This window comes from Miscanthus floridulus, chromosome 3 (genome assembly GCF_019320115.1).
Source record: "Miscanthus floridulus cultivar M001 chromosome 3, ASM1932011v1, whole genome shotgun sequence".
In the NCBI taxonomy this organism is placed as follows: domain Eukaryota; kingdom Viridiplantae; phylum Streptophyta; class Magnoliopsida; order Poales; family Poaceae; genus Miscanthus; species Miscanthus floridulus.
Genome location: NC_089582.1, coordinates 149,965,354 through 150,035,063, shown reverse-complemented (window position 1 = coordinate 150,035,063; position 69,710 = coordinate 149,965,354). Strand labels below are relative to the sequence as shown.

Here is a 69,710-nt window from a genome sequence, read left to right as displayed (position 1 = left end):
ATTCACAAAGCATCAGATATAAACTCTTACCCTAGAACTTTCATGAAAACACATTCCCAAGCACATGTAACTATCCAAAAACATACTTCTAGAGAATCTTTACTGTGAACATTTTTTTAACTGGACAACCACATGGCAAAGTAAACTTCAAATGACAGAGGTTGTTTTGTACCAGAAGTAACTCACCATTTCATCTTTGGAAGGACTACCTTCAGCTGCAATTTCACCAGAATTTTCTTTAGCATTTTGCTTTTCACTTAGTATAGAATTGATTGCCTTCAAACTTCGCTTCAGACCTTCGATTCCTCCTTTGATGCTCTGGTACTCAAAAGTGTAATCACTGAATGTTAATGCATCATTGCCAATCAAATATTCATTTTCATGTCTCTTGTGTTTCATCAGATCCAGCAATTTAGCACAAAGTTGGCTAATCTTATCAAGCAGTGACAAGCCTTGCATTTGCAGGTTATCCACTCTAGCCTGAAGCTCCTGGTCAAGGCGAATCGAGGAGAAGCTTGCTCCATTTCCAGCACCTTGTAAACGATTTAAGAGTGCAATATTCTCTTGTCTGAGGGATTCTACTTCAAGATCACAAGATCGAATTTCACCTCTCAACTTTTGCTCCACCCCTGTCAGTCTAATAAGTTCCATTTGTAGTTTCCTTGTTTTATCACTGGTGGTGCACTCAACAAATTTCCTATCTAATTCATCTATGCATCCTTGTCTCAGGCCTGTAATTGTCCTTTCCTGCTCATTACATGCTGTTTGTAGTCTTGCAATCACTTTGTGCAATGCTTTAGTCTCTACCTCCTTGGCCTTCAAATATTCCCGGATGTGGTCCCTTTCCTCTACAACCTCAGCAAAACGAGCCTGCAAATCTACCGAGGAACTATGGAGTTTCTCATGCTCATTTCTGAGTTTCTCTAGATCGTCATTTAATTTGCTGTTTTGCGTTTCCAAACTTGCAACTTTCATTGAAGCTTCAGCCTTATTTGCTTCAAGAAAAGTAACTTCTCTCTGAAATAACACATTCTGCTCTGCAAGTTCTCTCACCCGTTCATGTAGTCTCTCTTCTTCAGATTGAAATCTTGATAGCCTGATAGACCAATCGTCTGACCTTCTGTCCATCTCTCTCTCCAGTGTAGTTTGTACTTCACTCTTCTCCTTCTCCAGCCTCCTAGTTCTGGTTTCCAATTCTTTATTTGTTTGTTTGTATTGCTCTTTGGCAGCAAACCTTTCTGTAACACGTGCCTTGATCTCTGAAGACAATTCATGTGCTAATTGTTTCCTATCTTCAGTCAGTTGCTGGATTAACTCAAACATGTCATTTGAGGTCAATGGTTTATCCCTAAGCATGCTGAATTCATATTCATCTCCACAAGGAATAATAAACCTTGACTCAACTTCTTTAGCTCTTTGAAGCAGCATGTCATCGGTTTCGTCTTCCGCTGATGCCAAAAAAAAAAAATCATCATAAAAATATTGAGAAGCATCACAAAAGCATGACCCTACAATGATAGGAGCAACGTGAAGTCATACCTAAAGTAGGACAAGTGGAGGGGCAGACAACATTTGGAAGTCTCACATCTTGCAAATCTTCATAAATATCTTCAACAGATGTTGAACTTTCTCTTTCAGAAGCTTCTGACATGCTTATGTGGTGTCTAAATGCACTGCACATAGTTGCCATCTTGTGGGTATATCCTGTGCCCTCTTGAGCAAGTCGCCAAAGGAAGCCGTCTTTTAAATCCACATCTGGGTAGCTCTCTGTTGTCTCTTTCATTGATTTTGGAATGGATGGTACTGTAGACTGGGGTCGAGGTGGCCTTCCCAAATTAGAAACCATAGATGTGACAGGGGCGCCTTGCTTCTGTTTCTCATTTACCATTGCATCTTCATGCCCTCTATCAATGTACCGATCTAGTACTTCATTCTTGTTTAATAAATTGCTAAGTCTTGTTGACCTGCATTGTATAGCAATAGGAGAGCTAACAGGAGAGTGCCCTGCTGAGCATGAACAGCATTTTGAACGAGGAGAATCATTTTCCATGGCAGAATGAGGTTTTGGGGTCTTTATTGCATATTCTCTCAAGAACGGATTCCCTTCTGGCGACCACATATCGGGACTGCAAGTTAAGATATACTGTTAAAATCATTTTTCAGATGACATGCTGAAAAAATTAGCTACTATACATATGGACTTAAAACAAAAAAAAAAAGAGAGTCTGGCCACAGAAACACTAGTAGTAAAGAGGAACTAAACAAGGGTGGATCCAAACTGAAGAACTACTTGTGTAATCTCCATTGCATCATGGTGTCATCTATCTAACGAAAAATATAAAGCATCTATTTTCTATAAACATTGGTGTCACAGGACACCATGGAACCTACTTGAACCACCTTTGAACTCAATCACAAGAATATATATTTGAGTGAAAAATGGAAGAACATAACTTGTATGCAATCAAACCCAGTATAGATCATTCGTAGATGCCAGAGAAAGTCTGCATGTGCACTGAAACTGAACAATCATAAAGACGGCCTCCTTTGCAGAAAAAGATAAATAAGCATTCAGAATAATAGCTAAAACGAGTAGAGTTTGCAGATTCACATATCACGGTGTATTTGCTGAGAGCTGTCTCACTGAGTCACCAGGTCGCGGGTTCGTAGATTTTGCGGGGGGAAGGCTTGCCTCGGTTTTTCCCTTCCCCAGACCCCACTCATGTGGGAGCCTCCGGCACTCATGTCTTTTCTCTAGATTTTTTTTTAACATGAATCAAATGGCAAATAGGCAACAGGGGCTAATAACCAATACTCTACTATCATTTCAATCAAAGGTAAACATCTTGTATTGTAAGTAGTACGGACAGTAATTATCAGGTAGGATGACCACTTACACGACATCTTTGGCATGGTGGGGTGCATCAGATTCATCATACAAAGAGCATGGAACATCACCCGAGAAGCTAAAGCATCGTTCATCCACACAACTGTTTCTGGCCGGGGATGAGAACGACATGGACCTCCTGAGTTGCTTGGGATTGGCTGGTTCCTCCTTGCTCCGCTTCTGACGACGGCTTCTGGATCTCGAGAATCTTGTGCTGCAGGAACCGGAACTGTCCTTTCCCTCATCTGTATTTTTATGTCTACTAGTCCTATTATCACTGATCGGTTGCTCATTTCCCTCACCAGGGTTTGCAGCAGGGGACCCAAAGAAAAAGAATCTTCTCATGTTTCAGAAGTGTCGAGGATTCACAGGTTCCTGGATTCGGGATTCCCCCACAAACTAGTCCCTGCATGGGTTGCATATTGTAGTCAGCAAAGAGAACTAACCATGAGACACATTAGATCGTAATTTGCATAGCTGAATAACAAGGCAAGACAACAAATCCTTTGTTCCGAAAAGTAAACAAAAATATTAACAGGGGCATAGTTCCCCGTATCCTTGGCAAGGAATTGAACTCCCAACCGAAGCGCGTATGTCTACTTCTCAGTAGGTCTATCTAATAGGAAATAAGTCAAACAGGCTACACGCAAGGCCACATGACACCAGAAAAGGCAACGATACTTGGATCCTCGATCCCAGGGGCACCGAACCGCCCAAAGACCCAACCCCTCTCAATCTATAACCAGGAGCCCCAACGAAAATTCGCTTCGCAAAACCACTCCCCGTCGATCCTCGATCCCGGAGCCACCGCCGACCCACGGACGCCCTTCCGATCCTGCACGCCCCAGCGCATCGATCGCCCCAAACCCGACGGGGGATTTCGAACCACTCCGCAGCAACTCGTACCGAAACTAAACCCCAGCGATAATTGGATTGCTGGATCGAGTAGAGGAGGAGGAGGGGGGGGGGGGTGCAAACCTGCGAGAATCTCAGGCGAGGCGAATCGAGTGGAGTGGAGCCGGCGGGCAGGGCGAAGGCGAGTGGAGTCGGCGGCCGCGGCAGGGCGGCGGTGTGGAATATGGCTGTGGGGCTAGCAACGGTCGGGAGGGCAGAGGAGCATTTGATTCGCGCGCACTAATTGCGATTAACAGCTGCCCCTCTGCTGGTTTGGTTTGTTAAGGAAAATGGTCACCACCAGCGGAGCGCATGCGCAACACGGGAAAGAGAACGAGAGGTCCATTTTGAAATGGGAGCGGCGAAAGCGGGGTTGGTGGGCCCGTGGGGAGCGGGTTCAGGCGGGCCCTCGGCCCTCGTCTTTTCCAATGGGCCGAGCCGTTTCCACTCGAATGGGCCTCTCAAATGCGATCTATGCCCATTTTCAATCGGACAGTTTGCTGTACTACAACTTAAATGTGGACAGCTAACTTTATGTATGATATTCTTTTATGGAAAGATGGCTTCCGGTTTTGTGCCTTTGCTGTAAAAATTATGAAAAGTAGTTACTGGATGCAACTATAGTAAAATGGAAAGGATTGGTTAAGGTGAAGTGATCGGCTTGGGGTGAATGCTTTTTTGTTTCTTCTTATCTTATTAAGAAGAAAACCAGATCGTTATAAATTTAGATACGGTCTAACTGGGAAGATTCCAAACTATTTCAGTCTTGCAGCATCAGAGACAGAAAGTCACATCACACAGACACTATCACTTGCAAATCGTTCGTTGATGGCCTCAAATTGGCATGTCCAAGTATTGTTCGTGAAGCTCTAAGTGCTGTTGCTCTTCAAAAATGGGGGTGGCACCTTCTAAGTTTGAAGATGACAAGGTCCTTGTGCTATGCCAGGAGAGGAAGCATTTTGTTAGAGAAGCGTTAGATGGAAGATGTGCACTTGCAGCTTCTCACCGCGCTTATATTCTGTCGCTGAGAGAAACCGCTTCTCTTCTGAGGAAATGTTTTGAACCTGAAGTGCTGAAAGAGTCAATCCCAAATGTTTCGCCACCTCTTTTGCCTGTCAATCATATGAGTGCTGGGAGGAACTCCATGACAGCACCTGCAAAAGTAACCGCTCAATCTTCATTCCCTGCTGCTAGAGAGGTCAGTCAGAATTTTGAAAATGCTGATGGTTTAAGGAGCCTCCGAGAGGAAGGGATCCCTGAGCACAGCGAGGGAGATGATGATTTTGCAGAGCTAGACGATAACTTTGACAATCCATCCACTGAAACTAGGGCGCCCATGTTCAAGAACTGGAATGATGTGCTTGTTGATAATACTCACTCACCTGCACAACACGCTTCAGAAAATATTGCTTCACAAAGTACTAATTCTTGTAGTGACAACTCCAAAAATAAGAGGACAGTGATTGGGATGTCAAAGAAACCTTCCACTGACTTAGGTAACGTGGTAAAAGATTTAAATACATGCATGAAAGAGATTGAGATATTATTCTTTTGGGCATGCAATTCTGGAAAAGAAGTCCCAAGAATTCTTGAGGAAGATAAAATCCAGTTCCGCCCTCTACTACCTGAAGAAATAGGTTAGCTATCAAGTGAATAGCTTTCTGGTTATACCGTTTTCCAAGTTTCTCTTACCCTCTGTGATAGAATTAATATTAAACTAAAAAGTAAATTTCTGCAGCACATGGATCAAAGCCAACAAGTTTTCTGGCAACACTGTTTGTTTGCTGCAGAGAGGATGTCACTGTTCCTGAATGTAAGCTAATTTTGGCTGAAACTATTAGTTTGACTCCCCCCCCCTTCAACGAAGGCTTTTGCTATTCCTGTGTTACAAATATAAATGCAAAAGGTTTCTTTTAGGGAGTAATTGTAATGTGATATTATTCGACATTTATTACAGCTATTAGCATTTTGGTTTCTACTATTGAATAGAATACTTGGCCTTCCAACTGTACAAATAATGTGATGCACCATGGTTTAATGCAGAGCCTTTTCAAGCCGAGATAAAGTACCTTACCTGGCATAGATCAGTGTCTTCACAATTGTCACCATCTAGAAATTCTCTTGGGATTAATGCTGGCAGCCATATCTCCACACTTGATAGGTTGTATGCATGGAGAGCAAACTTTATGAAGAAGTTAAGGTAGCAGCTCCTTTCTGGATGTTGTACAGTATTAATCAATTTTATATGTGTTCCAGAATCAGAGTTTGAGATTCCTAGAAGTAATCTGTCTTGTTCTGCTTTCAGGCTAGCAGCGCAGTCTGCAGTGTCGTGTTTCTGTGGATCGACTAGGGTAGATCTAGACGGATGAACACTTAGATCCGTGAAGCACATGCACATTTAGACCTAGAACACTACACCGAGAGGGAGATAGGGTAGAGAGGGGCTGGTGATGAACCTGAGCCTCCGGATGAAGTCGCGGTTGTGCTGGCCATCACTGGTTCGGTGATGGAGGCAGCACACGGGCAGCGACGGGTGGAGTAGAGGTTGCACGGACGTCGATGCAGTGCGGTCGGGCGTAGCAGTGACGACGACGAGGATCAGCGGAGCTTCCCGTCGCTGGCTGCGCGCCCTCTTAGATCGGAATTAGGGTTTGTCGGTGGGGTTTGCGGCTCACGGCGAACCTCGTGCTTTGAGCCGCCGGCCCCCACCTCTTTATATAGCGCAGTGCGACGGTGGCCCACCAACCATGTAGGGTTGGGCGCCCCCGATCAGGGCACGAGACCTAGGCCCAATAAGCCGTTGGGCTTATTGGTCAGGAGATCAATCTAACATTCTCCCCCTTGATCTCACTATTACTTTTATCTTTAAACTTTAAACTTCAATCCTTTTATTCTTACTCATTTCTTCACAGATGATGCATAGAGCATGTCTCATCGTCACGGTCAATCGCCGATAGATTTAACAGCTACAATGCACGTCTCTGATCTGAAATAGTTACTTTAACTTTTGGGCCCTTTATAGTCCAGGAATCATAGGCTTTCCCTTAAACCCATGCCGGCTACATGTTCCCTGAACACGTTGGGTGGTAAGCCTTTTGTAAGCGGATCCGCGAGCATCTTTTCGGTACTTATATGCTCAAGACTTATCATTTGATCCTGGACTTTATCCTTCACAACATAATACTTTATGTCAATGTGTTTGGCAGCACCACTTGACCTATTGTTGTGAGCATACTGTACTGCTGGATTATTATCGCAGTATAACTTCAGTGGTCTATTGATGTCGTCAACCACCTTCAAACCGGGTATGAACTTCTTTAGCCAGTTCACCTGCCCCGTTGCCTCATAACATGCTACAAACTCGGCATACATTGTGGACGATGTAGTGACGGTTTGCTTTGAGCTTTTCCATGAAATAGCTCCCCCTGCGAGAGTAAACACATATCCAGACGTGGATTTTCTATTATCTCCCGCATAATCAGAATCTGAATATCCCACTATATGGAGTGAATCAGATCTTCTATACGTCATCATGAGGCCTTTCGTTCCTTGCAAATAACGCAAGACTTTCTTTACCAATTTCCAGTGTTCTATTCCAGGATTGCTCTGGAATCTGCCAAGTAACCCGATAACAAATGCCAAGTCAGGACGCGTACACACTTGAGCATATTGCAAGCTTTCGACAGCTGAAGCATATGGAACCACTTTCATTTGATCGATCTCATATTGGTTCCTGGGGCATTGAAAATCCCCATATCTGTCGCCCTTGACTATAGGAGCAGGTGAGGGACTACATTTGTGCATACTGAATTTCTTTAAGACTTTTTCTATGTATGCCTTTTGTGACAGTCCTAATACCCCTTTACTTCTATCTCGGTGAATCTCGATCCCTAGAACGAACGAAGCTTCACCAAGATCTTTCATATCAAATTTTGAGGATAAAAACTTCTTTGTCTCCAGTAGTAGGCTGACATCACTACTAGCAAGTAAGATATCATCCACATACAGGACAAGGAAGATAAACTTCCCATTCTTAAACTTTGCGTAGACACAATTGTCCTCAACATTATCTTTAAACCTAAAATTCTTTATTGTCTGATCAAACTTCAAGTACCACTGTCTTGAAGCTTGTTTTAATCCATAAATAGATTTCTTTAGGCGGCATCCTAAACGTTCTTTTCCTTCCATGACAAAACCTTTCGGTTGTGCCATGTAAACATTTTCCTTTAAGTCTCCGTTGAGAAATGCCGTCTTTACATCCATCTGATGTAATTCCAAATCGTAATGTGCCACTAATGCCATTATGATTCTGAATGAATCCTTACATGAGACTGGAGAAAAGGTCTCATTGTAATCAATCCCTTCTCTTTGTGTAAAGCCTTTTGCCACAAGTCGGGCTTTATATCTCTCTATATTCCCTTAACAGTCAAGTTTTGTTTTGTAGATCCATTTACAGCCTACTGTTTTAGCTCCTTTAGGAATTATCTCTAAATCCCAAACTTTATTTGCATTCATTGATCTTATCTCATCTTCCATGGCCTCAAGCCACTTTGACGAATGATCACTTTTCATGGCTTCTTCAAATGAGGTGGGATCATCCTCCATTTGAAATTCTTCAGTGTTGTACACTTCATAATCAGCAGGAATAGCTGATTTTCTAACTCTTTGAGACCTTCTAGGGGCCTCCTCAATTGGCACATTTTCTGTCTGAGGCTGTTGTTGCTCCCCCTCATGTGTGGCAATAGGTTCTATAGGATCCTGAGGCACAGGTTCCTCATGATCATTCATTGTTGCCACAGGCGGGATAACAACAGGTGCTGGCACCACAGTGTCTTGTACTGTTGGTGCAGCAACAGCAGGTAGTGAGAAAAATGGCTCATAAATGATCGGGGTGGGTGCATACACCCGCTTCTCTTCAAGGTCAATTTCTCGAGCTACCATGCTCCCCCTAATCATTTCATCCTCTAGGAAGACAGCGTGTCTCGTTTCCACAAACTTTGTATGTCTGTTAGGACAGTAGAAACGAAAACCCTTTGACTTTTCTGGGTAGCCAATGAAATAACAACTCACTGTTTTGGGATCTAGCTTCCCAATGTTTGGGTTAAAAACTTTAGCCTCAGCAGGGCTCCCCCACACACGCAAGTGGTTAAGTGAGGGTACTCTTCCTGTCCACAACTCATACGATGTTTTGGGCACCGACTTACTTGGTACTCTATTGAGAATATGAATGGCGGTTTTTAACGCCTCCATCCACAGACTCGTGGATAAAGTGGAGTAACTTATCATACTACGCACCATATCCATCAGGGTACGGTTACGCCTTTCAGCTACTCCATTCTGCTGAGGTTCGCCCGGTGTTGAATATTGGGCGACTATACCATTCTCCTGTAAGAACCTTGCAAAAGGTCTAGGAACTTGTCCATATGGGGTATGCCGACCGTAGTACTCTCCTCCACGGTCAGACCTGACTATCTTAATCTTTAAATCATGCTGATTTTCAACTTCTGCTTTAAATATTTTAAATTTATCCAACGCTTCTGTTCTTTCTTTAATTGGATAAATGTAGCCAAACCGAGAGTAATCGTCTGTGAATGTTATGAATGAATCATAACCATCCACACTTTTCACAGGAAAAGGACCACATATGTCTGTGTGAATAATTTGTAGAATTCATGTGCTTCGTTTGGCATCTTTCTTAATTTTCTTTACATACTTTCCTTTTATGCAATCTCTACATTGTTTTAACTCTGAGAGCTCTAATGGAGGAAGAATATAATTCTTAACTAGTCTTTCTATTCTCCCCCTCGAAATATGGCCTAAACGACAGTGCCATAATTTCGACAACGCATCGTGAGCTCTCTTTTGTTTTCTGTTTCCATTGTTCGATGAGGATACATTTTCATTCACATCACATACGGAATTAACATTTTCACGAAGTGATAACAAATAAAGCTCGTCTTGTCAGAAGGCAAGACCAATACATTTATTATTAAACAATATCTGACATTTGCCATTTCCAAAATGGCAATCATAACCATCATGGTCCAACTTTGATACACTAATCAAATTTCTTTGCAAAGAAGGTACATAAAGAACATCTCTAAGAATAATTATGAAGCCATCAGCAAGCTCTAACGGAAGATCACCAACGGCCTCAACATCTGCTTTTCTCCATTTGCGACTTTAATGAAACTTTCGCTTCTTTGCAAAGTTCTCATCGAACGGAATTCCTGTAATGAATTAGCAACATGAATAGTTGCACCTGAATCAATCCACCAAGTAGATTTTGAAAACTTTACATACAAGGATTTATTTACGAACGTAATAATGTTCTCACCTTTATTCTTCATTATCATCTTTAAGAAATCAGGACAATTCTTTTTATAATGTCCCGTCTTCTTGCAGTGGAGACACTGGTCTTTAGCCACTGGGAATTGCTGGTTCTGAGACTGTTGCATGGGACCTTTTCCAGATGATTTGGAGGAAGAACTGTTATTATAGTTCTTTTTCTTATCTTTTAGGTAGTTGACAGAACCACCTTGTGAAACTTTTATTCTTTCCTCCTCCTGCACACACATGGCAATGAGCTTTTCTAAATCCCATTTTTCAGGCTGTATGTTGTAATTAACAACAAATGTGTCAAATTCTTTGGGCAAAGAAGCAAAAATCAAATGAATAAGGAACTCATCCTTGAGTGCCAAATCCATTGGTTTGAGCTTAGATGTCAGATTGCTCATTCTCAGTATGTGCTCTCTAATGCCACTGCCGCCACCAGAGTACCTTTCTATAACCAGCTGCTTGATCAGCTGGGTTGCATATGTCTTTGAAGAGCCAGTGAACTGACTCTTTATTCTATCTAGGTACTCTGTGACCGTGTCACAGTCTGGAATTGAGCCCACAATGGCAGGCTCAATCGTGTTCTTTATCACTGCCAAACACTTCTTGTTGGTAGTGACCCATTTCCTATGCTCAAGGTCATAGGACATCTTTACGGGAGCAAAATCCCGCTCTCTGTTCTGCCATGCAGTATCAGTCTCATCTGTCTCCCTCACCGGTGCCATAGGTTCTTTGGGGCATGGTGTGGTGACAACCCAGTCCACCTCAGCGAGGATAAAGGCCAGGTCTATCTTTTTCTTCCACTCAATATAGTTATCACCTTTTAGAGTGGGGATCTCTTTGATACAACTCATTAAGTTGTATCCTCCTGAAAACATAATTCAAATAGGGTGAGAACAGAAATAACAACAATAATTGCATGCCTTAATTTAACGTTGGTCAAAATTAAAACATACAATTATTTTCTACACTAATTCTACATCACCGTTGGGCAGAAATAGAATTAATGTATAACAAAAACATTATAATATTGCCATTAATCAACGTTGGTCAGAATAACGACAATATTATAATCAATTTAAAACATATCAATTTTCAAAAATTAAATTCTCCCGTTGGTTCGAATTTAATAATGAAAATTACATCTTTAAATACGCAGCGGAAACTTTAACATTTAATAATCTTTTTCCTATTTTCCAGAAGCAAATTTACTATTTACTGAACAAAAAATATCGTTGGATAAATTTTGTACAGAACATTATCATAAAAAATCAATTCAAATTGATCAAACTGTTTTCTGAAAAATAAGAAAAACAAAAACTGTGACTTTTCTATTCATTTGACCATTTCGGCCCAGCCAGCACACGCGCGGCCCACGGCCTGCTCACGCGCGCGCGCGCCAGCGCACTCGGCCCAGCTGCCGCGGCCCATCCGCGCGCTCCAGCGCACCCGGCGCCCAGCCGCGCGGCGCTCTCTCCCCCGCGCCCAGGCCGCAACCTGGGCCTGGGCCGGGATTTCGGCCTCGCGCCCTTTCCCGCCTGGGCTGCGGCGCTGGCCCAGTCGATCTCAGCCGCTCGCTCCGATCGGACGGTTGGCCTTCAATGTCGCTGGATCAAAACCAGCGAACGCCGTCGCTCCCTGAACCCTAGGTTCATTCTCTCCCTCTCCTTCTCTCTCACCCCGCAGCGTAGCTCGGAGAGACCCGCAGCAGCAGCCGTCCTCAGTGGCCGAGGGAGAAGAAGAGTGGCACCGTCCAGCGCCCTCTCGCCGGCGTGCGTGCTCGCCCGAGGCTGAGCACGCCACCGTCGAGGAGCCGCATGGTGGTGCCCTGTTGCCGTGACCGCTTGGCGAGGAGCAGTGCGGATCTCGGCTCTGTCCCGCGCGCCGTTCGGGAGCGACGCCGCGGTCTCCTATCCGCGCGGTGGCGATGCTGCCGGCGGTGGGTAAAAGCCCAGGTAGGCTTCCTTTTTAGGGTTAGGGTTTGGTTTTCCGATTTGAAATCGGTTCCTTTCCTTTCCTTTTCCCCCCGCGCGCCGGCGTGCTCGACGGCGAGGTGACCGAGCCACCCTCTTCCCCTTTCTTTGATTCATTTGTTCGGATTTTAGCCCGATTTGACGATTAGGGTTAGGGTTGGGATGGCCACTGTTTACTTTTCCCCGATTTGAAATCGGTTCTTTCTTTTTCTCAGTCAGTCACCGAGCGGTCGATTAGAGTTAGGGTTCTTTCAGATCCGATCCGAGATCGTGATCTCATTCTTTCTCTTCCCCTATCTAGATCTACGTGCTAGTAGGCTCTGATACCATTGTCGTGTTTCTGTGGATCGACTAGGGTAGATCTAGACGGATGAACACTTAGATCCGTGAAGCACATGCACATTTAGACCTAGAACACTACACCGAGAGGGAGATAGGGTAGAGAGGGGCTGGTGATGAACCTGAGCCTCCGGATGAAGTCGCGGTTGTGCTGGCCATCGCTGGTTCGGTGATGGAGGCAGCACACGGGCAGCGACGGGTGGAGTAGAGGTTGTACGGACGTCGATGCAGTGCGGTCGGGCGTAGCAGTGACGACGGCGAGGATCAGCGGAGCTTCCCGTCGCTGGCTGCGCGCCCTCTTAGATCGGAATTAGGGTTTGTCGGTGGGGTTTGCGGCTCACGGCGAACCTCGTGCTTTGAGCCGCCGGCCCCCACCTCTTTATATAGCGCAGTGCGACGGGAGCCCACCAACCATGTAGGGTTGGGCGCCCCCGATCAGGGCGCGAGACCTAGGCCCAATAAGCCGTTGGTCAGGAGATCAATCTAACATGCAGGAGGTACGATGAGAGATGCAAGAAACTGAGACACCAGGAATCAAGAGGGGGAAATCAAATTGATATTGATTTTACCCGTGCTTCTGTGAAGGACTTGCATTCCAGAGTTCTAGTGGCTGTTCACAAAATAGGCTTCATTTCTAAGAAAATACAAGATGTAAGGGATAAATATCTTCAACCACAGCTGGATGAACTAATTGGATGGTATGTCTCTGTCTGTATCATTGTCTACCGGTGTATGCAAAAACATGCTGTTCCTGTGCATTATAACATGACATATAGATGTGTTAGTCGTCATAACTAGATATGTTTCACATTATCTTAAAAGAATGTGCACTATCGCAATAGGCAATGTGCATTTATTTATATGTTTATATACTGACTGATTGCTGTGCTCATCTGATAGAGAATCTCTTCTCCCTGCAGTTTCACTAGGATGTGGGGTACAATGCTTGAGTGTCATCAGTGCCAATGTGCGATAATCAAGTTAGCATCCAGAAGCTGCGGCCTGAAAATATCATTTCAGTCAGAATCTCAACACCAGGCTGGGTTTCTCCTCTCGGTTGAGCTGAGAAAACTATGTTCCAACTTCCAGAACTGGATGGCATCCCAAAAGGCGTACCTCTGCAGCCTAAACATGTGGTTACACAAATGCATGAAACCCCTGATGAGGAGGAAGGTTTCCAGGATCCGGAACACCGTTGATGCTTCGCTAACGGAGACTGCTATCGCGCCAATCTTCACAACCTGCGAAATGTGGATAAAGCTTCTCGATGATTTACCAACCACGGACTTAGAAGAAGCCATCGAAGGTCTCATTGCAGACATAAGCCGCTCCATTCCTCACAAAGAGAAGGTGCCAAATGACGAAGCAGGGGGAGCAAGTCATGGCCCGACTGATCTGCACCCGAGTCTGTTGAGATTCATAGAGAAGCTCAAAGCCTTCTCAGAAACCTCAGTTGAGAAGTATATCGATCTGCAGGAAAACGTCAGGGCCGCAAAGGAGAGGATTTGGATAAGAAAATAATGAATACAAGTAGCTCTTATTAGTGAAGTGAACTTTGGACAGTACTTCAGTATCCGTATAGAGTTGGCTAAGTAAATGTTCCTAGTGTAAATTCAAACTACTGCTATGTTAGTACAGATTTGTGTCAAGAGGAATTGCAGACGGCAGACAGGATGTGAGGACAGGTGGGCTAAAGTGGTGACGTAAATAAATATAGTTTATGTAGGAGTAATAAGCTGTGCTGATATATGTTCGCTCTTCGCTGCAGTCAAATTCCAGAAGCGATTCAGTGAGAAGTATGATTGTATATGCACTGGAAATAAAGCTGTGTCCCAATCTTCCGGTTTGACTTTTTGGTGGCACTCTTGAATCTTTTTGACATGATTGCTATATACGAGTTGACGCTACGACTCTTCTCTCTCTCGCTCTCTCTCTCTGTTTGTGTGTGATGAGATGTTGCCGTTGAGACTTGGTTGGTCAACAAACAGTAGTAGTAAATGTCGTCTGCTGATTCTTCGTTTTAGACGGGAAAAAGGTAGAAATTCAAAGGTGTACGAGTAGAAATTCTACTCGCTGACATTTGGGGGGTGTCCGTGGCAACCAAAATGACAGAGCATACTAGACGCTGAAACCTTCAAGCAACCAGTTGACAGAGGAGGAAAGCTATACGTGGCCAAAGAAAGCAGTTGTGGTTCTGGCAGTTTTAAATGGACGGAATCAACGGGCGCATCGATCTGATCTGACCTCCGGGAAACGGACAGGCAGGTCCGCCAGAACCAGAACCAGATTCCTGCCTGCCGATAGCAACAAGCTCAAGGTCTGCGCCCCCAAAGTCAAAAGCCATTGCACGCACCATGATGCTGATGCCACCTCCTTTGCTTCTCGTGCCGCCTGTTTGTCGCCTCGCCTCGGCGGCCTCAATGGTCAATGCTGCAGGCAACAGGCAGCCATCAACTCTTCATGTTTGGATCAAACCCCAAAGAAAGAAGAAGAGTTCAAAACTTTCGTCTTTTTTCAGCACAGATCGCTAGGCGATGCTGCCAAGTCGATGTGCAATGCTGTGATCTATTATAGTACTATTATAATGCATGGGAGAGCATGATGTCTGAAATCTAAATTAAGGCCTTGTTTAAATCTATGGTATAAAGTTTAGAGGTGTGTGTCGCATGGAATGTTCGGATACTAATAAAAAATAAATTATAGAATCCATCATTAATCTACGGGACAAATTTATTAAACATAATTAATCCGTCATTAGCACACATGTTACTGTAGCACCATGGTGTCAAATCATGAACTAGTTAGGCTTAAAATATTCGTCTCGCTAATTAGTCACAAACTGTACAATTAATTATTTTTTAAGTCTATATTTAATACTGGGCCAGATGCCATGCAGAAAACAAAAACAGTAAAGCTCTGGTTGTAGGGCAGAATCTGAAATTCAGAAACCGTGTAGCCGGACCTCTCTCTGATATTCTGACTGCACTACAGTGAGGAGGACATGGGCCAGCCGCCAGCGCAAGGCATTGACCTACTATGTAGATAGATAGGATAGGATAGGGATGTTCCCAGTACATCCATGCAGTATTACAATTGGTCAAAGGGAAGAAGGAAGAGACAAGTAATAAGGAGATGGTCCAAGCTCAAACACTTGTTTACTAATCGTCGTCCCAGGGGCCACGGCATCCTTTTCATTTCCGTCGGCGTGGTTCGGTAATGCTAGGCACACACTTATTTTATAGTACTACTACTTAAGTATGTAGGAGTATTGTATTGTGTCCACCTATAGAAATAGAAATGTATATATACATATACTTGTATATATTCTGAAGAAGTGCAGCGCTAGCCAGCTTCTTGCTAGGATGAGGAGGATATTCTGAAACTTGTTTAAGATGAGAGTATCAGAGAATGATATATATATATATATATATATATATATATATATATATATATATATATATATATATATATATATATATATATATATATATATATATATATATAGACACACACACACTCGTGGGTGAGTATGAAAATGAACTAGTGGGTCAGGGAGCAGGTGTAGCAGCCAGCAAGTCAAACAGGCGTAGTATCACATGAAGAAGTAGTAGTTTTATATGGGGGAATGGGATGGGAGCATCTCATGTGTATGGGCCATGCATGTGGACTCTAGCTCCCCTAATAATAATAAAATAAATAAATGAACAGCGGATGGCTACCACAACAGGCTGATGCCATCATGCCCTCACAGCCTCGTCACTTCTGAAGCTACTGTAGCTGCCTACGAAAGGGTCAAGAGCTGATCAGTTTTCAGCAGACAACGTTGAAACGGTTTCAAGCCGAAGCCCGCAGCGGAACTAGCCAGTCGCTGTGTGCTATTGCTATGCTAGGACCCCTAGGAGGGAGGCTGCTAACCATCTCCATTTCCCCATGTCAAAATGCATTCTCTTGGGGTATACCCACTCTGATATAGGCCCGTTCGCTTCGCTGAAAAAACAAACCGAAACACCGTTCGGACTGATTTGTTGTGAGAGAAAAACACTATTCCGGCTAAAAAAACAAGCTGAAAAAGACGGATTATAAGAGAAGCGAACAGAGCCATAATAACTTCTCTTCGCTTCAGAGAGGTTAATATCAGGGGGTGTTTGGTTCCTCCTCCTAAACTTTAGTCGTTGTCCCATCGGATGTTTGGATATATGCATGGAGTATTAAATATAGATTAATTACGAAACTAATTGTACAGTTTGCGACTAATTTACGAGACGAATCTTTTAAGCCTAATTAGTCCATGATTTGACAATATGGTGCTACCGTAAACATGCGCTAATGACGGATTAATTATGCTTAATAAATTCGTCTAGTGGAGTACCGACGGATTCCGTAATTTTTTTTTATTAGTATCCGAACACCACATGCGACATCCTCGTGTGACATCTCCTAAATTTTAGGCACTGGATCTAAACACCCCCTTACTACTGCATTCTAGATGATAGGTGACTGAAGAGATTAATACTTTTTGGGATCATGTCAAACAACCTAGGCTTCAGCTTTGCAGCTGACACTGACGTTGACCTCTGTTGGCATTGGCGATGCAAGAATTCCAACACCCATCCATCCATCTGACCAGCAATTAAGACGGTGGAATTATACATCTAGTGGTAAGCGATGAGTATATATAATGGAGTGGTTGACGGACCAACAAGCAAAAATGGCACGCAAAAGTCTTCCAGGGCACTCAATCACAAGGGAATGCCGAATGCCTCAGCCTTCATGGGATGTTCTGGATCGATTACTGTAAACTAATCCAAGGACCATGCATGCATGCGATGCAATAATCCTGCAATGTCAAGCTCTTCGTTCTCGGCCAGTGGACTTGAAACTGCAAGTATATAATATTTATATATATACGCTCCCAACGCAACTAGGCGTACGTACTAGTGTATAATATATGTCGGTATTCGGCCTGTTCGCTGGTTGGTTTCTGGGCTGGTTTGGGCTGGCTGGTGCTGGTTTGTTGTGAGAGAAAAATACTGTTGGCTGGTTGGTTTGGGCTGGCTGAAACCAACAAGCGAACAGGCTGATTGACCACTGCTAGGTGGTGGTTCCAGTAGTTTAATACTAGGCCCAGTTTGATACAGTTCAGTTTCACTGAGCCTGTTCGCTGGGTGATTTCTGGGCTGATAAGTTTGGCTGCTACTGGTTTATTGTGAGAGAGAAATACTGTTGGCCGGCTGATAAGCCCTAGCTGAAACCAACAAGCGAACAAGCTGACTATATAAACTGTTTTTTTTTTTTGCAAAATAGCTTCATGAGCAACTTTTTTTTAGGCTGAGTTGTTTTTGGAACAAGTGTTTGGTAAAATAGCTTCACATGATGGAACAATGAATAGAATGACTATAATATGGGAGATGAAACTGAAATAAGCTATTTTTTCACCTTTCGCCTAACTCATATTTTTTCGAGAGGAAGAACAACTGTTTTAAAAATAAGTTTTTGACAAAATAAACATCTAATGAAGCTGTTGTGCGCCAAACATACCCTCCTACTACTACTAAGGGCCTGTTTAGTTCCCAAAATTTTACAAATTTTTTTCAAGATTCCCCGTCACATCGAATCTTTGGACGCATGCATGAAGCATTAAATATAAATAAAAAATAAAACTAATTACACAGTTTAGACGAAATTCACGAAACGAATCTTTTAAGCCTAATTAGACTATGATTGAACACTAATTACTAAATAACAACGAAAGTGCTAGAGTACTATTTTTCAAAAAAATTCGCCAACTAAAACAGACCTAACCGGAGTGGTTGGCTGACGCTGAATTGCTGGTGGCCTGGTGGGTTTTCAACGCCGACAAACGTCGGAACGCGTCAAACTTGTTGAGTTGTGTCTGTCTGTGTCGTCGTGCAGAGTGATGAGCAAGCGTCCATCAGGATGATCAGGGCATCAGGCCATCATGCATGTGCTCCTAGCTTGTCCCTGTGCGCTGCCACGCTGTGGCGCTTTGCTTTGCTGCTGCAGACGCGTTGCTGGTCCTCTACATGTAGTACCTGTACACGACTGCGGCTTGAGAGTTCAGACTGGATCCAGTTGCTGCTGCTGGTTTTGCTTGCGGTGTGTTTGTGTGTGTGGGTTGAGAAACATGCAGCAGCGCGTGGATGCTGAGCAGGCGCCGTGGAAGATCCGTCGTCGTGCTTTGCATTGAACGCATGTTTGGACCTGTGTGCTCCAGGGTCAGGTCAACCGTGCAACCGTACAGCGTCAACTCTGGACCGGGTTATTACGCAATGCGTTACCCTCCTAGGCCATGTTTAGATGGAAAGTTTTTTCAACCTGATAAATAGTACCACTTTCGTCTTATTTGACAAATATTGTCCAATCGTGGATCAACTAGGCTCAAAAGATTCATCTCGTGATTTCCAACTAAACTGTGTAATTAGTTATTTTTTTACCTACATTTAATATTCTATGCAAACGGCTAAAAATTAATGGGATGAAGAGAGAGTGAAAAAACTTGGAATTTTGAAGGGAACTAAACAAGGCGCTAAGTTTGAGCGGCGTCACCTCCAGTCGTCGGCGATGCATGACTTTGACCTCGCCCATCACATTCATTTCGCAGCAACAAGGCCGGCCCGGGTGATCCGATTCATCTCTCTCATACTCGTCCGCACGTGTTCCGAAATGCTCGGGCACGCCATCCCAACAAGCAAATCTGCTCTGCATCTGCTCTGCATCCTCCCTTGGTAGGAGTAGGTGATATACGTATGGTGTCAAGCGGAGGAACCGAGCATATCCTATAGGATGTCACCCTGTTCGTTTGACTGTGGCTTATCGTAAATGATCGTAAATTTTCAACTGGAACAGTATTTTTCTCTCACACAAACCAGCCAGCAGTACTTCTTCACAAACCAGCAACGATACGAACTAGCCAACCGAACAGTCTGTGTGGTCGGTGATCTACCGGATATTGATCCGCCAACGGCCAAGATCGATGACCTGAATCCACTGCCAGGCAGTTAACTACCTTAGGCTGATGGTATAACCAAATACCCCCGCCCCACCCCCATTTTTTTTATTGTTAACACTTCTGTAAACTAATTTTAAATCTGACACTGTTTTATTTTTTCCCCAAATCTAACACTTTTGCCCGTGTCTATTTCCCTGGCGCGGCAAAACACCTGTGTCACGCTATGCATGGTGGCGTGGCGAGAGGGATGACGTGGCGACGACCGAGGTACTGACCGGTGACGTGGCAGAGTCTGCCACGCCACCGATCTTGGCGCGGCAGTGACGCGCCAGGGCGCATGGCGCGGCAAGGAGGTGATAATTTGACGGGTGGCAATAATGTTGCTTCTATTACCACCAGCACTAGCACTAGCACTAGGGAGCCAGCCAAGCCAGATCACTTTTTGCAGAAGTAGTCAAAGAGCAACACATTGGAAGCAAATGTGTCTCTGATAAATGCCTTTTCTCTAGACGTGTGACATCTATCCTACCACTACATAGAGACAAAAAAAATTGACGTGACCTTGATATGACCCTACAAGAAAAAGCTGCATACTTAAACCTTAGGTTGGGAAACACAGTAGCTTGAATGCATCTAAGGGGGTGTTTGAATCTGGAAACTAAAATTTAGGAGGTGTTACGTGAGGGTGTCGTATAGGGTGTTCGGATACTAATAAAAAAAATAAATTAAAGAATCCGTCGATACTCTACGAGACGAATTTATTAAGCCAAATTAATCCGTCATTAGCATATGTTTACTGTAGCACCACATTGTCAAATCATGGACTAATTAGGCTTAAAAGATTCGTCTCGCAAATTAGTCGCAAACTATGCAATTAGTTTCGTAATTAGTCTACATTTAATACTCCATGCATGTGTCAAAATATCCGATGGGACAACGACTAAAGTTTAGGAGGAGCAACCAAACACTCCCTAATCCTACGTGGATGATAACTTTTATGTGAGGCAGTCAATACTGTATGCCTCCATTACGCTTGCCCTAATGGATCAACGGATCACAGTGCTTGAGTGCTATGGAGTACACAAGTGATTGAGGAGGTGTACACACGCAAAGAAGAGATTGATGGGCTCTCCAGTAGGCTTGTCACAGTAGCCTAGCCCGGCAAACCCGACCAAGCCCGAAAATACCAAACCCAATGGCCCATGCATCTTTTTTGGACTTTGGACCGGGCCGGGCTGAGCTGAAAAAAAGAGAGTTGTTTTCGGCCTAGAAAAATCCTGTCCACGACCATCCTACGGATAAAGTTGGTTAGGCTCAGACTGTCCACACATTTTCTACAGCGGAAAAACTATACTATAGCGAATGGGCCTATGGTCTAGTGGTAGGATAGTCTAGTGGGATGCTACCCACCACGGTTTAAACCCAGGTGTTCGTACCTTTTTTTAAAAAAATCTAAAAAAATTAGGGTACACGCACGCGTGCGCGTTCGGTGATATTGCGCGTTTTCCGCGCACTAGAGGCTGGAGAGCCCCTTAATCTCTTCTTTACGTGTGTACACCCCCTCACTACTCCGTAGCACTCAAGCATTGTGATCCGTTGATCCATTAGGGCAAGCGCAATGGAGGCATACAGTATTGACTGCCTCACATAAAAGTTACCATCCACGTAGGATTAGATGCACTCAAGTTATTGTGTTTTCCAACCCAAGGTTTAAGTATGCAGCTTTTTCTTGTAGGGTCATATTAAGGTCACGTCAATTTTTTTTGGCTCTGTGCAGTGGTAGGATAGACGTCACACGCCTAGAGAAAAGGCATTTATCAGAGACACATTTGCTTCCAACGCGTTGCTCTTTGATTGCTTCTGCAAAAAGTCACATCAGTCCTGGGCGGCTCCCTAGTGCTAGTGCTGGTGCCGGTGGTAATAGAAGCAGCATTATTGCAATCCGTCAAATCATCCCCTTCTTGCCGCGTCAAGATCGGTGGCGCGGCAGACCCTATCACGTCACCGGTCAGCGCCCCGATTGTCGCCACGTCATTCCTCTCGCCGCGCCACCATGCATGGCGCGGCACAGGCGTTTCGCCACGCCAGAGAAATAGGCACGGACAAAAGTGTTAGATTTGGGAAAAAAAATAAAAATGTTAAATTTAAAATTAGTTTACAAAAAATGTTAAAAATAAAAAAATCCCCACCCCCGTCTTTCAATAGGTGTCGTTTCCGTTCATCGAGGAGTCAGACGCTTTCAGCTTTGACTAAATATATACAAGAAAATATTAATATCTGCAATACACAACTGTTATTGTTAGATAAATCGTTGAATCTATTTTCATAATAAACTTATTTGGAGAAACAAATGTTGCTAATATTTTTCATAAACCTAATCAAACTTGAAAAAAAAAGTTTGATCGGTACAAATATCATAGCAACCCTTATTTAGGGATGGAGGGAGTAAGCTGGTAGTCTATATAAAGGAAAGAAAGTTTGGTTCCCCGTTTGCCTAGATGGATAGGTGTGGATTCACATTAACCTTCCCTGTCCAGCAAATTCTTGTCTTCATCAAGCAAGGGGCAGACCGACCGGTGGATTGATGCCGGGGGCTCTAGGCTAGGTAGCTTAACTCGTGAGCAATTGTCGGGGCTTCAGCTTCAGCTTCTGCAGAAGCTGTGTCAAACGTCTATTTTGGAAAGGGCTTTGCATGGAGAGCCGGTTAAGAGGCAGAGTCATTTTTTGTCTACGCAAGAGAAGCCTAAAAAACGAGCTTCGTGTGGCTCTTTGCTGTGGGTTCACGTCGTCTAGTGCGAAGGAGACGTTTTGCTAAACGTTTTCCAGAACAGCTTCAGCTTCCTCCAAAGGAGCTGCTCCTTTAGAGAAGCCAGAGCCGAAGCCATTTTGAAATGAGCCAGAGTCTTACCAAACATTCCCTTAATCCTGTCTTATGCTAGGGAGGCCAGCGCTCATTGTAAAACAACACCCCATCCCTAGTGCACCGCGGCCGCCAGTGAATCCAGATAGTTGGGCCGTCGTTTTCGCTCGGTTAAAGTGGAAAATCTCACATTGCTTGGAGCAAGTAGAGTAACCCATTGATTCACTGGCGGTGGAAAAGGCTAGGCTCGTGGACGCAGCATCTCCTCCTCCGTCGCCGTCGGCGAAGGCGGGAGCGACGGGAACAAACTAGAGAGAGGAGAGGAGAGACCCGGGCGGGGCCTGCGTGGTGAAAAGTTGCCTGCGCACCGCAGCGCAACCAGAGAAGAGGATGGCGACGATGACGACGGCCGCGCCCAGATTCTGGGTGAACAAAGGCCACGGATCCGATCGGCCATGTTATTAAGAAAAAAAGAAAAAGATTGATGTCTGGTTTCTGATTCTCTGATGATTGTGAACGGAATGGGAATTGTTCTAATTTCTAGAAGAAATCCGATAAATAGATGTATATATGGATGGTGAGTCGGTTCCAGAGTAGCAAATGGAGTACAGCATCTGCACTGCACTGCACCCGAGAGGGAGGAGAGTGCTAGACATCAAATCAAATCTAGTGAGCGAGGTGGGGAGGAGAGGCGATGTGATTCCTGCCTGGGCTTTTGTTACCAAATTGAGGTGCGCAGGAGATCTGTCGTCGGCAGAGGAGATCCCCGGCGAGAGCGACGCCCAGCCCACCTCCCCGATATTCCCGGCGACCGCTGGCCGGTTGCATTGGAGTGGGATTGGATTTGATTCACCTGCACCTGCGCGAACTGACCGTACAGCGTGTGCAGACGCGTCGTCCAAGCTCGGCGGCATCAGCCGACACCCCGGTCAGAATTCCCGGGGAGAGTCGTACGTACCGTACGTGGAAAATACACCCAGTGCCCGTGCCCGTACGAGAGTGGCACCACGGGTGCGCATGGCAACTTTGCCGTCGGTCGGTCGGTTGGCAGACCAGTCAACCTCCCCGCGTGCCTCGCCGCCGAAAAGCGTCGCACGGCATGCACATGCTTGGCCAATGGCCATTGCGTGGCGCGCCGCGCGGGGTGGCACACCACGCCACAGTCCACACACACCGCACGCCGCCTGACGCCGTGCGCGGCCGCGCCGAGCAGGCTGCGGTGCAGTCGTTGACGCTAGGCTCCGTCGCGGGGCGGTGGCGGTGGCCTCCGACACCCAGACAAAACCAACCAAAGCGCGAGGCGGGGCCTCACGCACGCCGACGGCCCCCACGCGGTTTCCCCCCGTCCCCATCGTCATCCCTCGGCTCCCCCTGTAAAGTCAGCTCCACTCCACCACTCGCCTCCCCCCTCCACTTCTACTCGATCGCCGCCTCCACATACACCCCGGCGCCATTCCCTCCCCCCCGTCCCGTCGCTGTACTGCACTCACACTAGCAACTGGCTTTCGTTTTCAGCTCAGCTCAGCTCCACCAATCAAACCAAGGTCCATCCAAACGTCAGAAAACACTAACAACCAACATGGACGCCATCTCCTGCCTGGCGCCGCCGCCGGCCGCGCTGCTGGCGACCTCCTACACGGACGCCGCCATCGCGCGGGCGCTCCACTTCTCCACCACCACCACCATGTCGCCCGACTCCTCCGCCTCCGCCTCCTCCTCTTCCTCCTCCCTCTCCCACCACCACCACTCGCCCCTGCTCAGCGCCCTCACCGACCTCCCGTCGCCCTACTACGTTCCGCCTCCGGTGCCACCGCACGCCGTCGCCGCCACCTGCTGCGACTCCGTGCTGGTGTCCGACTCGCCGCGCCGCCGCTCCTCGCCGCCGGCGGGAGCGCGCGCGGGGAAGCGCCAGTCGCGGGCGTCCAAGCGCGCGCCCACCACCTACATCAGCACCGACCCCGCCAACTTCCGCCTCGTGGTGCAGCAGATCACCGGCGTGCAGGCGGACGCGTCGTCGGCCGGCGATGACGTGTCCGGAGTGGAGGTGATGATGCTCCAGATGCAGGCGACCGCGACGCTCGACGCGGCCGCGCTGCTGGGCGCCGCCGCCGCCGGGAACCCGCAGCTGCTGCCGGCGGCCGACGAGGCGTCGGCGCTTCGTCAGCACCAGCTCCAGCAGCAGCAGCCGTGCTTCCCCACGCTGGACTCGTGGAACGTCATGTACGAGACCAACAGCGCGGAGATGCTGTGACCGGCGGACCAGAGCGGCGGCGGCTGGCGTCGACCGGGGGATTTATTTATTTATATTACTCTCATGCGTGCATGGCAGCATGAGAGCATGCATCGCCGGCCGGCGGCGGCCACCAACGTAGATGCATGGGCGGATCGACTGCCGATCTAGCTAGTACGACTTGCGTACAAGGAAGATGGATCGAGGACAAGGAAGGAACAAGCTACAAGCCTAGTATAGATAGCGTATCATCTGTTGTACACCATGCATCCACGCACCTGTCTGCAGTGTCGAGACGTAGTAATAGCTCCAGATTACTTGATTTTGAATACAGTTCCAACAACAGCTAAGGATTTCTCTGGCCCAATCCACGTAGGTTATTGTTTGTAGGGATTGACATGAAAACTATTTTCTACTTTACGACTTATTTAATTAATTTGGCAGCACCCTTGACTCACCCATATATATGCACATATGCACATGGTCATGAAAGTGATCGATGAAAGCAGATTAAAATGTAGTCAAACAAGTCCTTAATCTCTTGCAATCTATGTAGATTGTGGTGAATTAGAGTGCAGCTAAACGATCCTTGGGTGGGCTCATAGTAAGAGCACAGAGGCGGAGACAGTGGGAGAGCTAGGGTGAGGACGGCTACCTAGAACCCTTAAGTTCGTATAGTTTGCACAGTTTTTTTTTTTTTGTCCTTCCAAATTTGAATAAATTTCTGAACAAAATATATAACGTTGATTCCCAAACGAAGAAGAAATCGCGGTCTGCCGGAGGAGACAACGATCGTGGGGCGGCGCCGGCGGGGATTGAGAGCTGAGCTGCTCCAACTGTCAACCTGTGTACAGTGTACAGTCAGTACTACGTGGTCCAGTCCATCCCCTCCCGTTGTAATCTGTTTCTACCGGGCCTTGATGAAGAGCTTTCCGGCCCAACGGGCTATATAGCCATATCATGGGAAGGCCTTCCGGTCCAGAGCCATCCATACGTATGACTCAGATGGATCATTCCGAGCAGTCAGCTGTGCATTTTTTCTCTCTCGAAAAAGGTATTCTGACAGTCTTCTGATGCTCGCCAGAAATTGAAGGCAGCAAGAGCACAATCGTGCCCAATGATGGGTTTGGCCCCCGGGAGACTTAAACTTATCTTTGAACCCTGAGGGTCGACGCCAGGATTCATGGCGCCGAGGTAACACGTCTTGGCGCCACAGATTTTGGCGCCGAGCATTGATTCAAAACCCGCGGCCACGGCCGCGGCCGTAGCTCTCTCTCTCTCGCGCGCTCTGTCTCTGCCTCTGCCTCTCACCGCCGTCGTCGTCGCCGTGTCCGTGACCCCGTCGACCGCGCCTCCTTTGCCGGCAGCAGGCCACCGCCCGCCGTCTAGGCCCTGCGCCCCCTGTCCCTCCGGGCCCCTGCGCCCCCGCGCAACCGCCCGGCAAAACTACGGCAGCAGTCTGCCGCCGCACCCCCGTCGCCGTGCAAATCCCGGCCGCCCTCGTCGCCGTGCGAATTCCGACGACGAACAAACGTCTTACGACCTTGCGACGAGGGCCGGGACACAGGTGGAGCCTATGCCGATCCTTGACCGAGTGGTAATGTGAACTATAACCCCATCATTTAAATACCATTGCAACTGGCCGGCATAATGATGCACATACTAAGATTTATATGTTACATCCATCACTTTACATAAACAAGAAGCTACATTTCTGAGTTAGATGAGGGTGCTAAGGATGAACCCACTGTGGCCTCAGCAGCTGCCTTCTTTTCCTAGTGGGCCTTGAGCAGTTCCCTGCCCTCAATCTATTTCGTGTTGACAATCAAAATTAAGAAAAACAAACTGGTTTCTGCATTTACCTGGACATGGATTGTGCTCACTCTGTAAAAAGAAGCATATAAAATATGCAGCCTGCTTGTTAAGAAGCTGAAAGTAATATTGCTGCATTGACAGAGAAGGGGAGTGCTGTACCATTCCTTGTATAACATTTCTTATTAGCTTGTAGTACATGTGGACATACCCACCCTGTATAACTGTGAGCCACATACCCTGTGTTTTGTTGCTGGGGTGTTGCATGCAGCTTCTGAATGAAGCGGGCATCAAGCTGTTGCATGCAGCTTCTGAATGAAGCGGGCATCAAGCTGTTGCATGCAGTCAATATATAAAAACGACAGTTTCTTTTTGGCCGGAGAGAGTATTTATATTTCTGAATGAAACGTCCAAGTATTAGAATAAGCCACTCAAATGTGCCCTGTATATTTGCTTCTCCCTAGCTTGGTCTAAAAACAATGCAATTATTCTGTTTTTTATATATTATGAGCCAAACAATTTTTAAATTTCATTAAATCTATAAAAAGAAGTTTTAACAGAGGTAGTTTACATGCTTAGTTGGCAGGTTCTGTAATCGCTTTCCAAGACACTGTTAATTATTTTTTGTGATGTTTCAGTTTGTTATGGAAGCGTGTTAGTGAACATAGGTTGAATAGTAATTGTACTTGTACCCTGCCACAAGCACTGTCGTTCCACATTTAAATGAGGCCGAAATCTGTCAATTTGTGTGTTTAGTTCGCTTAAAGGTTACTTATCTCTTCATTCATTCATTCCCAAATAGAGCCGGGATGGTCCTGTTTCATCATCCTGTTTTCAGCTTAGTCGGCATAAGCACGAGTCCTTGTTTAAGATGACAGGCAAATATTTTCATCCATGTAAAGATGGTAGAATGTAGTATAGCTGAAATTTAGTAGACTAAAACACAAGCAGTATATAGCATCCCAGTAACTAAACCTAGGACCATTGCAAGCTAGTAGTACAGCTGAAATTTAGAAGACTATTACTTAGAACGTTAGAATGTATACAGAGTTAGATGGATGCGGCAAGGAACAAATTCGCAAAATAAGACATGTCTCCACGAACAGTTACATTGGTAACGTGTTAACCTGCAGTCGAGGCCAGCAAGGTCAGCAGATGAATGAAGGAGACTAAATCAGATGTAAGATAAACATAGGAACAAAGCAATTAAAATCAATGTAAAATCAGGCAATAGGCTGAGTCCGGCTGCACATCTTCCATGATTCTTGCTATTTGTATTACTTTGGTGATGACTATTTCTTTTATCTTAACAATTCGCTTTTGCATGTGTTGTTTCGTTTCCGTCAATATCAAAATTTCAGTAAGATTCTAATTTCAGATTTTAAGCACATTATTATTTGTTTTTTTTTTTTGCAGGGCAACGCACTGAAATAATCTGTGATTGAGATCGAACGGTTTCCAAGGACTGGCGTGGATGAGCACACACTAAACAGCTTTCTTGGAGTAAGTCGACACTAGCCCTCTTGTTGTTTTATGCTTAAGTAAGTTGTTTGAGCTATGGTTTTCTACTTAATATCTTTGCATGACAGAGGCTAGCACGTAGACTGCGGCATGCTGCAGCTCGTTGTGGTTGTTGTACTAGCGTTGTGATGGACGTACACGGGCCACATGCACGACAATGGGACATATCTGTAGGCCTTGGTTCTTCTTCTCACGGAGGTACTAGTGCTGCGATCTGTGGACACTTTCCAAGGCCACGGAGACGAGGACAACGACGAAGGCGACGAGGAGGCCAAGGAGCGTGGTTATGATGAGCTTGCCGAGTCTCAGCTCCAGGACGCTCCTTCGACTCAGCCTACGCAGGTTGCAGGAACAAGAAGACGTCGTCCGCCTTGCACGTACACTCCAGGCACCGACGCTCTTGGCCACAAGGGCAAGGGTAAGACTAGGAGATAGTGACGACGACTTATAGGTTAAGACTATGGTAACAACTTAGATCCGATGGCGCAAACTATTTGGGCTGCATAGACTTTGTTTATTTTACATGTGTGGAGATTTGAAAAGTATGTAGTTACTTTTCTATAAATATTTGGGACTGTATGGATATTGTGTACTATTTGGATTATGCAGGACATGTTATGTTGATTGTGATGTTCGATGTGGTTGTATTGTGGTCTTTGGACGATTATATGTTTGGATTATATAATGATGTCTCTGTTTGTAACCGTGGATGTTCCTGAAACAAGAAAAACTTTTGTGAATTTTTTCTGTGAATCATTAATTATACTACACTGCTACAAAGGCACAAATGTAGTACACAGATTAAATGCAAATTCATTAGAACATGTATAGTCCAATTGTAGCGTACAGATACTTTGCAGATAAATCTAGGCTTTCGGTAATAGTGAACGAATCTAGGCTTTTCAAACAATAGTACACCTATAGGTAGGAAGGCATGCAAGGAAGCACAACTTCACTCCATCTCCACCATCCATCTTATTACTGTTTGATCCAAGGGCTGAGGCGAAGAGGCACACGGATCGCTGACATGGCACATTGAGAGGCCTCTATTCCTCCTCTCAACATATAAATAACCCCTCATCCCCTCTCATTCAAACACACAACAAGGAAGAAGAGCACTTCTCAGCATTTTCTTTCGTTGTAGTACCAATATCTAGAGGGTCGTCCAGAGGGAGAGGGAAGGGGAAGAAAACTATCATTAGGTGGGAGGGTCCTTTAGGTCCCAATTTCTTTGAGGAAGCTCTTTATGAGAGGTTCCCAGTCGAGAGCAAAAGTGATTTCACCAAAGAGGCACCACTGAAAGGATACGATGAACGGAAAGAAGAGTGGCCAAAATACATGCATGGTGAGGATTGTCTAGTGTAGATGTTCACCGAGGAAATAGATGGAGGCCGACGTTTCTTCAAATACCCGCGAGCATGAGTAATTGCTCTTACTATTTGTTTCTTCAATATGTTCCTCTTCTATACAACTTACATGACATACTTATTGATGTCTTCCTTGTCCGAAGAAAACTGTGGATTCACTAGGTGGGTCGATCCTCGACCTATTTATCCGCATGCAGAGTACATCTACTACCTGCAGGACTGTATCTTCGATATAGAAAGGGAAGTTAGCAGTGGTTACAAGGACCGGCGTCGATTCTCTAACTTGAAGAACAAAAGTCACCGGTGACTTCTCCTCGTCCCGATTCCATTCATTCCTCATCCAACGGTTCTCTTTCACAAAGGTTTCAAGAATCAATTAGCTCAGCCCATTTGACAGCCCAAACAAAGGCCCAGCTCACGAGAAGTGGAATCGGTTGACTACAGGCGCTATGTATTTGTGGCGGGTAAATAAGCAGCGACAGCACATTTTTGGCGCCAAATTTTGTTTTGCCCGGCAGATGGCAAGCGTCGCCGATGGCGGCTAGACACAGTCATCTCGTCAATAGGGAGCAGCGAGCGCGTGTTGCCGATCTGGTACGTGTGATAGCGGCTGCTGCTGCTGTTGCGCGTGGACGACAGCAGCAACGTCGTCATCGCGAAATTCTGGCCTGGGCAGAGGTCTGTCGTTGGAGCTAGGCATCTTCCTTCACGTGATCTTGCTTTTCTATAGGTAGCCAAAATCAATCTTTCATCTTTCAGGCTTATTTTTTTGTAAGCCAAAAATTTAGACCTGCTTGTTTTTGTGTAGTACTCGTTGATTCAGACCTTGCTTACAGGTAACCAAAATCAACTTTTTCTCTTTCAGTCTTCCAATTCAGACATGGCAAAACCAAACAAGTAAGTTAGGTTTACCTTTTAATTTATTTTTCTTTGTTTGCATCCAGACGTGCCTTGCAATAAATATACATTTATTTTTCATGTAGGGAGAATGTGAATCCTACTTGGTTACCTTGGATTGGTCAGAAATTCAGGAACTTGGAGGATGCTTGGTCTTTTTGAATTGATTATGGAGGTCATGCAGGTTTTGAGGTCAGGAAGATGTACACAAATGTTGGTACTAATGGAAAGGCAACATCTTGTAGATATGTGTGTGCTAAGGAAGGTCGAAGAGCACACGACAAGAGGGATCATGCCACCAAAAATCCTCGAGCTGAAACAAGGACATGTTGTCCAGTTCAGATGGGTCTAACATTAGATCGTGTGGCTAGAAATTATGAAGTATTTGATCTATTGCTTGCACACAATCATGTTCTTCACTTGCCGCAAACCGTTCATTTGATGACATCACAGAGGAAGATTTCAGAAGTACAGGCTTTTGAAATTGAGGCAGCTGATGATTCTGGAATTAGGCTAAAAGCGGCACATGAGTTGGCTTATCGCCAAGTTGGAGGACCCATAAATCTCAGCTACACTTGTCGTGATCATAAAAAATTACTTGCAGAGTCGGCGTCAAAGGGTGTTGGCTTATGGCCAGGCTGGAAGCATGTTGAAGTATTTTCAAGACAAGATCGCTGACAATCTTTCTTTCCACTATGCTTTGCAATTGGACAATGAAGAACAGATAACCAATATTTTCTGGGCAGATGCAAAGATGATAATTGATTATGCACACTTTGGAGATGTTGTCACCTTTGACACCACCTTTGGCACAAACAAAGAATATAGGTCGTTTGGTGTTTTTGTTGGATTCAATCAGTTTAGAGAGACCATTGTTTTTAGAGCAGCAATTTTATTTGATGAAACATGTGCTTCTTTCACATGGTTATTTAAGGCCTTTCTAGCTGCACACAATGGAAAGGAACCCAGAACTATATTTACTGACCAAGACGCTGCAATGGGAAATGCAATTCGAGAGGTATTTGTAGATGCATGGCATGGGTTGTGTACTTTTCATATAATGCAGAATGCTGTCAAGCACTTGAGCAACAATAAAAATGGTGAAAATGAAGAATCTCATATCCTCTTAGATTTCAGTGCTTGCACGTATAATATTGAGGACAAGGAGGCCTTTGAAGAAGCATTTGACAGCATGAGAAATAAGGTGGATAAGAATAAGTCATCATGGCTGGATAGCATCTACAAGTTTAAGGAGAAATGGGATGAATGTTACATGAGGGATGTTTTTACATTGGGAATGAGAAGCACACAATTAAGTGAGAGTTTCAATAGTGACTTGAAACAGCATCTGAAATCAGATTTTGACATCATTAGGTTCTTAAAGCACTTTGAAAGGGCAGTGCAAGGAAAAAGAAACAAGGAACTAGATGAAGAATTTGAAGCTAGGAAAAAGCTACCAAGAATAAGAATGAAAACACCTATGTTAGTGCAAGCAAGTAAACTTTACACCCCCCAAATATTTGAAGCATTCCAAGCTGAGTATGAAAGATCCATGGCTGCATGTACTAGACCATTGCATGAAAATAACACATATGCTATTTCTATTGTGAGATCTGATGGTGATTTAAGTTCTGAACAAGAGCGCATAGTTGTAGGTGATCCTTTGGAGCAAAAAGTTTCATGTAGCTGTAACCAATTTGAAAGGACAGATGTATTGTGTAGCCATGGATTGAAAGTTCTTGACTTGATGAATATCAAACTATTGCCTGACCATTATGTGCTGAAGCGTTGGACAAGGGGAGCAAGGTATGAAACTGTACAAGATAATAAAGGAAGGAGCATCATCGAAGATCCAAAATTAGATGCAATGCTTCGATATAAGTATATGTCTCACAAGTTTCTGAATCTGGCATATCAAGCAGCAAGCTCTCCAGAGTGTTGCCTATTGGTAGATGATGCACTTGATTGTCTTGGTAAGCAACTACAGGACAAAATTAGTGCACCTACAAGCATTTTGTCTGATTCATATAATGTCCAACTCCAACCTGATGTTCAACCAGATGAAGGTTTCCTTGGAGCTGCATGCCTAAGGAAAAAAGAGGTTCAACCAAAAAGTTCAAAGCGGAAACGAAGTTGGCTGGACAAGACACGAAAGTACAAGAAAAAGGTGCCAAATAAATCCAACGTATGTTGCTGAAACCCTTTCCAAAATAATGTTTCTATTCACTAGTACTTGCTAAATTTCAAGTTTGGATGATTTATGCAGCATGGAGAAAATAGTGCAGCTGTAGAAACACAAGTATCAATGGACGATGCTAGCAATGTCTTCACTGGCTACACCAATTTGTTGATGGTAGTTTCAATATTTGTCTTTTTCAACTTGTAGAATTAGTTTAAATATTAATTTTTTTCAACTTTTCCTTTGTGTTTCTAGGGACTTAGTAACATCGATGATTTCCTCTAGGACCCTAATCGTTGCTGCAGGAGAAGGATATTTTGTTCTTTTGGGGTGAACATGGTTAACACTTGCTGCAATTATTTGGCTAAACTGTGCAAATTGATGTACTGTAAAAGTAGCTGGGGTTATTTTGGAGCATGAGCGCTATGCAAAATATTTAAGTGAAATGGTTGTTAAATTTGCACTAAAAATAGTGTCCGTATATGTTTATGTATTGAATTAGCCGCTATTCTCGTTTTATTTGTCTCTCCCGTCAAGCTAGGCTTATTTCTCCAAATCTGGGCTTTGTTTGGGCCATAATCTTCTTGTGGGCTGACTGCTATATGTGGAAAGTAGTTCAGAGGAGCAGCAACCGTTGGATGTAAATTGAGTGGCATCTGGAACGGCCAAAGTCACCGGTGACTTTTCTTAACCAAGTTAGAGAATCTGCGCCCTACAAGGATGACAGACAGGAAGACATCAACAATGGTGCCAGTTCACAGGAGGCACTCTGCAATGATCCATATTGCACCTACCCTAATCATAGGAACAAGGGTCCTCCGCCGCCACCACCACCAACAATAGGAGGATACTTTGGAGAAGGTGCAACACAATTTGCTATGTGGCCACACTACTAGGACAAACCAATCTTTTTAACGAGCGACATCCATGTGTTTATTTTTTTTGCTTTAATCATCTAAGACATGTTAGGGTTAGTTGAAGGAAATATGTACCCTTGTTTGGCATATGTTCTCACGTGTCATTTTATGTGCTTGTTGTTTGTATTAATTACCTAAGGCATGTTAGGTTTAGTCCAGGACATCTGTACCCTAGTTTGGTATATGTTATCACATGTCATTTCATGTGTTGTGTGTGTTGAATTAGGTAATTCACTACTTCGTTACATTTTATTTGCACTACGTGACCTCGTTTCACTACCTATGCAATATTAAACTCAACATTATGACAACAAATAATGAAACCAACGACACTATAAAAAGTTCAATAATAGAGCACATTAATCAACATAACAACATTTGAAGTACATGACGCCAAACTAAAAGTGCATTACATGACAACACAATGCAAAGTCCAAGATAAAAAAACATTGTTCGTGAATATATCATAGAACTAGCAAGTTATGAAGATTACTGAGTACAACGATGCCACTTTTCTTTCCTTTGGGCATCGTGATTCTCCTCCATCGCTGCCTTCGCTCGCTGCGCACGCTCAAGCTTTTTCTCCCTCTTCTTCCTGTGCGAAGCAACACGCCTCTTTTCCTCCTCTTCCTTGTGCCCCTTTTCTAGAGCCTCCTCTCTACGTCTCTTCTCTATCATCTCCTTGTCCTCTGCCTCCCACCGTAACAGTTCTGCATCCACTCTTTGTCTTCCAGCTTGATCTCAGTGTCGATCCACTGCTCAAAATCATAGAGCGGTGGAGGAATCTGCAACAAATGCAATTGTTACAAAACAAATAAATCATGCAAGACTTCATTTGACACAATAAATATTAAATAACATTAATTTCTCACCATCTTGTTAATGCAATGCTGACGAAGTGTAGGCTTAAACATAAAATTGGCACACATCCAATATCTCTGTCTATACGTGTCCTCTTCATCGGACTTGGCTACCTTGCAAGGATCACCGCAAAAGCACATGGGCACTGAAACACCACTAGGCAGAGGCAACGGGTCGAAGGCATTTTTGGTCATCCGGCCATAACTACAATTGAACCAAATTTGTTCTAAGAACCGAAAGCAATGAACATTAAACCCTAAACATAAGGTTTTTCTATTTGTTGCACACAAATGAAAACATAATATAACACGATGATAAGAGAGTACCTTGGCTTACTAGCTTTACCACGCCTTGGCATCCTACCGTCACATAATACAAAAAATAAAAAATCAATTCAAATATTAGGTACTAACGTATCTAGGGTTGCAAAATAAACGTAATATATACCGAATCAATGCATAAAATTTGATAAAGGGAGAAAGGATACCTTGCTCGCGAAAATGTATGGATCAAATCCAAGTATCCGAGGTCAAATCCGTCGATTCAAGAGATTGGGTAGGGTAGGGAGAGGAAGAAACCGAGAGGGGAAGGAAGAAATGAGAGCAGCGTCGGTAAGGAAAACTTGGTTTCAGGTTTTGAATCAATGCTCGGCGCCAGAATACATGGCGCCGAGCTCGACGCTAAGATCTGTGGCGCCGAGATACCGGCCACGTGAACGCCACCTAGGATGGCCTGCTGTGCTCGGGCAGGCACCTCGACGCCAAGATCTGTGGCGCCATGAGTCCTGGTGCCGACCCCAGGGTCCAAAGATGAGTTTAAGTCTCCCAGAGGGCCAAGCGTAAATTTTCTTTCAAAAAAGGTTAAATTGTAAAAAAATTAGGACCACCTGCTTCCTCAGGTCTTGGACGGACGGGTCCCATTCCCGATTCCCATCCCCACAGAAAATGGAAATTTCTTTTTTTTAAGAAGAAGCTCAGGCCTTGTTTAGGGCCTGTTTGTTTCCGCGTCTGCGGCGCGTTTGAGCGGCAAACGCGAAAACAGCCCGCCAAACGCTCCGCGTCCGACGCGCGTTGGCCGGCCGCCCGTGACACGAAACGCGAAAAGTTGAATTGAACGGTGGGAAATCGCGAACGCGGCCTCGGAGCTGCGTTCGCTCAACGCGGCCGCGCGTTACCCACTCCCGGAAACAAACAGGCCCTTAGTTCATCCCAAACTCCCAACTTTGGCACTATGCAAAAAGAAGATTCCCCATCACATCAAACTTGCGGTACATGTATGGAATAATAAAAGTAGACGAAATTAAAAACTAATTGCACAGTTTGGTTGTACTTTGCGAGACGAATATTTTGAGCCTAATTAGTCAACGGTTGGACAATTATTACCAAATACAAACGAAATGCTACAGTGACGCCACGTTACATTTTGCCAACTTTACGCCTAAAAAGTTTGGCAACTATGGCCATGTTTAGATTGCAAAAAATTGCAACCCGATGAATAGTAGCACTTTCGTCTTATTTGGTAAATATTGTCCAATCGTGGACCAACTAAGCTCAAAAGATTCATCTCGTGATTTTCAACTAAACTGTGCAATTAGTTATTTTTTACCTATATTTAATGCTCCATGCAAGCGGCTAAAAACTGATGTGATGGAGAGAGAGTGAAAAAACTTGGAATTTGGAGGTGATCTAGGACTCATTTAGATTGAGGTTAGGAATTAGTATTTGGTACTGTAGCACTTTCGTTTGTATTTGATAATTATTGTCTAATTATGGTCTAACTAGGCTTAAAAGATTCGTCTCGTAATTTATAATCAAACTGTGTAATTAGTTATTTTTTTATCTATATTTAATACTCTATACATGTGTCTAAAGATTTGATGTAATAAAGAGAGAGTGAAAAAACTTACCATCTAAACAAGGCCCTAAACAAGGCCTATACCAAATTTTTGCAACTAAACGTGGCCTGAGATCGGCCCCGCGCCGACGGGTCCCATGCGACAGACAGACAGTACTCAGGAAGGCCACGCACGCACGTTGTCGCCTTTCTCGTCCGGTCCCACTCCCACCCACGCGGACGGCGAAGGCCAGGAAATCCACACCTCCTCCCCCACGGGCACACACTCACCTGGCTGGTTGGCTTCCCCCTCCGTCTCTCTCTCTCCTCCCAACCCAACTCTCCCATGCCGTCGCCCCCGCGGCCGCTACGGCCGCCGCCGGCGAGCGTGCGGGGCTTCCTGGACGCGCACTTCGCCTCCCCCGACGACCTCGCGGCCGCGCCGGCGCTCGCGGAGCTCCTGCGCCGCGAGTGCGCCGGGCTCGACGCCTCGCTCCGCCGCGCCGAGGCGCGCCTCGCTGCCGCGGCCGCGTCCTGGCTCGCGCGCTCCGCCGAGGCCCGCGCCGACCTCCGCCGCGTCCGGTCACGAGGTTCGTTCGCGCATTCGCTCCCGTCAACAGCAGTGAACCCTAGCTGCTGGTTGGGGTTTTAGTCCAGGTGCCGCGGGGGCGCTGAGGCTGCCCGTCCCCTCCACACTCCAGACTCCACTGCTGATCCGGCTCGGTTTCCTCTTTGTTTCCTAGGGGTGCGCGTCGGCGCGGAGGACGAGGGCGCCGAGGCGGCGAGGACGGTGGGGCTGCCGGCGCTCGTGCGGGAGATCCAACGGATCGACACCATCCGGCTCTACGCGGGTCAGCATCTCTTCCTCCTATTGATGTGGACGTTTACATGGTGGCATGGGCAAATACAATGTGACTGGTCGTAGATTACACACGAAATTGGTTTGCTAACTGATGGTTACGGAGCTAGGCCATATGAGTGTGTTCTGGAGATGGTTACGGAGCTCCGCCATATGAGTGTGTTCTGGAGCCTGCGTTATAGTTACATTGTTGCTGCGCGATGTAGCTTTTGGTAACTTAATACGTGATTTATTTTCTGCAACAGTATAAACTGGTGTTCCTTTTTTGTGTCGGTGGTTTGTCAGCGCTGAAAATATCCATATCACTGACCTTCTACAGCGCTGGGAAATGTAGTCCTCATGATTGCGCTGAATGTAGAAGCTTCTGTGTTGGTTTCAGTACCAGTCTATGAACTACGATACCCATGAAGGTTCGGGCCACATAAACAAGTATATCATAAGTTTGTAACCGAGTCCATTGACATTATCTGAATAATAAATGTCTTCTGCGCAGTTTCAAACTTGCTGTACCAATTCATAGTTCAATTTTGATTTCATTTCCCCTCTGCATCAAAATCTGCTCACCTTTGCTATTTGCCACGAGATGAGTTCTGTTGGCTGCTATTGTTTGTTACTATATCTTCTTTGAGACCTCTAGCTCTGTATGGTGTAGGAATGTATAGTGCTTTCTGTAACTTTGCTATGCTGACATTCCAGAAGCTACTCTACAGTTGGAAGGTTTGGTTGGCAACCTGGAAGATGTGGCATTTTCCATCATTAGGCAGGCCCCGAAGTTCAACCTATCATCCATACTTCGAAAATCAAATGTGAGACCCTTTGTCTTTCTTTCACTTCATCTGTTGCTGCAGATGCAGCTGATAAAATGTCATTCAGCAATTAGTTTGCAAACTAAGGATGACATCCTTATTCTCTGTCAAATGTAGGAAACAAAATGGAAGCAAGGGAAGCTGCTCCATGCTGTCGATGCTGTGAGGGATATTGAGCGAGAATTAGTACGGATCAGCACTAGTAGGCCACAGTGGACCAACCTTGTCATGGCTGTTGATTCTAGAGTGGACAAAACTCTTTCCATTTTGAGGCCTCAAGCCCTCACGGATTATCGGGCTCTACTAGCATCATTGGGCTGGCCACCTTCATTGTCTTCACAAGACACAGAGAACCAAATTCCGAATCCTCTAGTCTTGATGAACAAGGAAAATAAAGAGAGATACTCTCAAAGCTTCCAAGCACTATGTGCTCTCCAACATGTGCAGGGAAACCGTGAATTACGCCTGTGTCAAACAGCAGAAGTGACTCCTGCCCTGGCAGATTTGAAGTACTTCAATAGAACTGCTTGCTTTGACAATGGGCTTTGGGCGATCGATGAATTAGTTCACCCTATTGCTTCAAGGATGGAATATCATTTTGCTAAATGGTCTGAACAGCCAGAGTTCATTTTTACCCTTGTTTACAAGATAACAAAGGATTTCATGGATGGGGTGGATGATGTACTGCAGCCTTTGATTGATCAAGCAAGACTAGTGGGATTAAGTGCCAAGGAATCTTGGGTAACTGGAATGGTGAAAATGCTTGTAGGATACCTTGAGCGGCAGATTTTCCCAGCACTTGTCTGCTCTTATCAGGATCATGCTACTGTTGGCAAACCTGAAGTAGATTCCTCTTGGATGCACTTAAATGACGTAATGATTTCTTTTGATAAAAGAATGCAGCTTCTAGCGGATTCAGGAATCCAGAAAATTGTATCTCTTTCTGAAGGTCTGTCTAGGTCCTTATCTGCCTTTTCGATATATACTGAGCACCCTGATTGGCTTCAGATATGGGCTGATGTTGAGCTTAGTTCAGCACAGGATAAGCTGAAATCTGAAATGGAAGATGAGACAAATTGGTCATGTAGTGGTCAGCATGACCAGTTTGGTCACATGGAAAATTCAATGAAGTTTCTTCTCTCTACAAGAGAAGACTACAAAGCTCCTCCGGTGTGTGAATTTGTTATCAAAACTGCTTTGTCAATGGTTGAAAGAGGCCGTGCTCTGCCAAACAGGGGAATGCAGATCCAGTATAACAGATCCTCTTCAGTTAGGTTCCTGAATGACTTTTTTCTTGTCTTGCGTGAACGATGCGAAGCATTGCAATTGTCGAATACGGCATTAGAAGATCAGTCTTTGTCAAAAACTTCATGTGCAATCAACGCCGCTCGTTACTGCGAGAATGTGCTTCGGGAATGGGATGAAGATACTACCTTTTTGGATATGGGTCCTCAAGGATCTCTGTTTACAGATGAAATCAGCTTTTTAGTTAAATTAGGGACCAATTACCTGGAACAGATACTATCTTCGGTTCTGCTTGAGTTTGAAGATCTGTCCTGGGAATATGTCCAGAACATTGGATCATGGAGTGGACAGACCATCTTAGATGATCAGACCCTGGATGAAGAAAATGCAGGAGTATCTCCTGGTTTTGTTGCCAGTCTAGATGTTCTGACAGACAGGACCACTAAGTTGAAGCGATATCTTAATTCCAAGGATTTCCTTGATCTTTGGAGGAGTGTAGCGGAAGGCCTCGACTACTTCATCTACAGCAGCATACGATGGGGTGAAGTAAGTTTCTCTGATCCTGGAGCCATCCAGCTAAGAGTTGATACAAAAGCCCTTCTCCACATCTTTAGGCCCTTCTGTTCAAGACCTGAAGCTTTTCTCCCTTTTCTAAGTGAATCCCTGAAGTTGTTGACCATGAAAAAGTCAGATGCACAGTGCTTGCTGGAAATGCTAATGGATGACATGAAGAGTGACAATTGCCTAAAGCATCAAGGATTGCACCATGTAAATGCTAGCCAGGCTGCAAAGATCTTAAGCAGCAGGAAGTTTTGTGGATAATCTTGTTTGTACAAAGTGTAGCTGAGAATGACCTTCAGCGAAGCTTGATGTGAAAACTTTATACTTGGAGATTAACAATTCCAGGCCACAACAAAGACAGGTGCACTAACCAAGGTCCAAGGAGCCGTCGGTATTGGCATATATGGCACGCAACAGTGCTTTCCAAGGCTGATAGGATTTGACCACTGCTGCCTACTTGGCCACTTCCTGTAATTCTTCAGGCGATAGCTAGGAGAGGGCAGTTCGCCGAGTTTTACTTCATCTGCAACCACGAAGCTGCCATGTAATCAGTTTAAATTGTTTGATTAACTTAGTCTAGTCGCCCTTGTGCAGAATGATTCAGCTGCCTCGTGCTTTCTAATTAATCCACACGATCTATTTCAGAGCTGGATCTCGTAGAGAAAGATTTCCCCGCACGGTCGCATTTCATAGCTTACTCAAGCTATTAAGTCTATCGAGATGCCACGTGACTTTTTGGGGGAGAAGTGCTTGTTTCTTTTGTTTCTTATCTCACCTTCAATAAAACCAACCCTGTTCTACCAATTCTACCACGAAGCGGCTTCACTATAGAGTTAGTCTTCCTCTATGGAGGAGATGCGTATATTTGTCATGTAACTTTGCTCAAGCTCTGGTATTTATAGGTTTTAGGGGAATAGCCATTTATACCCTTGGGATATTGTATGACAGCTATTTTGATATATTTAGAGATGGAAAGGAAAATTCTGATATGCTAGGCCGAAGTCGCATGCAATAGTGAAACCTGACTCATTACAGCAAGGCCAATAATAGAGCCAATTACTTGACTAAAAGTCAAGTTGTACAATAGTTATCTTCTATTTGTCTATAATTTTTTATTATTATTATGTGGTATTATGTCTTACATTCTTTTCTCATACATCCTCACATACACTTCTATCTGGACCCACCAATGCATATGTTTTTGTGTCCAATTTGTTGCTTACATAAGAGCCAATCTCTTTTCTCTCTTCCATATCATCAAAACATTGATTAATTTGGCTATAAGCCAATTGTTTTACTTGCTCTTAGTTCTCTTTTTGTCGGGTACCAAAGAACGGGGTACCCCGAGCGTACACCGAAAGGATCACTTAAATTCCATCAAAAACAAAGCTAGAGGGTAAGTCATGGGCTCATCACCGGCCACGTCCGAGCCCACCAGGCTCTCCACCTCGCCTCGAGCCTCGCACAGGAGGTCTCGGCATCCTAACGCAATCTCCGCCTCGCGCGAGGCCTCTCACGGGAGGCCTCTGCAAGGAGCCTAATCTCCGTCTCGCCCGAGGCCCCGTGCATACGACCTTGAATGAGATAGCTATTCTCCGTATCGCCCGAGGCCGGCTTGTCGATAGCCCGTCGCCCCCGCCTCGACCGGTCCTCCCAACAGCATGTCACGTCCCATTAATACGTCAACCACTCCCGCAATCTCAGCCAGAAGGCGGCTCAACACCGCGGAGTGGCCGACGGGACACGAGGTCGCATCAGCGCCATACCGACTGAGACAGAGCACGGCGAGGATTACCGGCAACTGTATTCTGACGCTGTGCCCACGATCGGCGCCCGCACTACACTGTGCCCCGCGATCCCCGCCTCGAAAACAACACGAGATGGGCAGCCTGGCCTGGGTCAACATCGCCTCCGAACCGGCACACCAGATCAACCGCTCCCTCCGGGCCTCGGCACTCTGCATCAGGGTCTCGGCCATCTCGGGATTCGCGTCTGCCGAGACCCCCCACCACGATTCGACCTCGACTCCGACCGAGCCTCGGCCTCGCGCACAGTCAATCCACAGCGACCCACGCGCTGACCGCCTGCACCCGCTCCGAGGCAGCCCCGGAGCTCCCATGACGTACAGGGTCGGATGTGACCAGCACGTCGCCCCAGCGCTCCAAGGATGGACCACTCCGACGACCACGCCGCCACAGGAACGGGCTACAGGGCTCGGACACGCCGCCTCTGTTCACACGACACCGTATAGTTAGCACATGTACTGTCCTTGTCCTCCCTTGATACTATAAAAGGAGAGGGCTTGGGCCATTTTGGGGGAGACGAAAAACAACACCCTGTAACACGCATACTCACCCGCTGTCTGAGAACAACGTCTCAAGCAGCCCCCATTACTCCGTGCCGATACCTGGGATTAGCTCCCTCTCTCACCCAGCTTGTAACCCCCTACTACAAGCACCTCGGTGCAAGGAATACAAGATCAATCTCTCAGACTGGATGTAGGGCACCGATCGCCTAAACCAGTATAAGCCTTGTGTCTCTTTGCATTACCATCCGAGATTGGGAACACGCAGTACAAATTTACTAGTTGGTTGAGGATCCCTCGGTCTGAAACACCGACAGTTGGCGCGCCAGGTAGGGGCCTCTGCGTGTCAGTTTTGTCATCCCAGCAAGTTCCGGATGGCAGACCCCATACGACCGTTGCGTCTCGGCACGGTGGTTTGGTTTGGGAGCCTAGAGTTCATGTCTCTAGGGCATGAGTACGACATGGTACTCCTCACTCCTCGAGCCCCACCAACTGACGATGAAGTCATGCACCGGCGGCCCAGGCGCAGGCGGCGCCCGAGCGGCCGCTCTTGCCGCGCTCGCTAGGCACGACGCGAGCAAGATCACCCCGACGCTACGTGAATCCAGGACGGCACGCCGCTCCCTGCCGATATCCTATGACCAGCTATTGGCGCAGGGTCCCTGGCTAGGGACCTGTCTAGCCTGAGCTTGGACAAAGGAAAAACGTTGGTGGCACACGACGACGCCCAGTCATCAAGCTCCGCCCCACCACTCCCTGAGGAGCCAATTTTGGCGGAGCAGAGCCCGGCGACGACACCATCCCCATACCCCTTTGGGTTGAGAAATACCACCGCCTCTTATGCTTACGCTTACGCTGCCGCTCACGAGGATCCCTCAGGACGCCGCTAGCGCTTCGCTCTCAACCTAGACACCCACGCCAACTCCTCGGAGGAGGACGAGGCATGGCCTGGAGTGGATTTCTCTGGACTCCACGACCCTAGAGCCATGCGCCGCTTCTTGGCCGCAAGCGACTACTGCTTCGGCTACTCCGACTCCGACGACGAGGACACCTATGACCCCACTCGCGAGTGTTTCCACGTCGGGCTCGGGATGCCAAGGGCGAGCGAGGAGGACGAGGGGGCGGGTAGCCGTTCCCCGCTTCGCCCGGGTACAGGCGCCGCCACACCTCCGCGCATTGTCCTGCCGACAGCACGGAACGAGAACCCCGCTCTTGTGCGACCTCAACGCCTGGACCTAGAACAGCTCCGTGAGCTCCAGGCCAAGGTCGAACAAGACCGACTTCTTCTACAGCAGCTTCGAGACTCTCTCAAACAGGAGCAGCGAGGTCGCGGCAAAGGCGGAGGAGCTCGACGGAGGGCCCGCGATGTGCATCACCGCATCCACGACGACGAAGGGAGCGAGCAACCCCTAGTCTTCAATCGCGCTAGCCAGAACGTCGCGGCTGCGGCAATGCTGGTCCGCGCGATGCCCGAGCCTTCTACCACGGAGGGGCGGCGGGTCCGCGGCGAGCTCCGGGAGCTCCTAGAAATCGCCGTGGTGCAGCAGGCCGAGAGTTCTGCCTCCCGACGGCACGGGGGCGCCTCGAACCTGCCCGCAGCACCGCCTCGGCAGGATAGGGAAGCCTCGGTTCGTCCCGAGCCCGCTCGAGCACCGATAGCCCATAGGGTCCCCTTGCTTCTTGACCGCCTCGGCAATCGACGCGAGGTGCAGGGAGACCATGAGGTGGTCAGCAGGCGACGACGCCACGACAACGAGGGGCCCGCCCGGGGCTACCACCCACACCGAGATGGCTGTTATGATAGTGAGGAAGACTGCAGTCCTTCTCCTGAGCCGCCAGGCCCTTGAGTCTTCAGCAGAGCCATCCGCGCTGCACATTTTCTAGCCCGGTTTCGGCAACCAGCCAATCTCGCGAAGTATAGCGACGAGATCAATCCTGAACTCTGGCTTGCCGATTACCGCCTGGCCTGTCAGCTAGGTGGCGTGGACGATGACCTGCTCATCATCCGCAACCTCCCCTTGCTCTTGTCAGACTCGGCGCGAGCCTGGCTCGAGCACCTTCCTCCCTTACAAATCCACGACTGGCGCGACTTGGTTAGGATCTTCATCGGGAACTTCCAGGGCACATACGTGCGCCCTGGGAACTCTTGGGATCTTAAGAGCTGTCGCCAGAAACCGGACGAGTCTCTCCGAGACTTCATCCGACGCTTCTCTAAATAGTGCACCGAGTTGCCCAGTATCGGCGACTCGGAGATCGTCCAGGCTTTCCTCTCTGGCACCACCTACCGTGACTTGGTCCGAGAGTTAGGTCGGAACGTGCCGCGCTCCTCGAAATCGCCACCAACTTCGCCTCGGGCGAAGAAGCTGTTGGAGCCATCTTCCTTGACAGCGATGCCAAGGGGAAGCAGAGGGACGAGGCCCCCGAGGCCTCAGCCTCCCACCTCCCCAAGAGAAAGAAAAAGGGCCGCCTAGGGAAGCAGGAGGTCCTGGAGGCCGATCTGGTCATGGCCGCAGAACGCAAGAATCCCCGAGGCCTCAAGGGCCCTAGGCCCTTCGACGACATGCTTAGGAAACCTTGCCCGTACCATCAGGGCCCGGTAAAGCACGCCCTCGAGGATTGCTCCATGCTCCGGCGTTACTACGCCAAGCTCGGGCCCCCGACGACGACCCCAAACCGAAAGGGGCCGGCGACTGGGACGATGACAAGGACGATGGGTTCCTCGAGGTTCACAACGCCTTCATGATCTTCGGCGGACCCTCGGCGTGCCTCACAACGTGCCAGCGGAAGAGGGAGTGTCGAGAGGTCTTCTCGGTCAAGGTGGCCACTCCCCAATACCTCGACTGGTCTCGGGAAGCAATCACCTTTGATCGAGATGACCACCCCGACCATGTCTCGAATCCCGGGCAGTACCCGCTTGTTGTCGACCCAATCGTCGGCAACACCCGGCTCACCAAGGTATTGATGGACGGAGGCAGCGGCCTCAACATCCTCTATGCCAGCACCCTAGAGCTCCTAGAGATCGACCATTCGCGGCTCCGGGGTGACGCCGCGCCCTTCTATGGCATCGTGCCGGGGAAACGCACGCGACCCCTCGAGCGCATCAACCTTCCCGTCTGCTTCGGCACCCTGTCCAACTACCGCAAGGAGGTACTTACTTTCGAGGTGGTCGGATTTAGGGGAACCTACCACGCCATCCTAGGGCGGCCGTGCTATGCCAAGTTCATGGCGGTCCCCAACTACACCTACCTCAAGCTCAAGATGCCGGGTCCCAACGGCGTCATCACGATCGAGTCCACGTACGAGCATGCATACGACTGCGACGTCGAGTGCATCGAACATGCCGAGGCTCTCATGGAGGCTGAGACCCTCATCGTCGACCTCGACCGGCTCGGCAGCCAGCTGCCCAAGCCCAAGCGTCGAGCCGAGACGTTCGAGCCCACGGAGGCCATCAAACTCGTCCCAGTCGACCCATCCTGCCCCGACGACCGGGCGCTGAGGATTAGCGCCACCCTCGACATCAAATAGGAGGCCATGCTCGTCGACTTTCTCCACGCAAACGCCGACATGTTTGCGTGGAGTCCCTCGGATATGCCGGGCATACCAAGGGAGGTCGCCGAGCACGCCTTAGACATCCGGGCCAGCTCTAGACCGGTGAAGCAGCGCCTATGCCGATTCGACGAGGAAAAGCGTAGGACCATTGGCGAGGAGGTGTAGAAACTTTTGGCGGCCGGATTCATCAGGGAAGTATCCCATCCAAAGTGGTTAGCTAACCCTGTGTTGGTCAAAAAGAAAAATGGGAAATGGAGGATGTGTGTAGACTATACCGGTTTGAACAAAGCCTGTCCAAAAGTCCCCTTCCCATTACCTCGAATCGATCAAATCGTTGACTCCACTGTGGGATGTGAGACGTTGTCTTTCCTTGACGTATATTCTGGCTACCATCAGATCAATATGAAAGAGTCCGACCAGCTCGCGACTTCTTTCATCACCCCATTCGGCATGTACTGCTACGTGACTATGCCTTTCGGCCTCAGAAACGCAGGGGCCACTTACCAGCGGTGCATGACCCAGGTCTTTGGTGACCACATTGGGCGAACCGTCGAGGCCTATGTGGACGACATCGTAGTCAAATCCAGAAAGGCCGAGGATCTCGTCGACGACTTGAAGATAGCCTTCAAATGCCTTAGAGAGAAGGGCATCAAGCTCAATCCCGAGAAGTGTGTGTTCGGGGTCCCCTGAGGCATGCTCTTGGGATTCATAGTCTCGGAATGCGGCATCGAAGCCAACCCAGAAAAGGTCTCGGCCGTAACCAGCATGGGACCAATCAGAGACCTCAAAGGAGTACAGAGGGTCATGGGATGCCTTACGGCCCTGAGCGCTTCATCTCGCGCCTCGGCGAAAAAGGCTTGCCTCTGTACCGCCTCTTGAGAAAATCCAAAGGCTTTTCTTGGACCCCCGAGGCCGAAGAGGCCCTCGCCAAGCTTAAAGCGCTGCTCACCAATCCTCCCGTCCTGGTACCGCCGGCGAAGGACGAGGCCCTCTTGCTATACGTCACCGCAACAACTCAAGTGGTCAGCGTGGCCGTAGTGGTAGAGAGGCAGGAAGAGGGGCATGCTCTACCCATCCAACGACCTATCTACTTCGTCAGCAAAGTGCTCTCCGAGACCAAAGCACGCTACCCCCACATCCAAAAGCTTATCTACGCCGTAGTCTTGGCTCGACGAAAATTGCGCCACTACTTCGAGTCCCACCCGGTAACGATAATATCATCTTTCCCCCTGGGAGAGATAATCCATAACCGGGAGGCCTCGGGTGGGATAGCCAAATGGGCCATCGAACTTATGGGGGAAGCCTTGACCTTTGTGCCTCGAAAAGCAATCAAGTCTCATGTCCTGGCCAATTTTGTGGCTGAGTGGACCGACACCCAACTGCCACCTGCTCAAATTCAGACAGAGTGTTGGACCATGTACTTTGACGGGTCCCTGATGAAGACCGGGGCAGGCGCGGGTCTGCTCTTCATCTCGCCCCTCGGAGTGCATATGCGCTACATGGTTTGGCTCCACTTCGCCGCCTCCAACAACGCAGCCGAGTATGAAGCCCTCGTCAACGGCTTGCAGATCGCCATCGAGCTTGGGGTACGACGTCTCGACATCCGGGGCGACTCGCAACTCGTCATTGATCAAGTCATGAAGGAGTCAAACTGCCTCGACCTCAAAATGGAGGCGTACTGCAAAATGGTACGTCGCCTAGAAGACAAGTTCGACGGTCTCGAACTCAACCACATCGCCCGGAAATACAACGAGGCCGCAGACGAATTGGCAAAGATGGCCTCAACACGGGCTCCGGTGCCCCCGAACGTCTTTGCCAGGGACCTCCACAAGCCTTCCGTTGACTACGCCTCGACAGCGGGAGAGGGCCCACCGGCCGAACCCACCGCGGGGCTCGGCGCCTCCTCGGCTGCCAAGGCTCCTTCGGCCGAGCCTGAGGTCATGGAAGTAGACATGGGGCCTCCCTAGACCGACCAGAGCACGGACTGGCGAGTCCCGTTCCTTGATTAGCTCGCTTAGGGGGAGCTTCCTATTGACAGGACCAAAGCCCGATGGCTTGCACGCCAAGCCAAGACTTATGTCCTCTGCAACGATGAATTGTATAGGCGAAGCCCCTCCGGTGTCCTCCAACGATGCATCACCACCGAGGTAGGCCGAGCCCTGCTTTGGGACCTGCACGTAGGGGCCTGCGGGCACCATGCGGCGCCTTGGACGCTCGTGGGAAACGCCTTCCGCCAAGGGTTCTACTGGCCAACGGCGGTCGCCGACGCCATCAAGTTGGTACGCTCCTGCGAGGGATGCCAATACTACGCACGGCAGACGCACCTCCTAGCCCAGGCCCTCCAAACCATCCCCATCACTTAGCCATTCGCCGTATGGGGGCTTGACATGGTCGGGCCTCTGCAGAAGGCGCCCGGGGGCTACACCCACCTCTTGGTAGCAATTGATAAATTTTCCAAGTGGATCGAGGCTCGTCCGATCAATCAAATCAAATCCGAGCAAGCAGTGCTATTCTTCACCGACGTTATCCATAGGTTCAGGGTCCCAAACACCATCATCACCGACAACGGAACACAGTTCACCGGCAAAAAAATTATTGGCGTTCTGCGACGACCACCACATCTGTGTGGCCTGGTCGGCCGTGGGACACCTAAGGACGAATGGCCAAGTAGAGCGTGCCAACGGCATGATGGCCTCAAGCCAAGAATTTACAACTGGTTGAAGAAGTTTGGCAAGAAATGGCTCGCCGAGCTCCCATCGGTCACCTGGATCCTGAGGAACACCCCAAGCCGAGCCACGGGGTTCACACCTTTCTTCTTGGTCTATGGTGCCGAGGCCATCCTCCCCACTGATTTGGAATATGGTTCCCCGAGGCGGTCTACAACGAGCAAAGCAACCGCACCGCCCGTGAAGACGCCCTCGACCAACTAGAAGAAGCCCGAGACGTTGCGCTGCTACATTTGGCCAAGTACCAGCAAGCCCTACGGTGCTATCAGGCTCGGTGCATTCGAAGCAGAGACTTGAAGGTAGGCGACCTAGTGTTGAGGCTAACACAGAGCAACAAGGGCCACCACAAGCTAACCCCACCATGGGAAGGGTTGTACATCGTCGCCCAAGTACTGAAGCCCAGGACCTACAAGCTAGCCAACGAGAAGGGCGAAATCTTCACCAACGCTTGGAACATAGAACAACTACGTCGCTTTTACCCTTAAAATTCCAAGCATTGTATATATTGTTTCTTGGAATACAATTAAGAAGCGTTCTTTAGTTATTCTAAATTTTCGAGAAACCCCCCCGAGCCCATCGTGAGTCTCGGCAATACGATAACACTGTAAGGTAGACTCAGCTCTGCCTCTGTAGAACCAAGCCTCCCTCGGGGGCTAGATGGGGGACTCCCCCCGAGTGCCACGCACCATTTTTCAAGCATCATTCTTCAGTCGTTTTTCGAAAAATTCCTACGCCAAGTCTCTAGCACGCTCTGACGAATCGGTTGTAAAAAGCCCATGGACCAAAGTCTGTTTCCTAAGCAAGAGGCCGGTAGAGTCACGAGACGGCCTACGCCTCCGGGCTACGGCACTCCCTCACTACCTCTCACCCAAGGGACGGCTTAAGCTCCAAGGAGGTGTTTTGCAAAAGAAATCTGATCAGAAGCAACAGAGGGCGGAGGCTCGGAAACACGAGAAAAACAACTAAGAAACACAAATACTTCAAAAAAAAGGCCTCGATGGCCACAAGCGTTACGATACAAAGATAATTCCTACTCTATTTTTACATGGCCCCTTGGGCCCAGATCAAGGCTCAGGGCCTGCAGCATCGACAGACGGTAGGGGAGGGACCACCTCCTCTTCAAAGAGCGCTGCCAGCGCTGTGCCAGGGCCTTCCGTCGCCTCCATCAGCTTCGTGACCACCGCGTCGGCCTCCTCGTCATCATCAGGCAAGACATAGCCATCACTGATGGCCGGGAGGTCGACGCCAATGTAGTGAGAGGAGATGACGGCCAACACGTGCTTGACTCCCGTGTGCAGCGCTCCTTGGAGCCGCTCGCGCATCTGGCTACTCAGCGCAATCAAACGGCTCCCAAGGGAGTTGCCTGACTGAACCCCTTCGACTTCCAAGGCCTCACAGGCGGAAAGGGCGGCACGTTTCAGCGCCTCATGCTCCCCGATCTCGGTCTCGAGCACCGTTTGCACCGCGCTGGAAGCCTCGGCCGCCCGGGTGACCTCCGCCTCCAACTCTACGCCCAAGGAAACGGAGTGAGATTGAGTGCGAAGAAAAAGCGAGCCAAAAAAGGGACGGAAGCCTGCGGAACTCACCCCTGGCCTTCTGCTCCCATCGATGGGCCTCGACCCGAGAGGCCTCGGCCTTCTCTCCCCAATGTTGGGCCTCGGCCATGGAGGCCTCGGCCCTTTCCTTCAGGCGCTGGGCCTCGATCCGAGAAGCCTCAGCAGCCCTGGAGACCTCTCTCCCCAGCTCTGCATCACATCAAGGAGTTAGGAGGCGAACACAAGAAAAACAAAGAAAACGAGGGGGACAGTACTCACCCTCGGCCTTTCCCCTCCAGACCACAGCCTCGGTCCGGGAGGCCTCAACCGCCGTAAGGGCCTCATCCAAGGCGCCTTTCGTCAGCTGGTGCGTACTCTGCTCCACCCCCAGCTGCCCAGCAAGGGCCTTGCCCGAGGCCGTCGCTTCTTCAGCCCAGGACCTGAAGGCATCTCGGTCACTGGCGACGCGGGTAAGCTCCTCCTCCAACTCCTTGGCCGCGCTGCCAAAGGGGCGACCTGCCCCTAGGCCACAACCACCTCGACCTTTGCGTTGGCACAACAAAGCCGAAGGTCCACCACCTCCGCGCTCTGCGCCGCCAGAAGCTTGTTGGCCCCCGCAAGCAGGCCCTTTTGCCGCTGGAGCTGGTCCCAGACGTCCCTCTCCCGTCGGAGAAAGACCGACTTCCCAAGGGACCGGGTCTCGAGCTCCTGGGGAAGCAGAACAGGGGTCATTCACTGCAACAAAACTCAGAAAAAGACGACATCACGCAAGAAAGGAATGCGCGAACCTGGGTGACTCCGGGCAGTTCGTCGACCACCACGGACAGCGCCATCCGTCGTGACTGCTCTGCCAGATGGCGGTATTGCTCGAAGGTGTCCCAGCGTCCACCCTCGGCTGCGTCCTCGAGAGAGAATAGAGGCTCCCCCTCAGGGTCGTCCCGGCTCCGCCACAGTACACGTGGGTGATCCCACCCGCGAGGCTCAGGTTGCACCTGCACGGGGGCCGAGCTTCCCTCGCCTAAGGTCGGGGCCGGCTGCTCCATAGCGCCGGTCTCCTCGGCGTCGACCACCTCCCGCGCCCGAGAAGTATCGTTGGAGGAGATTGGATAGACCTCCGCCTCCCAGGCGCTCTCTCGTAACAGCGGCGGGCCCTGAACCAAGGGCACCACCAAGGCCTCCGCCACCTTCATCTCCGCCTCCTGGGCAGACGGCCTCACCGCCATCACGTCAGCCTCAGAGACCCCGGGGGCCTCGGTAACCAAGGGCACCCCGGCCCCATCTGACTCATGAACCTCGCCCTCGTAGGGCAGAAGCACTCCCTCCCCAGTCTGTGTCGGGGTCGCCTCGGCAGCCCCTCCTTGGGTGGCCGGCTCCTTCGGGTCGGCCCTCGCCGACGCTGCGCCGCGTTGTATAGCGGCTTGCGCCTCCGCCACCCAGTGGGCGGAGGAGCCGAGGCTCACCTTGAGCGCCTTAAGGGGCGCCAAGGGAAGCTCGTCCGCAGGTCGCTTCCGGCTAAGGACAAGACGATCACAGGGTCAGCACAAGACAAAAGAACGAACGGAAGGCACAGCGACCCCACCAAAAATACACCTACCTCGAGCGGGGCGGCAACCGCTTCACCACGGTGACCCTCGTCCGCAAAGGCGGCGGCGGCGGAGGCATCGCCTCCGTGTCCATCGGCGCCGGTTGGTCCTCAACGGACCCCGGCGCCCCCTCGGTCCTCTGCGGGGGCGGTTGCGTCGCCTCCACCGCCACTTGTTCCACCGCCGCCGCCGAGCCCACCGGGCTGACGGCGCGTTTACCCAATGCCCGCACCTCGGGCGTGTCAGCCTCGGCCCCAGAGCGGGCAATTGCCACCCCCGGGAGTGCCGGGCTGCTTGCCAACGCCCCGGGCACCGCCTCCACTACATCAGGAAGATGGTCCAGGGGACCTCGCCCTACCTCGCCCTCGTCATCCCCGTCTGAGGCCTCCATCGACAGCGACATCGACGGGGATTCCTCCAACGGGAGACCATCCTTCCTTTGTTGACGGCGGCGCTTGTCCAGCTCCTCGCGCGTGAGGATCTTCTTTGTGCGCTTCGCCGCCTTGGCGTCTTTCCGTTTTTTCTGCGCTTCGGCGTGCGCCCGGTTGATCGCCCGCCGCCTCGCGTCCTCAGAAATGGGCGGCGGAGAGGAGCGCACGTCCCTTATCCCCTGCAGGAACGACGAATGCGCATAAGGGAACAAGAAGTAAGAAGAAACGAAGGAGGCTCGGGGGCTACAGCGGCACACGACTTACTAGCGAGAGGAACCCCCACGACGGTCACATCGTGATGGGGGTCAAGTTGCCGCCCCTCAGCTTCGCCTCTACCGTCTCCCCCACCCGACGAAGAATTTCCTCGTCGGAAAGGGCGGAGGAGGACATTCGGATGCCCTCAATGGGCTCACCCGGCTTCATCTCGAACAGCCACCACCGCCGAGCCATCAGCGGCAGCACCCTCCGGTGGTGGAAGGCAGCCATGACCACAGCCATGGTAAGGCCACGGCCCCGTAGCCTCTCCAGCCCCTCCAGAAGCGACTGCAGCTTGGGCTGGTCATCCTTCAGGACACCGTACTTCCACCTCTCCAGGCAGCTCCCCACAATCCACCCAGTGTAGGGGGGAAGTCCTCCGTCGTCGTTACGAAGGTAGAACCAGCTCGTGTACCACCGGCGATTGGATGATGTGAGCTGGGCTAGGATGTAGAGGTGCTGGCGGTCCTGGCACACTTGGAGAGTGCAGCCGCCGGCCCTCGTCGCTTTCCTCGTGCCCGACGTGCCCGTCGGCTTAGTGGTGTGCCCCGCCCGGAAGAGATGGAGCCACAACTCCCAATGGGGAGCAATCCCCAAGTACCCCTCGCAGACGGCAACGAAGATGGCCACCTGTGCGATGGAGTTGGGGTTGAAGTTGTGGAGCTCCATGCCATAGTAGTGCGGGAGCGCCCGCATGAACCGATCCGCCAGGACACCGAGGCCGCGCTCGTGAAAGGAGACAAAGCTCACGACGTAGCCATCATGAGGCCTCGGCTCTAGCTCGCCGTATGGAGCGATCCACTCCGGCCTGTTGGGGTCCATCACCGGACGAAGGAGTCCGCCGTCGACGAGCGACTGGAGTGTCTCCACGGTAACGTCGGAAGGATCCCAGGGGTCCACCTCGACAACAACGATGTCACCGGCCATGAGTGCGGTGGAGGGATCGGATGCGGCGGTGAGTTTTTCTCTCTCTCACTCTCTCGCTCTTTCTCGCTTTCTCCCTGGCTCGCTCTTCTCCCCTCTTCTTCCCAGCACCCGCTGCTCTAGCGACGGCTCGATGGAGGCAGAGCTAACGCAGGCAATGTAAGGTGAGGAGGGGCGGGACTCTTTGAGTACTTATGCAGGGTGAAGGTGAAACGGACGGGCAATGAAATCGGGGAAGTTTCCCCTCGATCCGGCGCGGTTAACTACGATCTGATTTTACCGCCCACGCGCCCACTTTTTTCTCATTAATTGTGGGAACAGTTACGTCCCATCCGCTGACACCACGTCGCGCACGACCGCTGCGGCAGCAGGACGATGTTCCTATCTCCCTAGAAAACCACCTCAAAAGGCAGCGCCAGTCGTTAGCCGAAGCCGATAGGGAAGATATTCCCCCCTGCCCTACTCCTTTCAGATGAAGGAACCGGGCGCTGAGCCTATTACGGTCCTAGGGGTTCAAAGGCTGGGCCCCCTAGGGGTTTCGACAGGCCGCCCCTAGGGCAACAGAGTCAGGGACTGACCGTGGAGCGAGCCCATACGGGGCTGAGACCCAAGCAAGCGAAATGCTTGGGATGCCCAAAGTCGTGTCCGAAGACCGGCAGGGAGGTCTCCGAATGGGATCCCACCGTAGGGAGGCAACGAGCCACCAGGGCCCAGCGAACAGCCCCGGCACCCACTAGAGAAACCCTCCGGTACTCTTGGAGTGCGTCTCCAGACCGCTAGCCGACCCTTAGCGAATGGGGTTCGGGCCTCCACTCGGACTACCCGATAACAGCTCACCGGAAGTGCCACCGCTCGTACCCACCGAGGGTAGCGAGGCACATTCCACCCCTCCTTCCGAGCGAAAAGGAAGCATGAGGGTCGTACAAAAAGTCAGGGGAACCCCTGACGGCCTTCTTGCCCTATGTAGAGGCTAAGGGGCTCTTCCTGCAACCTTGCCGAGACCCAACGACCCTGGCTCACACTTGAAGGGGCTCGGCAAAACAAACCCTCCTTCCGAGCGAAAAGGAAGCGTGAGGGTCGTACAAAAAGATATGGGAGCTCCTGACGGCCCTCTCGCTCCGTGCAGAGGCTAGGGGGCTCTTCCTGCAGATATGCCGAGACCCCGTGACCCAGGCTCGCGCCCAAAGGGGCCTCGGCAAACAAACCCTCACGCGCGAGGGGCGTATAAAAAGCCAGGGGAGCTCCCGATGGCCCTCTCGCTCCGTGTAGAGGCTAGGGGGCTCTTCCTGCAACCTTGCCGAGACCCAGCGGCTCCGGCCCGCACCCGAATGGGCTCGACAAATGAACCCTCCGTCCGAACGAAAAGGACGTGAGGCGGTCGAATAAAAAAGCCTAGGGGACCCCTGACCGCCCTCTTGCTCCAGGCAGAGGCTCAGGGGGCTCCTCCTACACCCAAGACAAAGACAAACGATCTAACTCCGCGCTAGAAGTTTCGTTATGAATACGATAAAGGGCACCGAGCCCATTATGGTCCAGGGGTTCGAAGGCTGGCCCCCCTAAGGTTTCGACAGCCGCCCCAGGGCAACAGAGTCAGGGATGACTTTGGGGCGAGCCTACCAATGGCCGAGGCCCAAGCGAACAGTCGCTCGGGGCGTCCCAAGTCGTGTCCGAGACCGGCAGGGATGTCTCCGAATGGGATCCCACCGTAGGGAGGCACCGAGCCACCGAGGCCCAGCGAACGGCCTTGGCACCCACTAGAGAAACCCTCTGGTACTCTTGGAGCGTGTCTCTAGACCGCTAGCGGTCCCCTAGCGAATGGGGCACGGGCCTCCACTCGGACTTACCCGATAACAGCTCACCGGAAGTGCCAACGCTCGTGCCCACCGAGGGTAGCCTGGCACATTCCACCCCTCCTTCCGAGCGAAAAGGAAGCGTGAGGGTCATGCAAAAAGCTAGGGGAACCCCTGACGGACCTCTTGCTCCGTGCGGAGGCTAGGGGGGCTCTTCCTGCAACCTCGTCGAGACCCCCGCGGCCCAAACTCGCACTTGTGGGCTCGACAAATATGATAAAAACTCCTCACTTAAACACGAAAATGAAAAAAGCCCCTGGAGGAGTAACTCCACTCCTCCAGGGCCTCTGGGGCTACACCCGACGGGTGCGCTCGCGCGCACCCACCGAAACCTCAAGAAACAAAACATAATCCCTACGGGAGCGGCTACAAACCAAGCCTCGACAAACCCTCAGGGAGAGTGCACGCACTCCCCCTGAGGCTCGGGGGCTACTGTTGGGTACCATAGAACGGGGTACCCCGAGCGTACACCGAAAGGATCACTTAAATCCCATCAAAAACAAAGCTAGAGGGTAAGTCATGGGCTCATCACCGGCCATGTCCGAGCCCACCAGGCTCTCCACCTCGCCTCGAGCCTCGCACAGGAGGTCTCGACATCCTGATGCAATCTCCTGCCTCGCGCGAGGCCTCTCACGGGAGGCCTCTGCAAGGAGCCCAATCTCCGTCTCGCCCGAGGCCCCTGTGCATACGACCTTGAATGAGATAGCTATTCTCCGTATCGCCCTAGGCCGGCTTGTCGATAGCCCATCGCCCCCGCCTCGACCGGTCCTCTCCGACAGCATGTCACGTCCCATTAATACGTCAACCACTCCCGCAATCTCAGCCGGAAGGCGGCTCAACACCGCGGAGTGGCCGATGGGACACGAGGTCGCATCAGCGCCATACCGGCTGAGACAGAGCACGGTGGGGATTATCGGCAACTGTATTCTAACGCTGTGCCCACGATTGGCGCCCGCCCTACACTGTGCCCCGCGATCCCCGCCTCGAAAACAACACGACATGGGCAGCCTGGCCTAGGTCAACATCGCCTCCGAACCGGCACACCAGATCAACCGCTCCCTCCGGGCCTCGGCACTCTGCACCAGGGTCTCGGCCATCTCGGGATTCGCGTCTGCCGAGACCCCCCACCGTGATTCGGCTCCGACTGAGCCTCGGCCTCGCGCACAATCAATCCACAGCGACCCGCGCGCTGACCGCCGCACCCGCTCCGAGGCAGCCTCGGAGCTCCCATGACGTACTGGGTCGGATGTGACCAGCACGTCGCCCCAGCGCTCCAAGGACGGACCACTCCGACGACAACGCCGCCACAGGAACGGGCTACAGGGCTCGGACACGCCGCCTCTGTTCACACGACACCATATAGTTAGCACATGTATTGTCCTTGTCCTCCCTTGATACTATAAAAGGAGAGGGCTTGGGCCATTTTGGGGGAGACGAAAAACAACACCCTGTAACACGCATATTCACCCGCTGTCTGAGAACAACGTCTCAAGCAGCCCTCATTACTCCGTGCCGAGACCTGGGATTAGCTCCCTCTCTCACCCAGCTTGTAACCCCCTACTACAAGCACCTCGGTGCAAGGAATACAAGATCAATCTCTCCGACTGGATGTAGGGCACCGATCGTCTGAACCAGTATAAGCCTTGTGTCTCTTTGCATCACCATCCAAGATTGGGAACACACAGTACAAATTTACTAGTTGGTTGAAGATCCCTCGGTCTGAAACACCGACACTTTTGCATCCTAGCCTAACTCCACGCCCGGCCACTTTCCCTAGTCCAATGGATCCAGGTGATCCATGTGGGCTATTACATGGTAGATTAGCTAGGGCATTAAAAGACGCAATGGAAAAAAAAACAAAGTTAGAGGTGACCATGCCTCGTTCCTCCAACCCATCCCTGTGTTCACCACTGAATCCAGTTGGAAGGTCAAGAGTGTATAAGCGCACACAGTGGGCGAATGGGCCCGTGGTTCAGTGGTAGGGCTGTCCAGTGGGACGTTACCCACCAGAGTTGATCGTACCTTTTTCTAGAAATTTTCCAGAAATTTTAGATACACGCACGCGTGTTTCCTATGCACAGGAGGCGGCGTGCCTCCCAATCTCTTCTTCGCTTCTTTGCATGTGTAGTGATGCGCACACATGCGTGTGCGTGTGGTGTGAGTGTGTAGTGTGTGAGTTGTGTGCGTCTAAATTATACCCGATCAAAAAAAAGTGCATACAACGGGACTAAAGAATTAATTAATATAGCAAAAATTAGAAGAAACGAAACATAGAGGATGGAGGCTTCTTTCTCATCGTGTTAGATCGGCGCCAGGCCAATTTCTCTCTCTGTTCTTTTACGTGTCACATTAGCGCCAAACATTGTTATCTTTGATTACCCATTAAAAAAATATAGTTTCACTACATATGAATTATATATTATGAAAATATTTCTCGTAGTAAATATAAAAACATCTTATATCATAAACTTATTATTTAAAAAAAATGATGATCAAATACACAAATGTCCGACTTAAAACAAAACAAATACGACATGTAAAAAAACAAACAGAGGACCAAGTGTGCATAAGAATTGGCACCCATGGACCGACATGGATAAGGTGCTCCACAGTAATGTCTACCTTGCTTGTTTGGAATTGATAAAAAAACTGGTTGCAAATTCCAATCTAGCCTATGATCTTGTTTAGAATTCTTAGCCCTTGACTTTTACTTGGTCGACCAATGCACGTGTGAGCCGCACGAGAGCCATAATATAATCTCCAACTCCAAATATCAATTGTTTGACGGACCTCACCTCATGATATGAACGCTCTCAACGGAGTTAGTGTCTACGTAATATTTAGATGAATGCGGATTCGTAAGCATCAGTCAGATGTTCTCCGCGCTGTGCATTACTGAACAGCTAGCGGTGTTGCAACATCTTATATTCACCACATGCGCTGAATTTGGCAAATTTGTTGTCTTCCATGCTCTAAATTACTCGTGATAGAAAGGACACAGTCGCCGTAAGTTTCTCATCCATCAGTTTCCATGCTACTCCAATCTGACCACGCACACTCTGGCGGCTCACTGTATGCCTTTTTTATTCCTTTTTTATTTATGTCCTTTCTAGTACTAGCTCATTGCGCTCAAAAAATACTAGGATCTTGTTTAGATCGGGGTTAGGAATCAGTATTTGGCACTGTAGCACTTTCATTTGTATTTGATAATTATTGTCCAATCATGGCCTAACTAGGCTCAAAAAATTCGTCTCGTAATTTACAATCAAACTGTATAATTAGTTATTTTTTTATCTACATTTAATACTCCATACATGTGTTCAAAGATTTAATGTGATGAAGATAGAGTGAAAAAACTTGCAATCTAAACCAGGCCTAGCTGAAGACCGAATCAGACGTGTTGTGTTTGTCCTTTCAAAGGTGTTTCCATCAGAGAAACGACCCCTCCCTCCCTAGTCCCTAGTTTGCTACTGCGAAAGTTGAAGCTAGCTGTCAAAAGCTTCCTTTCCATGGGCTTGTTTATGGTGGTTAATTGATGAGATAACGAAGAAATATCTGGTGTGTCGTTTAACTTCTGACTTCTGGCTCTGGGAGAAGTGTCTTGGAAGCTGTAAGCAAGCAAGTAGTGGCAGGGAATTAGCCTTTGTGTGCTTGCTTTGCTTGACTGACAAGCCGGATGGGAGGCCTCCATCAGTCCATCTCCATGCAATGCAGATGCAAATCAGGTCAGTCAACGGACCCACCGTCAGCATCTCCCTCCCTCCCTCCCTTGACTGGACTTTCATGCACCTCGCCTGCCTGGTGCCTGCCTTTCACATCCTATACAACTTTAAGTGCTCCATTTGGAGTTCATTACATCAGCTGCTTCTGGTCGTTTCGTTGATCTATTTAGAGGAGCACTGACAAGTACAGAAAGGAGGAAATTGTAGCAGCTAGTGGTATCATCATCAGGATATAATGGGGAACTGCTGCACAGGCTCTGCAAAGTGCGCCAATGCTTCCACTCCATTTGAATCAAGTAAGACGCAAACAATTTCTTCGCTTTCCTTTCTCTAATTAATTCAATTCTCCATCCTCTGAATCGATCGATCGATTTCATTTTCATTCAGAGGTCACAAGCAGGAGCACCGCGTCCAATAACAGTAACTCGACGACGACCGCAAATAAGCTAGCGTCGCGCCGCTGCATCGGCAGCTCGTCGGCCTTGTCCGGGCAGCTAGCGGGCTCCGACGTGCAGGTGCAGGCGGCGAGCGCCGGGACCGGGGCCGGGGCCGGGCTCAAGTCGTTCAGCATGAGCGAGCTCCGCGCGGCGACCAAGAACTTCGGGTCCACGTCGTACCTGGGCGAGGGCGGGTTCGGGTGCGTGTACAAGGGGTGGATCGACGAGGCGACGCTGGCGCCGACGAGACCCGGCGTCGGCCGGATGGTGGCCATCAAGAAGCTCAAGGAGGAGAGCTTCCAGGGCCACCGGGAGTGGCTGGCCGAGGTCACCTACCTGGGCCAGCTCCACCACGCCAACCTCGTCACCCTCGTCGGCTACTGCTCCGACTCCGGCGCCAACAAGCTGCTGGTGTACGAGTACATGCTCCGTGGCAGCCTGGAGAACCACCTCTTCCGCCGCGCCACGCAGCCGCTGTCGTGGCCCATGCGCGTCTCCATCGCCATCGACGTCGCGCGCGGCCTGGCGTTCCTGCACTCCCGCGACGACAGCCCCGTCATCTTCCGCGACCTCAAGTCCTCCAACGTCCTCCTCGACTCCGACTACCGGGCCAAGCTGTCGGACTTCGGGCTGGCCAGGAACGGGCCGACGGGGGACAAGAGCCACGTCTCCACGCGCGTCGTGGGGACCCGGGGCTACGCCGCGCCGGAGTACATCGTCACGGGCCACCTGTCGACCAAGAGCGACGTGTACAGCTTCGGCGTCGTGCTGCTGGAGCTCATGACGGGGCGGCGCGCCGTGGACGACGCCCGTGGCGGGTCGGCGGCGACGCTGGTGGACTGGGCGTACCCGCAGCTCGGGGATCGCCGGAAGGTGATCCGGATCATGGACACCAGGCTAGGCGGGCAGTACCCCAAGAAGCAGGCGCAGGAGGTGGCCGCGCTCGCGCTGCGCTGCCTCCAGAACGACCCCAAGAACCGCCCCGCCATGGCCGACGCCGTCCTGCCAGAGCTCGAGCAGCTGCAGCAGCACAACAGCCACAAGTCCTCCTCCTACACCTCGTCGACGCCAGCGCCGGTGCACGGACAACCAGGACGCCGCCACTCCAAGTCCAAGAGCTAGCTGAGCTAGATTTTGTTGCACTTTATGCTGCCTTTGTTTCATGTATTCAATGTAGATGATACAGATTGTATGTAGCTAAGGATCATAGATAGAGGTTTGTTTTCTCTTTTCTGTGCAGATTGAGATTGCTGTATTGCGTTCAAAAAGAATGAGATTGCTGTGAATTGATCATCTGTTGTTTTCCGTACACACAGGTAGCACTGTCAGCAGCGACGACCTTTTGCTATACGACCATTCACATTGTAGCAGCGACCATCGATTTCTATACGACTGTCATGATTTAGAGGTCGGCCCCTGATTGGTTGGGAGACAAAAACAATGTACCGATGAAGACTAATAAATTACTGTTCTTAATCGCATTGTATGCAGCCTAAACAGGAGGGCAGAAGACACTATGGATACACGTGGGTGAATTAGGAGGGTTTAACTGGTCTGTCTGATGACTCGATTGGATAGAACTGACCGAAATAAACAATGCACAGCAGCTTTTGTTCAGTCAGCGATCCAGCACCCGGACGTGCACGCAAACTCTTCTATTTTTCCTATTCCTTGTTGACGAGACTACTTTACCTGAACATGATTTTATATATTTTTGTTGTTGTTGCATCAAAGCATGTAATTAAAAATGATTGGAATTGGAAGGAGAAACGAGATTTAAATTTTCATTGCATCAGGACTGACTTTCTTTTCCTTTTCCTTTTAGAAAAAAAGAACCGCGTTTATACTATACACGTTTTAGCTATGACCAGTTGATCAATTTGTTGCGGTAATGAACAACACTGGCTGCTTTACTAAATTATCTGTTTGGGTGATGTAGTTTTCGAGAACTATATAACTGTAGTGTTATAAATTAAAAATAATTTAGAAAAAACAGTTCTGAGGACAGTTGTTAGAACTTAAAAAAGATTGCACTTTTGACAAAATTATGGTTTTAGAAACTATAAAAATTATTGAATCAGAGATCTGGCAGATTTTAATAAAAATCAAAGTATTTCTCTAATACTCAAATAATATTTTGCATCTAATCTAAACAGGAGCATCTCCAGAAGTTTTATAAAAAAATCCGTATTTTGATTTTTTAGAATAAAAAGGTACCCCCAACAGTTCAGTAAAAAGGCTCCTTAATTAAAAATAAAAAGTTGTCAAACACTTTAACTCGTAAGTAGACGTATGAGTAAATTAATAAAATAAATGGTTCTAGATGGGAAAGTAGCAAGAGATAAAGAAATTAAAAGAGTGTAGTTAGTTAGAAATAGTTTTGGGTTCCTAACAAAAATCTTATAGAACATTATTATAGCAGACTGTTGAACAAGAACGTAACTTAAAGTTGTTATTTTTCTGTTAATTTGCTAGATCTGTTAGTTTAGTAGGTAAACTATATCAAACCTTTGGAGGTGTGACCAGGAGACCGGTGGCGCCCATCTTGCCGGGAGGCCGATCTAGCAGGGAGGAGTGACGGGGGATCGAGCCCCCGTACTCCCAGCCTTCGTCCTTCCACCAATCATGTGTCGTCTGCCCATATAGCCACTCTATCACCCACTTTCACTCCTCGCTCCCGAGACCGTCCATGCCACACAACTGGCGCCATCCGCCAAAGACTCGGACACACACCCTAGATCGGGTTACTTGGGTTATTGTCATCGCTCCGAGCTATAGCCCTATCTCCACCACCCTTGAGTTCGCTGATGAGGCCTCCCCATGTTACCCTGCGCAACCACACCGATGCTCCGCCCACGGCTACCCAAAGACAAAAGACGTCATGTCAATTGGGGTAGAGTCCATTCTCTCGTCCATTCTCTCATTTTTGCTGGAACATACTCGCTTTGAATCTTCATCGAATATTCCAACTAATGGTATCGACCCGTTCTACATCCATGGCCAAGCACTGGGTGGATGGAGGGTCTCCCTATCCTATCCTTGTTTGTCCTTAGAATTAAATAGTCACCCATCCTGTTCATGCGAGGGGTTGTTTGGTTGGCCTCTAGGCAACCTTGTTTATTAGGAGCTACAACCCAGACATCTGTTTGTTTAGAGGCCTCCCAGATAACTTTTAGTCCATGCAACAATTTTAACTTCAGACCTCTAAAATCAAGGGGTGGTTTGGTTGAAGCCCTATTGCGAGACAACTTGGCCAGACATCTATCCCAACTTGAAGCCTCCAAAATTCAACGCATGCTCCAACCAAACACGTCCTAAGGGGCTATTTGGTCTCTGATCTAGGAACCTTGCCTAGGCCAAACATGGCTCCAAGATGTTCGATTTCGAGCGACTGTGGGATGAATGCACCTGTCTGGGCGAGAGACCCCATGTTAGGACGTCATCCAAACATGCTTTTGACTGCGTGGGATTTATGCCTAGGTCAGCCAGACAGCTCTGTCCTACCCGAGCTTAAATCAAACATGCTAATTTCAACTAGCTAGGACCATGAGGGCAAGTATTGACGCTGCCTTCATACACTGCCAAGCAATTTAAGACGACCTAATTGACATACGTAGAATGATTGTCTTTTAAGTTGTTCCACAGTGACTCATAATTTCTTAATTTATACATAGAATAAAAATAAAATTATGAATTGCATGACAACAACTAATATAATGGTACAACAGTTGTTTCACGTTGTTTTAAATTTTAGCTCATGAGACTGTTGTTTCGCGAAACCACGACCTTTTTGTTCTCCCCTCCCTCTTTCCTCCATATCAAATTCTACGTGACAGCCTTTGCTCCCTGTTCTGTTTGGATCCTCAGGATTTTAAGAATCCGGATCGAAAAAATCCCACGTCCTAGATTCTCATCCAAACGATATATATTTTAGGGTTAATTAGATATATGTCTTAACAATTCGGTTGTTTTTAAAGCACGCTATTACTATTTACGAAACTGTGCCAGTGCCATTATAGTTCTTGTGAAAGCTAAAACATGCCATTTTATACGTTTGCGACGTATTTGGGCCCACGTGCAGGCGTATGGACAATTTTGTATTTTCTTATGAACCAAAATACCCCTCCCACTCTATTGAATAGTAAAACGAAAAGGACAAACTAGAAGGGGATTTTCGCAAAATGGCTTTCTTCTTCCTTGGATCGGCCATGGCTGTCGTGAGGCTTCCTGTGCAGGGGCTAGCTAGGGCTGCTTCGACGAGCCGAGCAGCCAGTCGCGGTGGCACGGTGGGCACCCAAGGCAGCCACGGCAAAGGGTCGGTGCTCGCATGGGGCGACGGTGCGCTGCCGGCAGGCGATGTGGCGGCGGCGGCTCTACAGCGTGTAGGCGGAGGCGTCTGGCGACGTGCGGTGGGGCCGCGAGGTGAGGTGCAGGCGGCGGTGTGGCCACGTGTGGCGCTAGGGTAGGGCAGCACGTGGGTGGCGTAGAACCGAGCCGCGGCGGCGGCATCGGGCCTCGCGCGGGCTGCCTAGGAAAGCGGTGGCGACGGCACAACAGCCCCCGCACAACTGGCCAGCTGCTCGACGAAGGCCTGTGCGCGTAAGACTGTCTCCAACAACCGCGACCCAAAATACAAGATCCATTCGTCCTTTGGGTAGCGCTACATGCAAGGTGTTCAATAACTATTTTTTGTCTTATCTAATAACAAGACTAAAAGACAACTCTTTTTGTAAATGGGTCTCTATGAGAGAGGATACTCAGATTTAGGTTATGCCTCTTCTAGCATCCAAAATAAGTCTTTCATATAGGTACCCTGTTGGAGGTTATATGTATTATGTTGGAGACCTATTTTGGGTTTGAGTTCCGCAATGGGTCTCCTGTTGGAGACAGCCTAAGGGGGCATGCCTGTAAGTGAGATAGAGTGAGAGAGGGTATTTTGGTCTATACGAAATACAAAATTGTCCGTACACTTGCACATGGGCTCAAAGACGTTGTATACGTATATAATGCCATATTTCAGCTTTGACGAGAATTGTAATGTCAGTGGTTTAGTCTTTGAACAGTAATAGTGTGTTTCGGAAACGGTAAAATTATAATGGTACATATCCGATTAGCACTAAATTTTATAGGGATTCTCACATATTTTTTAGAATCTTGAAATCTAAAAAAAAAACTGTTGGGATTTTTTATATGGATGCACAAAACCACTTGCAATCCAAACGTCACCTAAGAGTGCGTTTAGTTCGCGAAATTTTTTGGCTTTGGCTACTGTAGCATTTTCGTTTGTATTTGGTAATTAGTGTCTAATTATGGACTAATTAGGTTCGAAAGTTTCGTCTCGCGATTTCTCACCCAACTGTGCAATTAGTTTTTTTTCGTCTATATTTAGTACTCCATGCATGTGCCGCAAGATTCGAAGTGACATTTTAGGGTGAAAATTTTTGGGAACTAAACAGGGCCTAACTCAAAACCACTTGCAAACAAATAAAACTGTTGGGATTCCTTTTATCCGCAATATACGCCTTAGGATCCAAACGGCAGGTCGATTTGAACTGCCTAGGGCCAGGGTTGTTTGCCGCACGCTACAGTCACTCGCACGCAGTCTATGGAGGAGGCATCAGCGAGGGAGCGGAAGAGGCCGCGCGAGGGCGATGCGAGCGAGGGCGACGCGAGGATGCGCGAGGTATGGAAGAGGCTGCTCGAGGCGGCGGCCTGGGAGCCTCAGTACACGTACCTGCCTATCGCCGACACCCTCATGGTTCCCGGCGTCCGGGTCTGCCTCTTCGCTGTCGTCGCTGAGATCGGCGCCGCCGTCCACAGCCGTGGCACGGGTGAGCCTCACTCTCAACCCCTCCCCTCCTCTCATTCCGCGCCGCGCACCCGCCGTCGGCCTCATCTTAGGGTTTAGTCCGGATTTTAGCAGGATTAGAGTTGGCGGTTTGTGCGTAAGCTGTTGCAGGCTGTATGCTTCCTTCTTCAGTTATTCTTCAGTCTGATTCACCTGGTTTGTTATCGGTTGCAAATGCTGCGGAGGCAGGGAAATTTGTGGGGTTCCGTTGTGATTTTTGCTGTGAGGTTAGATAAGTATATATATTTGGAAAGATTTGTTGAATAGTGTTGATTAGGATTAGTTCTCTGCTCAAATGTTGCTTGCTTATTGTGGGGGACACATGCTTTAGCTTGTCCGCTTGTCCTTGGATCGCCTCTTTCACAACTTTTTGCATGAAGCATTATACGTTGAGACTTGAGAGGGACCTTCTGTTGCCGTGTTCATTGCTAAGTCTCGCTTTTGATCCTCAAATCAATGCTAGAACCCTTGATCATGGCTATAGTTTTTGCAGATTTCACTGTTACGTTGAGGATTGTGGATGAATCACGCAAGGCTGGAATATCTGCAATATTTTTTGCTGACAACACTGCCCTATTGCCCTGTGTCAAGTCAAGTGGAGATGTGATCAGTCTCCACGACGTCGTGGTACAGCATAAAACTCTATTTAATTATGCCATTTGTCACTGGGTATTTCTCGGAGTTATAAAATTTCCACATGCCTTTTTATATGTGTTGTTATTTAAGCCTATTTTCTTTTCTCATCATTTTTGAAATTTTAGTGACACATTCTGCAGCACCTAGTTCATGCCTACTTTGATCTGCAGATACAGCATCATGGGGAGTTCTGTGTTACATTTAACAAAAAGTTTTCTTCATTTGCGCTGTTTGAAAGCAAAGTATCTGCTGAGTGCAGCCCATATCAGACTTCTATGAAATATCATGGCAGGAAACATGACAAAGAACTGTTAACCCAGATGAGAACGTGGCTACCCAATAATCCTCTAGGTGACTCCTAATCGATAATTATATGTAGGATCAAATAGTATAGTGTAGCCATTCTATTTATGAACTCTTCTTACCCAAAGGAGTTACGTATTTTATAAATTATGAGTGCAACAGAACTTGCATTATCTCGTTTTAGCCCTTAGTTAAGGTCGGTCTCTGCTTTTGATGTAGTATGCAAGGTTAGTTCTTTATTCAATCATATTGAAACTCAAGACTTATTTTGGTACAGGGAGTGCTCCAAAAATTCTCTCTGCCTTCTTGTAGGTTTTGCATGTCCGTGAAAATACCGGCAAATGGATATTTTATGTTTGGGATGGAACTGATACCCTTGCAGCTGAGTTTCAGGCAATGTAGGTTTGTCTATGTTTATTTATTGTTTCTAATTTTTCAGCAATAACATAGAAAAAATCTATGCAATAAGGATGGTGCTCTAGTGTTTTTGAAATATTGTTGCAGCTTTTAATCTTTATTTGGTTGTTCTTATATGGTGCACTGAACTTAAGCATAGTCAATGAAAAGAAAATTAGTTTTATCTTCGAAAAACATTTGCTGACGTCAGTCACGTCATTATTTTCACTTAATTGACCTGTTTTTTTTGTGTGCCTCTCTGCTATTGATTGGTGAACGTATAGTTCGGATGCTGAGGCAGTTGAATCACCCCTTCTACTTGAAGGACTACCTCTACCCAGGGAGGTTTTATGCACAATGCCATGTGTCGGAACTGTTCTGAGGATTTTTTCAGACAGGTCTGTCAATAAAGTATTACACATGCAAAAGGGTATTTATTGGGCCAGGTTCTGCGACATTACTTGCAAGCAAGAGTTTGGCATTTGGAAAGGCGTTTTCTTGTACTCTAGTAGAGTTCACCTTTTATCTCATGAAGATGGTAGCGTTGTTGATCGTCTGAAGTAATCTTCTTTTCTGATGAATTTTACTGTTCTTTGGACATCGTATAAGTAAACTTTACCAATTACATGAACACCTCCAGGATGTATGACAGCCGCAACGCCAACAAAGTTCACCGCCAGCCGATGGCAAGCTTCCCCTCTAATGTTGCTGGTATAGGGCCTAGTAGTATGATAGTTTGCATTGCTCCTCTGAATCACTGATGAACATATTCTATTTCATCGTTCAGGTCATGAATTTAGCTTCGGATTCAACATTTAACTGATTAATTAAAATAGCAATATTTAAGTCTGTTCATTAGGCCTTATCTTCATTGTTACTTGAATAAGTGTACACTATAGCATTCATCCGTTCTATTTGCATATGAAAGTGGTTGTGCATAAAAACAAACCTCAATATTTTTCTCGTGTGGTATGTGTGTATAGTGATCTAAATGAAGCACATGATGATCTTGTCAAAGTGCTTGTTTACATGTGTTGTATTGATGAACCGCTGCATATAGTTGTAATGCATTTTGGCTGCCATCTGTTGCCCACAAAGGCTTGCCTCATGACAATTTGTTATCAATTCTGTCAGATGTAGAATATGAGAAAGCAGGTTACTCAACGTTAATGGAGTCTTTAACTCATCATGAGGTATTACTTCTTTCCCATTTTTCTCCAGTTATTTATTAGTTTTATTTCTATTTTTGATTTGGTCTAATATTATCCAGCACCCCTGAGAACATGCGAGCATGTTTACTTTCAGTTGTATCCCAGTGATTTATCTCTCCCTTTTCATGAGAAAACTATATATTTTGCTTCCTTAGTAACACAGAACCATGAGTGTTCTGAACTCTGACTCTAAAGCTAACCAGCTTCAATATCTCCTTTTTCTTTTGTGGTAGGTGACGCACAAATTGAAAACCTTGGTCCGTGTTGTGGCAGCATATCCCTGTCGAGCTAGTGAACTCCGTTTGCTTTCGACTCGTAAATATTGTATTCGGTTGACTCTTGAGGATCCTACAGCGAGAATTCATGCGTATGTCCATAAGGATAATGTGGTAATATGTTACTAAATAACCCTTATGCTTGATTTCCTTGCCTAGACCATCCCAGGTGTCCACATTCATCACTAGTGAAAAAAAAATCAGTGTTGGTGGTAACATAGTTATGGATGCTTAAAAGTCTTGCTGAATTAGATGACCATGTCTTCATCTAAATCCTTGGCAGGTCAAATTCTTCAGTGGTTTTATGACAGAAGAAGTGGTCATAAAAAAGATGAACAAGCTACTGGGCGTCCCAGAACCAGAGGACAGCGAGGAAGTTGCCCCCTTGACCAGGAATCCACCTTGGATATGGTGTTGCTTGATATCATCACTAGTGAAAAAAAATCAGTGTTGGTGGTAACATAGTTATGGATGCTTAAAAGTCTTGCTGAATTAGGTGATCATGTCTTCATCTAAATCCTTGGCAGGTCAAATTCTTCGGTGGTTTTATGACAGAAGAAGTGGTCATAAAAAAGATGAACAAGCTACTGGGCGTCCCAGAACCAGAGGACAGCGAGGAAGTTGCCCCCTTGACCAGGAATCCACCTTGGATATGGTGTTGCTTGATATCATCACTAGTGAAAAAAAATCAGTGTTGGTGGTAACATAGTTATGGATGCTTAAAAGTCTTGCTGAATTAGGTGATCATGTCTTCATCTAAATCCTTGGCAGGTCAAATTCTTCGGTGGTTTTATGACAGAAGAAGTGGTCATAAAAAAAATGAACAAGCTACTGGTCGTCCCAGAACCAGAGGACAGCGAGGAAGTTGCCCCCTTGACCAGGAATCCACCTTGGATATGGTGTTGCTGGATATGTTTTTCTCTCACAACAAATCAGCGAACAGTACTTTCAGTCATGACTTTTCAGCGAAACGAACAGGACTATATGCTTTTGTACAGTTAGTGAATTATTCTATCCAGAACACTGGTGGCACTGTGGCATTCTGTACAAGTCTGTATGTGCCAATTGTAAACCTGCACTCTAGATTATCTTAATCTCAAGAACCCCTTATTTTATTGTTCGGCGCCTTACAGTTCTCTGGATATATTTCTTGTGAATTTTCTGCGCTTTGATATTGCTATGCAGCTGTTTTCAGTTTCAGAAGAAGCTTGCGATGGACTTCTCAGGTCGTAGTATCTCGATTGTCGCGATTGTCACGCCCCCTCGGCCTGTGTCATTCGTTTTTAGCATAAGAGATGTGTACTTATGATTTCTAAAAAAAAAGAGATGAGTACTTGTGTTTCAGGAAAAGAGACCTGATGTTGGAAAAAAAGTCTACATAACCTTCCAAACTATTTAGGGTAGACTACTTCACCCCCAAACTATAAAATCGGATTTTCTAACCCTTAACTTTTCAAAACCGGTCAAATACCCCCAAGCGGTTTAATGGGGGTTTTGCTACAGCGACGGTGGTTGTCTTTTTCTTTTTAATTTATTTCTAGCTTTAGACCTATGCTATTCTACTGTAGCAATGTGGTTGAGATGGTAGTAACGGCGGTTTTGGACGGTGGTTTTGCTACAGTGAAGGTGATTTTCTAGCTTTAGATCTATATTTTTCTGTAATTAATTGGAATAATTCATAGCTGCAGCTTCTATGGTCCAATTGTGGTGAAATTTTTATGGTGGACTAATTATTGTATGCTTGAACTATAGTAAAAATTTCATACTCATTGAATCATGTATAACTTAGTTAAAGATTTATTTAGGTTTATGCTTGCTAAATCTATGCTTTATCTATAACTAATTATACATGATCCAATGAGTATGAAATTTTTACTATAATTCAAGCATACAATAATTAGCCCACTATAAAAATTTTACCACAATTGGACCATAGAAGCTACAACTATGAATTATTTCATTTAATTATAGAAAAGTATAGATCTAAAGCTACAACAAAAATTTTGTCCTAAAGAATACCATATTATATGTTCAATGTATAGATCTACTCATGTGGAGTCTAACAAAATTGGATTTTTCTATTTTATGATTTTTCTGTGATTTACTATGATTTTTCAAAGATTCATCGAAAATAAATAAAAAAAAAGATAAAACCACCGTCACGGTATCGAAACCACCGTACAAAACCGTTTGGGTTTTTTTTACCGGTTTTAGAAAATTTAGGGGGTAGAAAATCTGGTTTTATAGTTTTGTAGGTGAAGTAGTCCAGCATAAATGGTTCGGAGGTTATATAGACTTTTTCCCACCTGTTGGGCCAGGTGACCATCAACCATATGTGCAGTAGCCCGTGACCATCCAATTCTGTTCTTAAAATCTA

At 48.0% G+C, this 69,710-nt stretch overlaps 6 protein-coding genes across 10 annotated transcripts in view; 5 read left to right on the top strand and 1 right to left on the bottom strand.

The window, feature by feature from the left end:
• Positions 1–4,043, bottom strand: part of LOC136542815 (uncharacterized) — a 6,255-nt gene extending 2,212 nt beyond the window's left edge. For 2 of the 3 annotated variants that reach the window (XM_066535428.1, XM_066535430.1), the window contains exons 1-4: positions 3,866–4,043; positions 2,898–3,293; positions 1,540–2,126; positions 187–1,448 (exon numbers count right to left, since the gene is read on the bottom strand). In XM_066535428.1, the coding sequence (XP_066391525.1) occupies positions 187–1,448; positions 1,540–2,126; positions 2,898–3,232 (2,184 nt within the window). In that variant the 5' untranslated portion in view covers positions 3,233–3,293; positions 3,866–4,043. Of the gene's footprint in view, positions 1–186; positions 1,449–1,539; positions 2,127–2,897; positions 3,294–3,793; positions 3,827–3,865 lie in introns of those variants that run through there. The other variant, XM_066535429.1, reaches the window with a different exon arrangement.
• Positions 4,044–23,722: 19,679 nt separating this feature from the next.
• On the top strand, positions 23,723–24,842 carry LOC136542826 (calmodulin-binding protein 25-like). Its single transcript, XM_066535443.1, has one exon. It carries the CDS (start codon positions 23,839–23,841, stop codon positions 24,508–24,510), a length of 672 nt encoding a protein of 223 aa, XP_066391540.1. The 5' UTR covers positions 23,723–23,838; the 3' UTR covers positions 24,511–24,842.
• A 5,883-nt stretch (positions 24,843–30,725) lies between these two features.
• On the top strand, positions 30,726–32,550 carry LOC136544696 (protein FAR1-RELATED SEQUENCE 5-like). The gene is made up of 3 exons (XM_066536764.1): positions 30,726–32,271; positions 32,353–32,439; positions 32,521–32,550. Exons 1-3 carry the CDS (start codon positions 30,733–30,735, stop codon positions 32,548–32,550), a joined length of 1,656 nt encoding a protein of 551 aa, XP_066392861.1. The 5' UTR covers positions 30,726–30,732.
• A 3,627-nt stretch (positions 32,551–36,177) lies between these two features.
• Positions 36,178–40,156, top strand: LOC136542816 (RINT1-like protein MAG2L). Of its 2 annotated transcripts, XM_066535431.1 has the most exons (4): positions 36,178–36,466; positions 36,620–36,727; positions 37,432–37,541; positions 37,659–40,156. In XM_066535431.1, exons 1-4 carry the CDS (start codon positions 36,223–36,225, stop codon positions 39,606–39,608), a joined length of 2,412 nt encoding a protein of 803 aa, XP_066391528.1. In that variant the 5' UTR covers positions 36,178–36,222; the 3' UTR covers positions 39,609–40,156. The 2 variants fall into 2 exon arrangements, with proteins under 2 accessions (XP_066391528.1, XP_066391529.1); XM_066535432.1 differs by lacking the exon at positions 36,178–36,466 and having other exon boundaries at positions 36,624–37,145; positions 37,446–37,541; positions 37,659–40,155.
• A 17,978-nt stretch (positions 40,157–58,134) lies between these two features.
• Positions 58,135–59,909, top strand: LOC136542822 (probable serine/threonine-protein kinase PBL18). 2 transcript variants are annotated; one of them, XM_066535438.1, is made up of 3 exons: positions 58,135–58,230; positions 58,398–58,523; positions 58,615–59,909. In XM_066535438.1, exons 2-3 carry the CDS (start codon positions 58,463–58,465, stop codon positions 59,784–59,786), a joined length of 1,233 nt encoding a protein of 410 aa, XP_066391535.1. In that variant the 5' UTR covers positions 58,135–58,230; positions 58,398–58,462; the 3' UTR covers positions 59,787–59,909. The 2 variants fall into 2 exon arrangements, with proteins under 2 accessions (XP_066391535.1, XP_066391534.1); XM_066535437.1 differs by lacking the exon at positions 58,135–58,230 and having other exon boundaries at positions 58,380–58,523.
• A 4,360-nt stretch (positions 59,910–64,269) lies between these two features.
• Positions 64,270–68,416, top strand: LOC136542821 (protection of telomeres protein 1b-like). The gene is given in 10 exon segments (XM_066535436.1): positions 64,270–64,495; positions 65,006–65,139; positions 65,319–65,543; positions 65,643–65,678; positions 65,764–65,849; positions 66,132–66,407; positions 66,488–66,558; positions 66,982–67,040; positions 67,292–67,447; positions 67,861–68,416. Coding segments are annotated over 10 exon segments (1,446 nt in total). The 3' UTR covers positions 68,038–68,416.
• The last annotated feature ends 1,294 nt before the right edge of the window (positions 68,417–69,710 follow it).

What these genes read in the sequence shown, in the direction of transcription:
- LOC136542826 (XM_066535443.1), top strand. Translation starts at nt 23,839, where the DNA reads ATGGACGCCATCTCCTGCCTGGCGCCGCCGCCGGCCGCGCTGCTGGCG.
- LOC136544696 (XM_066536764.1), top strand. Translation starts at nt 30,733, where the DNA reads ATGTTGAAGTATTTTCAAGACAAGATCGCTGACAATCTTTCTTTCCAC. An exon ending in AGGTGCCAAATAAATCCAAC is followed by an intron (nt 32,272 to 32,352) that starts GTATGTTGCTGA and finishes TGATTTATGCAG; the next exon opens with CATGGAGAAAATAGTGCAGC. An exon ending in GCTACACCAATTTGTTGATG is followed by an intron (nt 32,440 to 32,520) that starts GTAGTTTCAATA and finishes TTGTGTTTCTAG; the next exon opens with GGACTTAGTAACATCGATGA.
- LOC136542816 (XM_066535431.1), top strand. Translation starts at nt 36,223, where the DNA reads ATGCCGTCGCCCCCGCGGCCGCTACGGCCGCCGCCGGCGAGCGTGCGG. An exon ending in CACCATCCGGCTCTACGCGG is followed by an intron (nt 36,728 to 37,431) that starts GTCAGCATCTCT and finishes CTGACATTCCAG; the next exon opens with AAGCTACTCTACAGTTGGAA. An exon ending in CCATACTTCGAAAATCAAAT is followed by an intron (nt 37,542 to 37,658) that starts GTGAGACCCTTT and finishes TGTCAAATGTAG; the next exon opens with GAAACAAAATGGAAGCAAGG.
- LOC136542822 (XM_066535438.1), top strand. Translation starts at nt 58,463, where the DNA reads ATGGGGAACTGCTGCACAGGCTCTGCAAAGTGCGCCAATGCTTCCACT. An exon ending in TTCCACTCCATTTGAATCAA is followed by an intron (nt 58,524 to 58,614) that starts GTAAGACGCAAA and finishes ATTTTCATTCAG; the next exon opens with AGGTCACAAGCAGGAGCACC.